Source organism: Dipodomys spectabilis, unplaced genomic scaffold (assembly GCF_019054845.1).
Source record: "Dipodomys spectabilis isolate Male_0828 unplaced genomic scaffold, ASM1905484v1 ptg000215l, whole genome shotgun sequence".
Lineage (NCBI taxonomy): Eukaryota > Metazoa > Chordata > Mammalia > Rodentia > Heteromyidae > Dipodomys > Dipodomys spectabilis.
Window position 1 is genome coordinate 10,904,213 of NW_024870892.1, and position 63,723 is coordinate 10,967,935.

Sequence of the window (63,723 nt, forward strand, 5' to 3'; positions counted from 1 at the left end):
CCTCCTCTTCCACAGTGTGAGCGCCTTGGGGGGCAGGGAGGGGGGCTGGGGAGGCAGGCTACCCCCACATCGCCACAGATCTGGGCTATGCTGCGGTCATGTCATCCATCTGCCTGTCCTTCCCAGCTTTCCCTGTCCACCCTCCAGTCTGACCACTGGTCCATCCCAGATGCCACGTCATCATCTTAACCACCCACCTATAAGTTCCATTGTGACTGTCCACTCACTTTCTAGTCCCCCCAATCCCTATTGTACTCAGTCCATTCAGCCCTCTGGCCCCCAGCCCCCCCATCCCCCCCATCCATCCTCCTGTCTGACTGTCCATCCATCCGTCCGCCTCCAGATCAACTACTACTTCATCAACAGCCAGGGCCACCCCATCGAAGGCCTCGCTGTCATGCACTATATCACGCACCTGTGAGTGGTCCCTGCGGTCAGGGCAGGTGGCGGGGAGGTGGGCAGGGGTGGGCTGGGCCCCCCTCATCATCATCGGGCTCCCACCCCCGCCCCCCAGGCTGAAGGGCGCCCTCCTCTTCATCACGATCGCGCTGATCGGCTCGGGCTGGGCGTTCGTCAAGTACGTGCTGTCAGACAAGGAGAAGAAGATTTTTGGGATTGTGATCCCGCTGCAGGTGCTCGGCCTGGGAGACCGTGGAGGGGGTGGGGGCCGCCCCGAGGGGCGCTTCCAGTGGGCAGGGGTCAGGGATGTGGTCAGGTGGCGTCCGTCCACCCACCCAGGTCCTGGGCAGGTCCTGGCCAACGTGGCCTACATCGTCATTGAGTCCCGGGAAGAGGGCGCCAGCGACTATGGCTTCTGGAAGAAGATCCTGTTCCTGGTGGACCTCATCTGCTGTGGCGCCATCCTCTTCCCTGTCGTCTGGTGAGGACCAGACCCACCCGCCCCTAACCCAGTCCAGGCCACGCCCACGAAAGGGGTGGAGCCCTGAGGACTACATCCTCTGTTGGTTCCTTCACCCGATGGGCGTGGTTTGAGCTGACCACGCCCTCTGCCCCGCCTCCTCCCAGGTCCATCCGGCATCTCCAGGACGCATCGGGCACAGATGGGAAGGGTGAGCCCCCTCGGGACGCTGCACCCACAGCCCCCTCCCTGCTCCAGGCCCTTTGTGCGCCCTGCCCCGTGACACCGAGCCCCAGCCCTTGGCCGCGCTACCCCTGTCCCCTGCATGGCCCTTGGCATTCCTCTGATCCTTTGTCCCCACCCCCCCTCCAGTGGCAGTGAACCTGGCCAAGCTGAAGCTGTTCCGCCACTACTATGTCATGGTAAGAGACGCATCCCCCACCCCGCAGAGCAGGCCCGGCCAGGTGGTAAGGGAACCCCACCCTTCCCAGCCATCTGCCACCCCCCTCCCAGTGTGCTCCCCTGCCATCCTGAAGCCCCCAGCCCGCCCCATCCCTGTGGCCTGTCTGCCCCGCGCCCACCCCTGCTCCCGCAGGTCATCTGTTACGTCTACTTCACTCGCATCATCGCCATCCTGCTGCGGGTGGCCGTGCCCTTCCAGTGGCAGTGGCTCTACCAGGTGAGCCAGGAGGCCTCGACCTCGGGTGGGCCACAGTGCAGGGAGGGTGCTGACCGCTCCTGCCCTCTGCCCGCAGCTCCTGGTGGAGAGCTCCACGCTCACCTTCTTTGTGCTCACCGGCTACAAGTTCCAGCCCGCGGGAGACAACCCCTATTTGCAGCTGCCGCAGGAGGACGAGGAGGACGTGCAGATGGAGCAAGTGTGCGTACCCGTGCCTAGTGCCCTCTGGGAGCCCACCTATGGGTTCGGGGTGAGGCCTGGACCACCCTGGGGGTGGAGCTGAGCAGGATGGGGTGGGGCCTAGGCAGCTCTGGGGGGAGGACTAAGCAGGAGGGATGGGCCTAGACCATTCTGAGGGTAAAGTGGAGAGGGGTTGTGCTCCCCCCACCCTCCCCCAGAGGCCAAGGTGGGCAGGAACTGAGCAGCTGGGGTCGGGGTGGCTCTTCAGTACCTTTGGGGGCAAGGTTAGGGCAACTGAGTAGACGTTGAGCAATGAGACCAGCCAGGGCCGCTCCAGAAGCCAGGTGCGTGAAGACTGGCCGGCTGTGGAGTGGGAGGGGCCAGCGGCTCAGGGGCGGGGCTGAGGACATTGCTGGTCAGGTCCTGTTGCCCTTCAGGCTCTGAAAGACCTGGTGCTGTCTGTCCTCCTCAGAATGACGGACTCTGGGTTCCGGGAAGGCCTGTCCAAAGTCAACAAAACAGCCAGCGGCCGGGAGCTGCTGTGATTTTTCCGGAGCAGCTCGGCCATCATTGGCCTTTCTCCATTCTTCACCACACATTCCTGGGGCTCCCCAAAGACATAGCGGGTGGGGGGGGGGGAAGAAACATGGGGACTCACTGGCTCCCAGGCCACAGCAGGAGTCTATTCAGAAGACAGAAAGCCTCCATTTCCCCCCCCCCCCCCCCACGCTGGGCAGCTGTCCTCTCCAGGATCCTCTACCCCCAGCTGTACAATACGACCGGTCTTGTTCTTGTCACCCGGTATCTTTTCTTTCTGGGACTGTGTTCTGATGGGAAGTGGTCCTGACGGGGACGCAGTGCCCATGGCTTCCTGCAGTAAGGACCCTTCCCTGTATGCTGGGCACTGTGCCAGCGACCAGAGGCAGCAGTGACCAGGAGCCTTGTGGTCTTGGCCCTCGTGGGACTCCCGGCCCCTCGGAGGGAGATCAGGCCGAGGACCCTGCTCCCTCACCGCCCATCCGATCTGTGGTGGGAACCAGGGAGGTCAGCAAGGGGGGAGAAGAGACCTGGTGAAGAGCACTGACTGGATACACAAAACATGGAGGTGCAGGAGAAAGTGGGGACTCGAAGACCCGTGAGTGGCTCCCACTGAGGAGCAACTTCTGGGGGGGGGGGGGTTAACAGGCACAGAATGGCTAAGTAACCTCCTTGGAGGCACACAGCAGGAGATACAGGGCTCAAGGCCAGACGCTGAGCACTGGGAGTGTTGTCCCTCTGCAGGGCTACCCTTAGCCATGCATACTGCACTCCCCGGGACCCAGCAATGCTGTGTGCCTCCGGGCCACTGGCATAACCGCTCTGTCTCCCGCGTGTGGAACTGCTCCTCCAGCATTGGGCAGAGTCCTGTATGAGAAGGGCGCTGTGTGGACCCCAGCACCGTAGCTTCGGGCCGCACTGAGGGGCTCATTCCCAGCACCCCCCTTCTCTGCCCACCTACTGGAAGATCACTTCTAAGTTCTGAAAATACACTACTTTAAAGGGACCCATAGGCATAAGGGAGAAGCAGGGACCAGGGCTGGAATGAAAACTTCTAGAACAGGGAAACAAGACCAGCTGGGGCCCAGATGAATAAATAGCCCAGCCAGCCAAAGAAGGAAGTGGAGAGGCATTGCAGGCTGAGGAAGTTATGTAAGGTGGAGGAGCCCCGGACTGAGCGCCAGCAGGGCCGGCTGGGATAGCAGGAGGAGCTGGCAGGAGGCTGAAGACAGGCCCGGGCTCCAAGCTGGGGCCAGTAAGAGTCATGGAAGGATTTAGAGTGAGGAGGGGCCTGCCTAAGTCAAGAAGACAGATATGCACCCACCTTCCTCCCAAGGGCCAGCCCCAAGGTAGCTGGAGCATTGTGAGATCAAGTGGAAGATCTGATGACAGGACGATTATCCAGATGGAGCTCGAGTCATCCCAGGAGTCCTTCAGTTCAAAGTGGGAGGCAAGGAGGAGGGGGTTAGGGTGGGGACGCCATTCACAGAAGGGGCCACAAGCCAAGGAAGGCAAGCTAGCTTCTAGAAAAAGGCAATGAGCCAGGCATAGTGGCACACACCTGTAATCCCAGCACTTAACAGGCACAAGGCAAGAGGACTCCAAGTTCAACACCAGCCTGGGCTAACACATGAAGACCCTGACTCATAAAACTAAATAAGCAAAAAGTAACATTCTCCAGTGACTCCTCATAGGCTGATCAAACTACCACCTTTCCCTTACCAAACCCAGAGCAGCCCAGGAAAACCCAGGATTGGTGGCATAGCAGATCTGCAAGCACCAGCATCTTTAAATCATGCAGAACCCTGTGACGGAAGGTCAAGAGTCCTGAGTCTAGCGCACCCCTGCCACTAACCACAGGTGCACTGGAAATCAGCACTCGCTACCGTGCTGGGGTGACTGCATGTATACGGAGGAAGGGGTCACCATCCATCATTGGTGGCTGCCTAGGAGACATGGAAGACGTCATCCATCCATCACTGGTATCAACCTAGGAGACATGGAGGACCCCAGCCAGCACTGGTGGTTGCCTAGGAGACAGAGGACCACATCCATCCATCACTGGTGGTTGCCTAGGAGACACGAAGGATGCCGCAGGCCCTGTGGAGAGAGGAACCAGAGCCTTGGGTGAGGAGCCCAGCGCTTGAGCACCATTAAGGGAACTTACCAACAGAACTTGAGGTTTACTTTTCCAGATGGGGACCCACATTCAAGGGCTGAGCACTCCGCCACTGAGCCAAGTCTCCAGTTCCGACAGCCCTAATGGCCTACCTACTTCAGACTTTAAAACAAAACTAAATGCTGCTCCCAACAAGAGGGAAAATATTGGCTGTTTCTCTCTTTGTCTTTTGGGGTTCATTTGAGGTATTTTTGTTTTCTTGTACTTGCTTTATTTATTTTGTACTGGTCCCTGGACTTGAACTCAGGGCCTAGGAACTGTCTCTGAGTTCTTTTGCTCAAGGCTAGTTCTCAACCACTGGAGCCACAGTGCCACTTCTGGCTTTTTGGTGGTGAATTGGAGAGTCACAGACTTTCTTGCTCTAGCTGGCTTCAAACTGTGATCCTCAGATCTCAGCTTCCCGAGTAGCTGGGATTCCAGGTGTGAGCCACTGGTACCCAGGTCAGTAATGGCTTTTCTACTACCATTTCTACTTCTTTTCTGTCCACAATTAAAGTAGTTTTCAGCCAGGAGCTCATGGCTCACCTGTAATCCTAGCTACTTGGGAGGCTGAGATCTGAGGATCGCAGTTGGAAGCCAGCTTAGGCAGGAAAGTCTGTGAGACTCTTATCTCCAATGAACCACTAGAAAATCAGAAGTGGTACTGTAGCTCAAACTGGTAGAGCACCAGCCTTGAGCAAAAGAGCTCAGGGACAGCACCCAGGCCTTGAGTTCAAGCCCCACAACTGACAAAAATAAAAACTGAAGTAGTTTTCTCCCTTATCTGTCTTTTGTCTTTCTCTCTCATAATCCTTTATTGTCTTTTTTGGGGGCAGGTTGTTATATTTTTGAATTTTATTTTTCTTTCTCACTACACGGTTAGCTGGATTTTTTTAACCTCTTTGTTTTCATCGTACCCCCCCCCCCATTTACTTTAGCCACCCTACCTCTTCCCATCATTTCTTCTTTCCATTTCTGTCGCTGTGAGCTAATGTCTTCTTAGTCCTCCAAGTATTGTCTTTATTCTTTTTTGTTTTGTTTTGTGCTGGTCTTGGGTCTTAAACTCAGGGAATGGGCTCAGTCCCTGAGATACTTTTCACTACTTAAACCACAGCTCCATTTCTGGCTTTTCTGATGGTGCATTAGGTAAGAGTTTAACAGATTCTCCTGCCTGGGCTGGCTTTGAATCATGATCCTCAGATCTCAGCCTCCTGAGCAGCTGGGATTACAGGCGTGAGTCACCAGTGTCCAGGTCATTTATCTTTTCCTCTACAAACACCAGAGCAGTGCTTGATGAGAGATGTCTATGCGTGTATTTGTCAACTCTATTCTTCACTCACCTAAGCATTTAGCTCCCGCTAACCATCAGCATGGGAGGACTTGAATGACAGAGGAAGATGAAATCTCAGGCAGGGAACTGAAATGAAAGAGGGCATGGATAAACATGAGCCTTAGAAGATTCAAGCAAGCAGCTGGATGAAGCAAGGTAGTCAATGCAGATGGGAAAGAGGAGTTGACACAGGTATAGAAATCCTGAAAAGAAGATTTAAGTGGAATTCTGGAAATAAAAGTTCAGTAACAATTTTTTTTAACTCACTTGGGAGTCTTCCTTACACAGTAGAATAAGGTAAAGATAGAGGCTTGAGAATAAAGTATAAGAATTAGGACATGCAGATAAAGACAATTTAGAAAGTATGAATGGAAAATGGCAAAACCCCTGGGACATCATTAAAAGCAAATCTGGCCTGGCACCAGTGCTCACACCTATAATCCTAGCTACTCAAGAAGCTCAAACCTGAGGATCATAATTTGAAGCCAGTCTGGGCAGGAAAGTCCATAAGACTCATCCAATTAATAACCAAAAAGCAGAAAGTGGAGGTGTGGCTCGAGTGGTAGAGTGCCAGCCTTGAGCAAAAAAAGCTCAGGGACAATGCCCAGGACTGACACACACAAACTATGAGTCATGGGCATAGAAGAAGGTGGAGAGGTACAAGGTAAAAGCATAGAAGTTATGTAACAGAAATTGTTCCCAGTCTTGAGAGGGGGTCATCCAAGTATTCAGAATACCAAATAAATATGAGCAACAAAGAAATACCTCTAGATCTATGAGAGTAAAAACACCAAACAAAAAAAACAACAAAAAAGAATGAAACCAGGTACCAGTGGCTCACGCCTGTAATCCTAGCTACTCAGGAGGTTGAGATCTGAGGATTGTGGTCAAAGCCAGCCCAGGAAGTCTGTGAGACTCTTATCTTCAATAAACCACCAGAAAACCAGAAGTGGCACTGTCACTCAAGTGGTAGAGCACTAGGCTTGAGCTGAAGAGCTCAGGGACAGCACCCGGGCCCAGAGTCCAAGCCCTACGACTAACAAAAAAAAAAAAAAGAATGAAGAGAGGTGCAGGAAGTTCCCTATAAAGACAAACGCATCTGAATCACAGCAGATTTCCCAACAGAAACTCCAAAAGGCAAGAGGGGAGTGAATGGAATCAAGTCCTACAAGCCCTGAAAGAAATGTCAACCTAAATTCATCCAGCAGAGCCCTCCTTCAGAACTGAAGGAGAAACAAAAACTTTCCACCACAAACAAAACTGAGAGGAATTCATGACTACTCAGCCAGCACAGCAGCAGGATCCTGGTTCAAAACTGGCCTGGGCAGGAAAGTTTATTGAGACCTATCTCCAATTTACTACCAAAAAGTTGGAGTAAGAAAGCTTAGGAACAGCACCCAGTCTATGAGTTCAAATCACAGGACACACGCACACACACACACACACACACACACACAATCTAGAAGAAATGGAAACCTTTCTAGATGTTTTTGAGCTACCTAAATTGACCCCAGAGGATATAAACCCTATAAACAGTTCTGTAATGGGACATGGAATTGAGGCAGGAATAGTCTTCCAACAAGGAAAACTCCAGCATCATATGAATTCATGGCTAACTCCTAACAACCTTTAAAGAAAGAACACCAGTGCGCCTCCAACGATTCTATGAACTAGGAAGGGAAGAACTACCACAAACCCTCTCTATGAAGGCAGCATTACACTCATTCCCAAATCAGACAAAGATCCAGCCCCCCCTAAAAATAATGTGGACCAATTTCCCTGATGAATGTAGATGCAAAACAATTCTCACTGGAAGCTGGGTGCCAATGGCTCATGCCTGCAATCCTGGCTACACTGGGGGCTGAGATCTGAGGACCATGATGCAAAGCCAGCCCAGGAAGAGAGTTTGTGAGACTCTTATTTCCAATTAACCAACAAAAAGCCAGAAGTATGGTTCAAGTGGTGGAGGGCCAGCCTTCAACCAAAGATGGTAAGGGACAAGCCTCACAGCGTGAGCATGTGCATGCATGCCCACAAACACACACAATCTAGAAGAAATGGGAACCTTTCTAGATGTTTTTGACCTACCACGTTGACCCTCCAAAAGATATAAACTTCACAAACATGTCTATAATGAGACATGGAATGAAGTAAGAATAAACAATCTTCCAACAAGGAAAACCCCACCATCATATGATTTCACTGCCAACTCCTACAACCTTTAAAGAAATAACACCAGTGCTTCTCCAACTATTCCATGAAATAGGAAGGAAGGGACCACCACCCAACCCACACACACACGCACCCAAAATTCTCATGGGCATACTTGCAATCAAAATTCAGCAGCACAATTAAAAAGTGAGGGAGTTAGTTTCATGATGGACATGCAAGGACAGTTCAACACAGGTAAATGAATGAATGTAATACATGACATATACTGAACCCTCTCAAGATGCAGAAAATGCCTTTAACAAACTTCAACATCCTTTTACAACACAACCTCCAAAGAAATGAGGAATAGAAACAACATACCTTAACATAGTAAGGGCTACATGTGGCAACCTCTGGCCAACATCACATTAAATGAGGGAGAAAATTGAAATCACTTCTTCTGAAGTCAGGAATGAAACCAAGTGCCCACTCTCTCCATCCTTTTTTTTTTTTTTTTTTTTTTGGTTGGTCATGGGACTTGAACTCTGGGCCTGGGCGCTATCCCTGAGCTCTTCAGCTCGAGGCAAGTGCTCTACCACTTGAGCCACAGAATCACATCTCTCATGGACTTTCCTACCCAGGCTGGCTTCGAACTGCAATCCTCAGATTTCAGCTTCCTGAGGAGCTAGAATTACAGGCGTGAGCCACCGGTGCCTGGCTTTGTTGTTGTTGTTGCTGCTGCTGCTGCTCCTGCTGCTGCTGGTCCTGGGACTTGAATTCAGGGTTTGGGCACTGTCCCTGAGCTTCTTTGCTTAAGACTGCCTAGCCCTCTACCTCTTGAGCCACACAGCTCTACCTCTGGCTTCTTGGTGGTTAATTGGATATAAGAGTCTCATGGACTTTCCTGCTGGGCTGGCTTTGAACCATGATCCTCAGATCTCAGCCTCCTGAATAGCTAGGATTGCAGGTCTGAACCACCAATGCCTGATTCTCTCCATTTTCATTCGATATGGTACCAGAATCTCTCGCTGGAGTGATAAGGCGGGAGAAAGAAATAACGGAGATTCAACAGAATGGGGAGGGGGGAATCAAATTCTTCTATTTGCAGAGGAAACAGTCTTCCTTACAGTCACAGACCCCATCTGCAGAGTCCTCTCCTGACAGATACTGGGGCCACACAGCAGGGGGACACTCTGCACACAAAACTCATCATCTGAACCCCAACAATGAACAGGCTGAGAATGAAGTGAGGAAAACATCCCCACTCACAACAAGATGCTCACCATTTAAAACTTACCCATTGTTTCTGGAACTTTCCATTTCAACCTTTCAGATCCGATATGGGTCATTCCTTAATGGAAACTCTAGAAAGTGAAAGGGGGCATGAGGAGGTGCCATGGATGGTTCTGTGGGTTTTAGCAACTGTCCTCGGCAGAGATGGCAGGCTGGGAGGGAGGAGGCCAGAGTCCCAGGGAATAGAGAGTCGGGAAGAGGAGGGGGAAGGGAAGACTCCGGCTTGGGAGCCTAGTGGCATCTATGATTAAAAGAGGGAGGAGGGGAGAAAAGGTCATTAAAATGCCTCCGGCCAGGCCGAGTGGTACAGACCTGCCATGTCAGCCCTCAGGAGGCCCCAGGCAGGAGGATCATGAGTTTGAGGCCTACCTGGGCCACATAGGGAGATCCTGCTTCAACAACCCAATAAGCCAACAAGGTAACCATAACAACAACATCTTCTGAAGCCCTGGGGTAGTACTGGACCTGCTCTCCCTCCCCCACAGCCAGAAGTGAGGTAATCACCAGGGGCTGGGAACCAAAGGAGTTCCCGCAGAGCTGGACGGGAAATGTTGGGAGCCTCCTGTTCTCTGGGTGGGATTCCCGGTGGCTGCCGAGCTCTGGCAGGCTGAGGAAACAAACCAGGACCACAGGCCCGGCCTGGGGATGGAGTGGGGTCAAGGTTACCAACCTGTTAATGAGTAATTTGGGGTGGGAGAAGGGAGGCCTGGCTGTGGCTTCTGGGAAACAGTGTAGCCGGTGCTTTTACCAAACTTCTCAAATCCTACCCTTTGTGGTAAAAGGGTAGAGGTGGGGTGCACCAGGCAGGTAACTGAGGCCAGGCAGATGAGGAAATAGGGTGCCTGGGACTCTACTCAGAAATCATTTTTCTCATTCTCTCCCTATACCCCCAACTGGGGTGGGGGAGGAGTTGTTGTTGGACATAAAATACACCACACATAAAATAATAGGGTCTGTGAGTATTATACAGCCATGAAGAAGGACAAAATTATGTCATTTGTGGGAAGATGGGAACTGTGCTCAGAAAAATAAGCCTGATTCAGAAAGATAGGTGTCATCAACCTTCTCTCATCTGTGGCCTCTAGATTTAAAATGTTCAAAATGGTATGAAAACAGGAAGACTTTGGGGGGCAGCAGGAGGTGGAAGGGGGTGACACGGGTGATGGGCAGGTAGCTATCATCTGAACACATAGTACACACTATGAAAAAGTCACAATCAAGTTCATTACTTGGTGCTGTTTTCCTACCAGTTTTATTGGTTTTATTTTCCTTTTTATTGTCAAGGTGGTGTACAGGATTTCAGTTACATAAGTAATGTAATGAGTACATTTGTTTTGTTTTGTTTTTTGTGGTCATGGGGCTGAACTCTGGGCCTGGGCGCTGTCCCTCAGCTCTTCAGCTCAAGGCTAGCTCTCTACCACTTGAGCCACAGCGCCACTTCCGGCTTTTTTCTGCTTATGGGGTGCTGAGAAATCGAACCCAGGGTCTCATGCATGTGAGGCAAGCACTCTACTGAGCCAACTTCCCAGCCCATGAGTAAGTACATTTCTTGTCAACCTTGTTACCTCTTCCCTCAGTTTTCTCTGACTTTCCCTCCCTTATTTTTTTTTTGTTTTTTGTTTTTGTTTTGCTGTTGTTGTTTTGTTTGTTTTAGAGTTCTCTTTTGTGCTAATCCTGGGCTTGAACTCAGGGCCTAGGCACTATCCTTGAGCCATCTTTTCTCAAGGCTAGTGCTCTACCACTTTGAGCCACAGCGCCACTTCAGGTTTTCTGGATTTCTCACAGATTTTTCTGCCTGAGATGACTTCAAACTGGCATCCTCAGATCTTAGCCTCCTATGTAGCTAGGATTACAGGACAGTGCTAGTAGCACCTAGAGAGTTTTACTAAGTTTTAAAAACAGCTTTGGTGGAGGGGGTAACAATGCTCAATAAGAAGTGTACTCATTACCTTGCTCATGTAACTGTAACCCTCTGTGTAGTATCTTTACAATAAAAAATTTAAAAAAAAAAAAAAAACAGCTTTGGAAGCTAGATACTTGTGGCTCCTGCCTGTAATCCTAGCTACTCAAGAGGCTGAGATCTGAGGATCATGGTTCAAAGCCAGCCAGGGCAGGAAAAGTCTGTGACAGTCTTATCTCCAATGAACCACAAGAAAACCAGAAATGGCGCTATGGCTCAAAGTGGTAGAGTGCTAGCCTTGAGCTAAAAAGCTCAGGGACAGTGCCCAGGACCTGAGTTCAAGGCCCAGGACTGGTGCACAGGCATATGCATATGCACGTGCAAACACACACCCACACACACACACACACACCAACTTTTTTTTCATTTTTTAAATTATCTTTAGGTAGTTTTACAAAGAAGTTCCCATTCTACAAAGCAGTATATGAGTACACAGTGTCTGACAACATTGTTACCCATCTCTCCTAACCCATCCCTTCTCTCACTTCCACAGAGAATAACTTTGATGTGCAAACAAAACCAAAAACAAACATATCCAGGACTTCAGATACACACCATGTCCTTATATAAAATATGTCTTCCTCCCTGTGGACACCTGCCTCTTTGCTTCTTGTAGATGTTAGATCACTTGTAGATCACCATTTAGCATGAAACAATAGAAATACTCAGCAAAGAGTTGTTAGACCATGCCATTTAAGTAAAAAAGAAAAAAAAACCTGTGTGTAATTTCCTCAAATATATATATTTATTTACATAGAATATACATTAAATCTGAGATTGGTTTCATCCATGGAACCTGGGCACTCTCTCTGAACCTGGACTTTTTTTTTTTGTCAGTCATGGGGCTTAAATTCTGGGCCTGGGCGCTGTCCCTCAGCTCTTCAGCTCAAGGCTAGCGCTCTACCACTTGAGCCACAGTGCCACTTCTGGCTTTTTCTGCTTATGTGGTGCTGAGGAATGGAACCCAGGGCCTCAAGCATGCCAGACAAGCACTCTACCACTGAGCCACCTTCCCGGCCCTGGACTCTTCCTTTCTTTCTTCCTTCCTTCCTTCCTTCCTTCCTTCCTTCCTTTCTCTTTCTTCTTTCTCTATCTCTCTGTTTCTGTCTCCGTCTCTCTGTCTCTCTCTTTCTCTTATGTACTGCACTCAGGGCCTGGGCACCGTCCTTTAGCAATTTTCACTTAAGCACTCTATCATTTGAACCACATCTCCACTTCCGATTTCTTCTGGTTCATTGGAGGTAAGCATCTCACGGACTTTCCTGCCCAGGATGTCTGTGAACTATAATCCTCAGATTTCCACCTCCTGAGTCGCTGGGATTACAGACGTGAGCCACTCACTGGTGCTCAGCCAAGATTCACATTTCTTTAGTTTAAGACCTCATCCCCAAAGCAAATTGTTAGCCCAGAAGCCTCCTCTCTCATAGTTGAGCAGGCTTTTCCCCTAGGCAACACTAGGCCCATGTAGTCAGTAAATGATTAGCCCCAACCCCCTTTTCCTGGGAATAGCTATAATAGTATAAGGGATAGCTTATAATAGTATAAGGTGGCAAGATCCCCTAAACTTCATTGGTCATATGGGTCACCTGAGAGGGCACTTCTTTGGGGGCAGCTATGACCATATAAGGCAGCAAGATTCCCCAAGTCTTGGAGGTTATACAGGTCACCTGCAGCAATAGCCGGCACTTCTTCTCACTCCTCTCTTGTGGGAAGGGGTCTTGCCGGTCCCTTTACCTGCAATAAAGCTTTTCTTTGTTCTTTGTACCTGGATGTCTGCATGGTTTTCTGACAAAGTCTAAAATACTCTAACACAAATACAGTGACAACAGGGGATAAACCATGGGGTGGGGGGAGACACAAAAGAAAAAAGAAATCAGTACATTAAAAACAAGAACAACAAAGAAAATCCTCTTTTTTCCATATCTTGGAGTTCATTTCGCATAGCATCAACGGATGTGGTCATATTTACATATCAATGAGCTCTTCTGATCATCTGCTAGGCCTATCCTAGACATATATTAATTATTACAAAAATTACAAATTTATATACATAAATTATTACAAAGTATTACCATGGAGCTATGTTTCTTGGGTCTGGCTTACTTCACATAATAATAGTTTCCCCCCCCCCACAGGTCTTTCCATTTCCTTACAAACGGGGTGATATCATTCTTATGGGAATGAGGGCAGGGAAGAGGAACAACAAAATGGGGAGACAAAGGACAAAGTGCAAACCAGTACCTCAGCCATACTCACAAGACATTATGTTAGAAATGTACTGTACAATGCGGGAGGGGGGTTGGGAGGGAGGGAAGGTGGGAGAAAAATGAGGGAGGGGTAACGAGTTTGACAAGAAATGTACTCATTACCTTATGTTTGTAACTGTAACCCCTCTGTGCATCACCTTGACAATAAAATCAAATAAAAAAAGACCTCATCCCTGCAGCTGGCACAGGGTTAGGCTGGCCCTTTCCCTGCCCTGGCTGGAACTGAGGGCTGGGTGGTCTTGCAGACTGGAAATCCCCCCTCCAACCTCTTCGGGCCTCTGGACTGGCTATGCAGTCATGTCTCTTGATTTTCAAACAAACAGCACATCCCTCAGGGAAGCACCAGAGGCTAAGGAATTCCCCTCCTCCTTCCCCCTCCCTCCCTCCTCCCAGTGCTACCCCCCATACCTCTCCCCCCATATCATCCAGCCCCTTCTCTTTCACTTCCTGGACATCGGGACAGGCCCTGGCCTCTCCAAGCTGGCCTCTCCTAGGTCTCGGTGCCCAAACTCCATCTTGTCCCATCCCTTGGCTCCTAGTCACAAATCTCCCAGCCAACACAGAGGCCAGAAAGAAAGTCTTTCTCAACATTATGCTTCAGGGCTCCAATGCAACCAGGAAATGGGGTGGCTTGATTGGGAGGGGGTAGGAGAAATAGAGGAAGTCGGTAGAGTGCCCCAAAGAGATTCAGTTTCAAAAGCTGGCCCCTGGTTTTGGAAACCAACTAGTTTTTTTTTTGCATCCTCCCTCCTCCTCTTCCTCCTCCCCTTCTTGCTCCTCTCCCCAGCTCCTCTGCCAGATAAAGGCTGTTATAATCTGAACAGAGAGAATGGGGAGCAGAGAAGGGAGGGAAGGAGAGACTAGGTCTGTTCCTGGGCTCCCAGCCTCCCTCTAGCCCAGGCTCAGCCAGGAAAAGGGTGTGATTTACAGGAAATCCCTTCAGAGTCCATTTAACCCCTTACAGTGGGGAGGGTATGGGGGAAGGAGGGATGTTGGGAAATCACCTGTCCAGGAATAGGGAGCCATTGCCTGTATTCGCACCAGGCCCAGTTAACCATTGCCTGCTGTAGCTGAGGATCACAGAAAAGCAAATATACATAGAGTCTAAGTCTCAGTCGTCACCTCTGACCCTGGCAAAAACCCAAGGTAAGCCAGGCCAGTGTGGGCCTGCTTGCCGGACAATAGTTCCTGCAAGGTAGCCAGTGTGCTGGTTACCAGCCGGCCCAGGGACAGGAATCTAGCACTGGCTAGTTAAGATTGCTGCTGCCTCTGAAGGTGCATGGAGTCAGGTTCTTTTGCTGACATAACGATCAATTTTGGTGGAGGAAACTGAGGCTGAGAGATTATTGGGGGCTTTACCCGTGATCCCAGACTGTCCATAGCTGAGCCAGTCCACCTTCACATGGTAGAATAGGTATCTCTGAGGCAAATTGTTTACGATAAAGTAAACTACAAGCCAGGAAGAATAGACTATCTTGGTGAATGCTTGTTTGCTGGCCTGGATGGTGAACTCCAATGCATACGTCAAAGCCAACACAATATGTCCCCTCTTCCAAGAAGCTTTCCCTGATTATCCAAGCAATCAATGAGCAGAGTGTAATGGTCAGGAAGTACCACAGGCCCCAGATACTGGAGAGGCTGAGGCAGGAGGATGGCTTGAATTTAGGAGTTTGGGATGAGCCTGGATAACAGAACAAGAATCTTCTTTCTCGGGGCTGGGAAGGTGGCTCAGTGGTAGAGTGCTTGCCTTGCATGCATGAGGCCCTGGATTCAATTCCTCAGCATCACAAGCAGAAAAAGCCAGAAGTGGCGCTGTGGCTCAAGTGGTAGAGGGCTAGCCTTGAGCTGAAGAGCTTGGCAGCGCCCAGGCCCAGAGTTCAAGCCCCAAGACCGACAAAAACAAACAAACAAACAAAAAACAAAATCACAAAACTTTTCTCTATAAAATAAATAACTAAATACACCGCCCAAAGTTACAGGGAAGATTTGGCCCTGCTGCCTGGAGAAGGGGGGATCTCTGGATAGCAGTGTCTGCTACTAAACTTGGGGAAATTTGTTCACCATCTGGCCTTGACTTTGACCCGGAGAAAGAACAGGAGAAAGAACAGGACAGGGGCGGGGAAAGAGCCTGGGTCACTCACCCCACTAACAGGTTGGCCCTAGGGCTTCAAATAGTTAGGAAACTGTATTGAGAAATCACGGGCAGCCCCAGCAGGGGCAGGGCCTCCAGATGGGAGGAGGAAGGCTGAGTAGGGGAGAGGCCAGGACCAGATAAGAGGCCAGCCTCCCCAGCCTCACTCATTCCTGCCCACCCTCTCCCTCTGTCCTCCATCCCTCTGCCCCTCTGCCACCCCTGCACCCCGCATCATGGGGCCGGCCACAGGCCCCCACCTGCTGCTCTTGCTGTTAACCAGCTTCCCCCTGGCCCTGGGGGACCCCCTGTGAGTTGTCAGCTTTAGGGGTGGCACCTTAGGGACCTGGTCCTTGGGCTGATGAAGGTTGGGGGTGGGTGAGTCTTCGGAGGTTATACTTACAGGACTGGTTTGGATATGTAGGATTTGCTCTAGGATTTGGGGTGTAGATATTTGAGTGTTTGTGGGGTTTGCATGTATACTTTGGGGGTGTCTGAGCGTTTGGGGGTTCCGCTGATTCTGGGGGTGGTGGTCTGGGAGTCTGGAGACGTGGGGTGGAGGGGCTGCTTGCTGGTTTGGGGGGGCGCAGTGGGCTCAGCTGCCGGAAGGAGCCGCTCCCCCCCCATGGCCCCAGGGGGGAGAGCTCTGTGCGGGCATGCACACCGGCAGCCTCCCCCCCCCGCAGGGCCCCCGCCCACCGCCATCTGGGGGGAGCCCCCCTCCCCGCTCCTGGACAGGGAGCAAAGCTGGGGGGAGGGGGTGCAGAGGGGCCTCCGGCCCGGTGCCAGCTGCGCCTGCGCCTCGCCTGCCACAGGTACTCGCTGATCTGCCCCAACGTCCTGCGGCTGGAGAACGAGGAGACCGTGGTGCTGGAGGCGCACGACGTGCAGGGCGACCTGCCTGTCACCGTCACCGTCCACGACTTCCCCGCCAAGAAGCAAGTGCTGTCCAGTGAGAAGACTGTGCTCACCGCGGCCGCCGGCCACCTGGGCAGCGTCACCATCAAGGTGGGCGCAGCCGGAGCCTGTGCCGCCCCCCCCCCGCCCCCCCCCCCCCCGCCCTGGGTCGGCCACGGCCCCAGGCCCAGCAACCCGCCCCTTCCCAGACCCGAGCCCCGCCCCCTGCAAGCCACACCCACCTCAGCCTCCTCTAAGGCCCTCCCCTCTGTCTCCACCCCTTCTGGGCCCCGCCTTTCTCCAAGTCCCGCCCCTTTTCTCTTCCAAATCCCTCCCCTCTGTCTCCACCCCTTCTGGGCTCCTCCTTTCTCTTATCCCCGCCCCTTCATAAGCTCCACCCACCTCCTCTAAGTCCCTCCCTCTGCTTCCCTATGGGCCTTTCCTCTCTAAGCTCCGCCTCTTTGAAGTCCCCTCTTTCCCTTCCTCCCCCCCTCCCCTGCACCCCATTCTTCCCTCTAAGCCCCTCACCCTGAGGGCGGGCCCTGGAGCTAGCCCTCACCATCGCTTATCCATGGTTAGATCCCGGCCAGCAAGGAGCTCAGGTCCAACAAGGGACACCAGTTCGTGACTGTGCAGGCCAACTTCGGGGCCACGCAGGTGGAGAAGGAGGTGCTGGTCAGCCTTCAGAGCGGGTACCTCTTCATCCAGACCGACAAGACCATCTACACCCCGGGCTCCACAGGTGAGGGCTGTGGGTGACCAGAGAAGCCGGTGGGGGTGCCAGGCTGGGGCTCCCCAGGGGCTCACCAGGCTCTTCTGTCCCCACCTCTTCCAGTCCTCTACCGTATCTTCACCGTGGACCACAAGCTGCTGCCAGTTGGCCAGACCGTTGTCATCACCATTGAGGTACATCCAGCTGGGACCCCGAGGCACAGAAGGAGGCCCTGGAAAGAGGGTTCCCAGGGGCGCACACAAAAGGAGAAGCCTGGGCCCAGTAGAGACCTAGGTAGCACCCGGGGGCAGGTCATGCACCCCTGGATCTTGATTTTGGATAAGTCTCTGGACACTTCACCTCCTTGGGCCTCAGTTTCTTCTTCTGGAGATAAGGATGATGGCAGATGGTAAATCTCAGTGGTATGATCAGTCTACAGCAGCCAGAGAGCTCTCATGATCACCTGTCCAGTTCCTCCCCCCTCCCCCCACCCACAGCCCTCTGTGGCTCCCACCTTCCTCCCGGGCAGAGCCTAAGCTCTCCAAAACTGCACAACCTTCCCATCCTCTCCCTGTGTCTCTTCTCCATCTCTCTCCCTCTTCACGGCTCTTCCAACATACCAGGCTCTATCCTGCCCCAGGGCCTTTGTATGGGTTGTGCTCTCTATTCAGAAAACCCTTTTCCTCCAAAATATCCACACAGCATGGCCCCTCCCCTCCTGCAAGTCCCTGCTCAATGTCATCAAAATCTCAGTTATATGGTGAGGCTTCCCTGAAAGTTACAAATCCTCAACACACACACACACACACACACACACACACACACACACACACACAAAATGTAAGGACAAAGGGAGACAAAGGAGAGGAACTGTAGAACTGTCTAGTGGGCTTATTAAAGCCAGGCAAAGGCAGGCAGGTGACATGTCTGACGGCCCCTGCCTAGCTTTAAGGTGACTGGAAGGAAAAGAGACCACAACACCTCCTCATAAGAGGCTCAATGCTGTCAGATCCACACGAGCGTATTTATTCACCAAATTCATTCAGGCTTTTACGTGATCAAGAATTCCAGTGTGAGTCTCAGTCTAATGAAATATTCAACCCAGGGTCTGGTAGTGATTAACTCTATCCAGAGAGACAGCGATACAAATGAGCTTCGGCCCAGGCCAGTGAGGCAGGAGCTATTATCTTGTGTGTCTACACATAGGATGGGCTGCCCAGAAAGGTTAAGTAACTTGTCCAAAGGTCACACAGCATCTCAGTGACACCACAGAGATTTGAACCCAGGGATCTGTCTCTGGACCCTGTTCTTAGTTGTTGTCTCTGCAGACAGGGAGGAGAGAGACAGATGAAGGAGACAAGTGCAGGGGGCTGGAGCTTCCCAAGATCTACATGATCCCACATCTCTTTCTGTCTGCTTTCAGACTCCTGAAGGCGTCCAGATCAAGAGAGACGCACGGTCTTCTCTAAACCAGCATGGCATCTTATCCCTGTCCTGGAAAATCCCAGAGCTAGTCAAGTATGTCAGGCTCTCCCTGCAGAAGGGAGCTTGGGGCCCACCCCACCCCCAGGAGAGGGAGATGGGGGTCCTCCATACAGAGTGAGTGTACACTCACTCTCCTGCCTTACCTTCCCCCTCAGTATGGGACAATGGAAGATCAAGGCTTACTATGAGCACACCCCACAGCAGGTCTTCTCGGCCACGTTCGAGGTGAAGGAGTATGGTAAGAGGGGTCCCTGGGTGGTGGAGCCCTAGGGCTGATGCTGCCAACCCTAGCCAACATGATTTCTCTCCTCCCACACACACCCAGTGCTGCCCAGTTTTGAGGTCCTGGTGGAGCCTGCAGAGAAATTCTACTACATTGATGACCCCAATGGCCTGGAAGTCACCATTACTGCCAGGTGAGGGGCACAGGCTGGAGCTAGGGACTCTGGGTTATCAGCCATGGCCGGAAGGAGGAGCTGAAGTCTCTCTGCTTTCTAGGTTCTTGTATGGGAAGAATGTGGAAGGAGCGGCCTTTGTCATCTTTGGGGTCCAGGATGGAGACCAGAAGATTTCCTTGGCCCATTCCCTCACTCGTGTTCTGGTACCTGATAGGGGGACCCTCATCTCGAGCCCCTCCAAGCCCCTCCCAACCAGAGGCCCCAGATCCATATCTATCCACAAGCCTGTTCCCTTTAAGCCCTGCCCCTTCTGAACCACACTCACTACAAGCCCCTCCCTTGTAAATAGATCCACGCCCATCATCAAACCTCCAAGTGCTTACTTTCTCCTCGAAGCCACGCCCACCCACGAAGCCCCTCCCTTTCAAGTCCCTCCTCTCTGTAGCCACGCCCACATACAAGCCCCTCCCTTTCAGAGTCCCTAGCTTTATGTTTAAATTTTAATTATTGCTGGTGTGTGTGTCTGTGTGTCTGTGTGTGCGTGCCACTCCTGGGACTTAAACAAGGGCCTGGACGCTGTTCCTTAGCTTTTCTGCTAAAGGCTGGGGCTCTACCACTTGGGTCACAGCTCCACTTCCAGTTGATTAACTGGACAGCTACCGGAGCTAAGAATCTCACAGACTTTCCTGCCCAGGGTGACTTCAAACCACAATCCTCAGATTTCAGTCTCCTGTGTAGCTAGGATGATAGGTTTGAGCCTCTGGTGCCCTGCTTATTCCTTCCTTCCCTCTCTCCTCCCCCCCCTTATCTTTAGTTGTACAAATGGGTTGCCATTCAACGCCTCAGTTTCTATGGATGTCACCCCTGCCATCATTCTCCCCCTCCCTTCCCAGCCCTCCCCTCAATTTGCCTAGTTTCATAGCACATACACTGGATTCATTCTTCCCTTCCTCTCTTCATTCCTCTGTCCCCCCTCCCTGGGCCCTCCCCCATCTCCTACCCCTCTCCTTCAAACTCCCTCTGGATTCCTTCTCTCCTGAGCCACACCCCTTGTCTCCCCCAGATCGAGGATGGTGTTGGGGAAGCTGTGCTGAGCCGGAAGGTGCTGCTGGATGGGGTGGAGCCATCCAGTGCAGAAGCCCTGGTGGGAAAGTCCTTGTATGTGTCTGTCACGGTCATCCTGCACTCAGGTGAGGCCTGGCCAGAGGGAAGGGGCACTGCAGTCTGAGGGAGGAGCCCCTCTGAAGTGGGGCGTGTGTGTGGACCCCAATCTGAGAGCTGGTCCTTACGGGTACCTCCCAGGCAGCGACATGGTGGAGGCCGAGTATGACGGAATCCCCATCGTGACCTCCCCGTACCAAATCCACTTCACCAAGACGCCTAAGTACTTCAAGCCAGCCATGCCTTTCGACCTCATGGTGAGACCCAGAGTGGTTCTACTTACCCCCCTCCCTCCTCCCCCCAGCACTGGCCACGCCTCCAAGCCCACCTGACCTTCATCCACCGGCCCCTGCCTCCACAGGTGTTTGTGACAAACCCCGACGGCTCCCCAGCCCGCCGGGTGCCCGTGGTGACCCAAGGCAACCAAGTGCAGTCGCTCACCCAAGATGACGGCGTGGCCAAGCTGAGCATCAACACGCCCAACAGCCGGCAGCCCCTCACCATCACGGTGAGTCTGGAAGCCTGGGAGAACTGGCACAAAAGGATCCATTGGCTATTTACAGTGTCATGGAGCTGAAGTCCTGGAGTCCAGGCCTTGCAGCAGCCTGTCCCACGGAGGCTGCAGAAAGAAGCTTTATTGTGCCACTTCCCGCTCCAGACGCCCAGCATCTCTTGGCTTGTGGCCTCTTCCTTCCTCTTCAAAGCCATCTTTCTCCTCCTCCTCTATTTCTCTTTCTCCCCTTCCTGTTTCTCCTCTTCTTCTTTTTCTCTTTCTCCTCCTTCAATTTCTACTTCCCTCGCCTGCCCTTTCTCCCCTTCCATTTCTCTTCCTTCTTTTTCTCCTTCTTACTCTTTCCTCTTCCTCCACCTCCTTTTCTTCCTCTTTCTCTTTTTACTCCTCGTCCTCCTCCTCCTCCTTCTCCTCCTCCTCCTCCTCCTTCCTTCTCCTCCTCTTCCTTTTGCTGCTCCTCTTCCAAAAGACCAAAGCATTTGAGGTCCCAAGTCTCAGAGATTCCGACGTGGCATCTTTGTGGGGGACACCAGGCACTTTCTCCTCTTTGCCCACCCAGGTTCGCACAAAGAAGGAGGGGATCCCAGAGGCCCGGCAGGCCAGCAGGACCATGCAGGCCCAGCCCTACAGCACTCTGCACAACTCCAACAACTACTTGCACCTGTCTGTGTCCCGGACAGAGCTCAAGCCTGGCGAGACACTCAATGTCAATTTCCACCTGCGAACAGACGCTGGCCAGGATGCCAAGATCCGATACTACACCTACCTGGTGAGGGGCCCCGCCCCTCCCTTCCAGACCACGCCCAGGACCTCTCCAAGCCCCACCCATGGTCATCCCAGCCACGCCCACTCCCCCACCCCAGGGACGCCTCACCAGCCCTCCTCCCTCTCCCTCTCCTGATTCTCCTGTCCACCCAGATCATGAACAAAGGCAAGCTGTTGAAGGCCGGCCGCCAGGCCAGAGAAGCCGGCCAGGACCTCGTGGTGCTGCCTTTAAGCATCACCTCAGATTTCATTCCTTCCTTCCGCGTGGTGGCCTATTACACGCTGGTGGGCGCCAGCGGCCAGAGGGAGGTCGTGGCCGACTCGGTGTGGGTGGATGTCAAAGACTCGTGTGTGGGCACGGTGAGTACTCCTAAGGATCCCTGAGGGGCTCTCTCTCTCTCTCTCTCTCTCTCCTCCTTCCCTTCCTCCTTCCCCCCTCTTTTCCCTTTCTCCCTCCCTTCCTCCTCTCTCTCCTTTCTTCCTCCCCAGCCTGGACCTCCTAGCCTCACGCCTCCTTCCTCTTCTCCAACCTCCCACAGCTGGTGGTGAAAGGTGGTGGGAAGGATGACCGTCAGCCCCTACCCGGGCAGCAGATGACTCTGAAGATCGAGGGGAACCGTGGGGCCCACGTGGGGCTGGTGGCTGTGGACAAGGGCGTGTACGTGTTGAATAAGAAGAACAAACTGTCCCAGAGCAAGGTGCGTGCATCCTTTGCTGGCTGGTGGAAGACAAGATGGCCGAGGTGAAGGATGGGAGCCCGTGGGGTTGGGATGGGGTGGGGTGCGGCTCCAGGAGGAGCATTCGTGAAGTCCTGGGGTCCTCCCTCAGCATCACCAAAGAACCCTAGATATAAATGTGGGGATGGAAGCCAGGCGCTGGAGGCTCATGCCTGTCATCCTAGCCACTCAGGAGGCTGAGATTTGAGGATCAGGGTTCAAAGCCAGCCTGAGGAGCAAAGTCCTTGAGACTCTCATCTCCAATGAACCATCAGAAAACCGGAAGTGGAGCTGTGGCTCAAAGCGGTAGAGCACCAGAGGGTAAAAGCTCAGAGACAAACGGCACCCAGGCCCTGAGTTCAAACCCCACAACTGACAAAACAAAAAACAAAAAAGAGTGGGGATGGTTGGACAAGGTAGATGAGGCACATTGGCCTCCCGTCTCCCTGGCCCTCTGACAACCTCATCTCTACATGCAGATCTGGGATGTGGTGGAGCGGGCAGACATCGGCTGCACCCCGGGCAGTGGGGCAGACTATGCTGGGGTCTTCAAGGATGCAGGGCTGGTGTTCAAGACCAGCAAAGGGCTGCAGACTGCCCAGAGGGCAGGTAAGGAGGCCACCGCACTGCTGCAGGGAGGCGTAGGGAGGGAGATGCCTCCAGCCCAGACCCTAGGAGCCCTGGGTTCGAGTCCGGCCGCCACCAGTATGTCTAGCGTGTCTTTGCTAACCACATGGGTTCAGTCACAGCTGACCTCAGGGTTGTGGTGGTGAGGACCGCCCCACAGGTGTTGTGTCCATCTTCTCCCTCAGAACCAGAGTGCCCAAAGCCAGCCACTCGCCGCCGCCGCTCTGTGCAGCTCATGGAGAAACGGATGGACAAAGGTGGGGATTTCCCCCCCAACCCGTCCCCCAGCCTGCCCCCCTACCCTACCCCAGCCTGGACTTGGAGAATCCAGATGGAAGAGGAGAGGGCTGACCCAGGGAAGTTCTGCCTGGAGTCTGACCTGCCACTTTCTCGTTGTTGTTTGGTTTTTGATGGGGGAGGGGACACCCTGGCTGAGACTCTTTCGGGGTCTGTGCTTCCACAGCCGGTCAGTACAAGAGCAAGGAGCTTCGGAAGTGTTGCGAGGACGGCATGAGAGACAACCCCATGAGGTTCTCCTGTCAGCGCCGGGCAACCTTCATCTCCCAGGGAGAGGCCTGCGTGAAGGCCTTCCTGGACTGTTGTACCTACCTGGCCAAGATGCGGGAGCAGCTCAAGCGAAACAACCTGCTGGGCCTGGCCAGGAGTGAGTCACCCTTGGGGAGAGGGAGTACAGAGAGGGGGGGTGGGGAGGAGGTCCTGTCCAGGTCCCAGGGAGGACATACCTGGTACAGGCTTCTGCCTGAGGTTGAAGAGTACGACTGTCTGCTGGGTAAGTACCCCTACCAGTGTAAGCACAGACTCTGTATGGGGAAGGGAGGGTGCAGAAGGACCTGGACCTAGTGCTGGCATCTAGAGTGGGGTGCATACCTGAGGGAAGGAGGAAGGAAGGAGAGAAGAAAGGAAGGGAAGGAGAGACCAGACATAAAAGTGATTCTCAAGTCAATTTTTTTTTTTCTGCCAGAGCTGGCCTTAAACCTTCATCCTCTCATCCCCAGCCTCCCAAGTAACTAGATCCACAGGCCTGAGCCACAGGCTTGGGCACCCTCTCCAGGGGCAAATTTGAGCTGGGCATCGGTGGCTCAAGCCTGTCATCCTAGCTACTCAGGCTGAGATCTGAGGATTGAGGTTCAAAGCCAACCCGGGCAGGAAAGACTTTTATCTGCAATTAACCACTCAGGAAACCGGAAGTGGCGCTGTGGCTCGAGTAGTAGAGCGCTCACCTTGAGCTGAAGAGCTGAGGGACAGCTCCCAGGCCCAGAGTTCAGGCCCAACCAACAAAAATAAAAAAGGGGGGGGGGACAAATTTGGAAAGATGTCTTTCATAAAGAGGAAAATGAGACTACATTTTGATTTCCTGGGATACAGTTTTAGAGCCACGTGGGTGTTTGTGTGTCCCCCCAAAAGTGCATAATTTTCCTTAGTGTCAATTGGAGGTCAAAGAATAGTTTCAGCGTTGCTACTCAAAGGTACTCGACTGGATTTTATTCCACAACATGAATAGATTTAGGCACCTATGGAATTCCACTTCCTTGGTTGTTATGGAGACCAAGTCAAATTAAATTCTGGCCAGTATGTTTCAGGAGACCCAGCCAGCGCTGATCCTTAGTCCCTGTGTTTGCTGATGATCAAACTGGTTTCTATTTTACTTTAATTTTTTTTCAATACTGGGGTTTGAACTCCTGGCCTTACGCTTGTTAGGCCGACACTCTATTATGGAAGCCACCCCCCCCACACACAATGTGAGACACATCATTGATTCTTTTTGTTTGGAGCGGGGGAGGTCCGGTCGTGGGGCCTGAACTCTGGGCCTGGGCGCTGTCCCTCAGCTCTTCAGCTCAAGGCTAGCACTCTACCCCTTGAGCCACAGTGCCACTTCTGGCTTTTTTCTTTTTGCTTATGTGGTGCTGAGGAATTGAACCCAGGGCCTCATGCATGCAAGGCAAGTGCTGCCCTTGATTCTCACACAGAGCCCTCACTGAGTGAGCTCAAGCCAGGCCTCTATGGTGTAGCCTCGCCCCTTAGCCTTAGAGCCATGCCCCCAACCCAAAATGGTGGGTGTTGAAAAGCACAATGCTTTGGTAAACTATCATTGAAGAAGCGCGCGCGCGCGCGCACACACACACACACACACACACACACACACACACACACGGCCTGGGTGTGTCCCCCTTCCCTGAGGGAAATAATTCTCTTTCCACCTCAGGTATCCTGGATGAGGACATAATCCCAGAAGAAGACATCATTTCCAGAACCCATTTTCCAGAGAGCTGGCTATGGATCATAGAGGAGTTAAAGGAGCCAGAGAAAAATGGGTATGGCTGGGGTACCCCTGATCCACTTAATTTGCTCACACGTGCAAATTCCTATGTCTTAGCCTAGCCCAGCCTAGAAACCCAGGAGCTGGGCTACCTACACACACACACACACACACACACACACACACACACACACACACACACACACACACACACACACACACACACACACACACACACACACACACACACACACACACACACAGCCCTGGCCATTCAACCAGTCTCAGGTTCCCCCTCCACCCTGCTAGATGCTCTCCATAACGGCCTGACCTCTCTTCCCCACCCTAGAATCTCCACGAACGTCATGAACATCTATCTGAAAGACACCATCACCACTTGGGAGATACTGGCTGTGAGCTTGTCTGACAAGAAAGGTAAGGCAACAACCCAGGCACTGCCAGTATTTTCTCGTCTCATCCAAAGGAATCATGTGGGCTAATTTGCAACAACTTACACTCAATTCCCTGGATACGATCCCAAAAGAAAACTAAATCGTAGGGATGAACGGTGCTTAAAAAAAAAAAAAAAAGGTGACAGCTGGGCACTGGTGGCTCACACCTGTAATAGTATTCAGGAGGCTGAGATCTGAGAATTGTGGTTCAAAGCCAGCCCCAGAAGGAGACTCTTATCTCCAATGAAGTTCTCAAGAAAAAGCCAGCAATGGCACAGTGGCTCAGTGGTAGAGGGCTAGCCTTGAGCCAAAGATCAGGGACAGAGCTCAAGCCCAAAGTTCAAGCCCCAGGACTGCCAACAAACCAACCAACGAACAAAACAACAACAACCAAAAACCCTTTCAAGGCTGGATGATGTCCACAGGAGAGATGACAAAGCAATTAGGAAATCATGAAAGAGGAACTGGAGAAAATGTGGGATTGTAACACGGATGGTCACATGGTGAAAGTCACAAAGAGGACAAATCGTGTTGCCTTCCTGTGCACCTGTGGCCTAGGGCCAACAGACCTATGGCAGGCCAGTGAGCCCTCCCCCCCACCCCCCATCAGCCAGGCCCCGCCCTCATCCCTCATCAGCCAGGCCCCTTCCATCCTGGTCAACTAAGGATGTTTGTGCCTGGCCTGGAGCCAGGGGGAAGAAGAGGGAAGAACTATACTCATACATAAAATTTAAAAGCATGCTGATTCATTAATTGATCAAAATTTTTAGTGCAGTATTTCAAATTGTAAAAAAAAAAAAAAATTTTTAAATCCACGATGAAGACAATACTCAAAATGTAAATAGAAGCCAGGCGCTTGTGACTCACCCCTGTAATGCTAGCTATCCAGGAGGCTGAGAGCTGAGGATTGTGGTTCAGAGCCAGCCCAGGCAGGGAAGGCTGTGAGATTCTTTTTTTGTTTGTTTGTTTGTTTTGTTTTGGGTCTGGTCATTGGGCCAGAACACTGGGCCTGGGCGCTGTCCCTCAGCTCTTCAGCTCAAGGCTAGTGCTCTACCACTTGAGCCACAGAGCCACTTCTGGCTTTTGTCTTTTTGCTTATGTGGTGCTGAGGAATCGAACTCAGGACCTCAGGCATGCAAGGCAAGCGCTCTACCAATGAGCCACCTTCCCAGCCCAAGGATGTGAAATTCTTATCTCCAATGAATCTCCAAAAAGCCACAAGTGGAACTGTGGCTCAAGTGGTAGTGCTGGCTTTGAGCACAAAAGCTCATGGACAGTGCCCAGGCCCTGAGTTCAAGCTCCATTACCGGCAAACACTCAGGCGAAACTGAGTTAGATTAGATCAATGTCAATAAAATAAAGAAAGAGGCCAGTTAGCATTGCGACGGCCCTCTATTTCCACCAATGGGAGAGAAATGCCCTCTCCCCCCATCACCTTCCTCCATGTAGAATGGATGCTGTTTGGTCTGTGTTTAGTCTGGGCTTTTTGCACAGATGGCTAGGGACAGTCACAGTGGTGCTGAAAGGAAAAGAACTTGACAACCCTGGGGCCTGGCTTGGCCACCCCGCCCCTCTCCCTTACCTGACGCCTGGGGTTCCTGTTTCTGTGTGGCCAGGCATCTGCGTGGCTGACCCCTACGAGGTGACCGTGATGCAGGACTTCTTCATTGACCTCCGGCTGCCCTACTCGGTGGTGAGGAACGAGCAGGTGGAGATCCGAGCGGTCCTCTTCAACTACCGGGATCAACCCCTCAAGGTGGGTGCTGGAAAGGTCCGGGTGGGAGGGGAACGGAGGGCTGGTCCTCCGCATGCGTAGCTGGTCTCACCTCTCACTCCTCCTGGCAGGCGAGGGTGGAATTACTCCACAACCCGGCCTTCTGCAGCCTGGCCACCGCCAAGAAGCGCTACTACCAGACTGTGGAGATCCCGGCCAAGTCCTCGGTGCCCATCCCCTATATCCTGGTACCCTTGAAGATCGGCCTGCAGGAGGTAGAGGTCAAGGCGGCAGTCTACAACTACTTCATCAGTGACGGTGTCAAGAAGACCCTGAAGGTCGTGGTGAGTTCATGTCTGGTCTCCAGCATGGAGACCCCAAGTTCTGAGACATCGCCATAAAATCATGATATCCAGCTCAGAAAAATTGTCCCCGAGTTCCAGAAACCCAGAAGCAGAGCCAGGATTATTTGGATAAGGGAGGTCCCAGGGATACATTAAAATTTTTTGGGGGGGCTGGGAAGGTGGCTCAGTGGTAGAGCGCTTGCCTTGCATGCTCAAGGCCCTGGGTTCGATTCCTCAGCACCACATAAACAAAAAGAAAAAAGCTGGAAGTGGCGCTGTGGCTCAAGTGGTAGAGCGCTAGTCTTGAGCTGAAGAGCTGAGGGACAGCACCCAGACCCAGAGTTCAGGCCCCACAACCGGACCCAAAAAAAAAAAATTTGGGGGGGGGGGGGGAGGAGGGAGTACTAAAAAAAGGTCAGCTATGGAGATCACATTTTTAGCCAAGTGTGGTGGTGCATGCCTGTAATTCCAGTTACTGAGAAGGCAGGCAGAGATAGACAGGATTGACATTTGAGGCAAAAAAAAAAAAAAAGCGAGGCCTCATCATCTCAAACAAAACAAATCTGGGGTATAAATAGGAAGATCATAATTCAGACTGGCTAAGATATAAAAGCACAATTTTCCCTTATTGAAAAAAAAAAGAAAAGCATGAAGGTCTGGGGTGGGAACCTCAGTGGTCAAGTGTTTGCTAATCGTGTGCAAACATACACACACATACCCTACATGGAGTGCCACACGTATTTCCTTTAGCCTCAGGCGCTGACACAACGCAGTAAGATGTGAAGAGATTTTTATTATTTCATTATGCATTTGTAATTTCGTGATGAATAGCCACAAGAGAAGCCTAAGGCACTCTTGGTACTGCTTCCTCCTGAGTACTGTCCCTGAGCTTTTTTTCTTTTACTTAAGGCTGGTGCTTTACCACTTGAGCCACAGCTCCACTTACAGGTGAATGATGGGAGATTACAGTCTCCTGGACATTCCTGCCTGGGCTGGCCTTGAGCTATGATCCTCAGATCTCAGCCTTCTGAGTAGATAGGATGACAGGCGTGAGCTACCAGCATCCAGCTGCCTTCTCAACTGAAGCCCAGATAGGTTAAGTAATGGGCCCTCTGTCACACAGCTAGATGTAGGGAGACACATTGTTTAGCTAGAGTCAGCCTCAGAACAAGCTCTCTGCTGACGGTTTCTTCATGTGTCTGTTTGTCTTTTGATTCACTCAACTCCTCTCCATCTGAAAAGCCGGAAGGAATCAGAGTCAACAAAACAGTGGCTGTGAAAACACTAGACCCAGAACACCTTGGCCAAGGTAAGGCAAATGGCCATGGGTGGGGGAAGGGAGATGCAGAGGAGGGAGTGGGAAGGGCTGGTGTCACCGCTCCACTCCCCCCCTGCAGGTGGAATCCAGAGAGAGGAGGTGCCACCTGCAGACCTCAGTGACCAAGTTCCAGGGACCGATTCTGAGACCAGCATTCTCCTACAAGGTGACGTACCCCTAGACCCAGCCATCATGCTGGAGTGGTAGAACCACAGTGCTGCCCTCCTCCAATTCACCCCCAGTAATGAGACCTTCATGGGTATCTTTTATAAATGTCTCCTTGGTTCCGTTCAGCAAAGAACTTCTGCTGATAAATAAGTGTAATGAGGCCGAGCGCTGGTGCTTACACCTGTAATCCTAGCTACTTACTCAGGGGCTGAAGATCGTGGTTCAAAGCCAGCCAAGCAGGAAAGGCCATTGAGTCTCCAATTTACCAACCAAAACACCAGAAGTGAAGCTGTGGCTCAAGTGGTAGAACCCTTAACCTTGAGCAATAAAGCCAAGTGCACAAGGCCTTGAATTCAAACCCCAGTACACACACACACACACACACACACACACACACACACACACACACACACACAGAGCCGGCCAGAAAATCAGCAAATCATTGGCCTAGATGGAAGAAGATGGGGGTGTGGGGGGGACAAGAAGAGGTCCTTCTACCTGAGAGCTATGAGGCTCTAGGACAAGAGCCTGGTGACTGTGGCAGTTAAATGAGATACTATATTCTGCTCTTCTAGAACCAAAAGTTAAACACAATATTAATATTCATGACTCGTAGTCACTTTGCTTCTGGTGAGAATGGACATCGTTGGGGAGGGTGCCCCTGTATATGACGTACCAGCCTCCTTGGCCTACATGCTCACCCCCATCCCCACCCCAGTCATCTCCCAGCTGCTACCTGTCCCTGGGCTGCTGACCCAGCCCCGGCCTGAAGCTTCATCCTCATTACCGCCAGCCCCGGCTCATCTGAGCAGTGTCCTCCGTCCTTGGCTGTAGGGACCCCAGTGGCGCAGATGACAGAGGATGCCGTGGATGGGGAACGGCTGAAGCACCTGATCATCACCCCCTCGGGCTGCGGCGAACAGAACATGATCGGCATGACACCCACCGTCATCGCCGTGCACTACCTGGACCAGACCAATCAATGGGACAAGTTCGGCCTGGAGAAGCGGCAGGAGGCGCTGGAGCTCATTAAGAAGGGTGGGTGTCCCTCACCCCTGGAGTGGGGCCTCAGGCTCCTCTGAGGCTGAGGCCATTTCTGAGGCTGAGGCCACGCCCCTGCTTGAGACACCCACCACCTCCCATCTTAATGCCACGCCCATCTTTCCAAGGCTCCACCCCGGCACCAGAGGCCACGCCCTCAATCTACGGCCACACCCCCTGTCCAAAGCCCCACCCCTCCTGTGAAAGTTTCTGGCCCAAGATTCTGCTCCTGCACCCAAGGATACGCCCCCTCCACCCGAGGACACGCCCTTCTACCAAAACACCCTCTTGTCCAGACTCCACCCCTGCACCTGAGGCCACGCCTTTCCACTCAAATCCCCGCCCCTCTTCCAATAGCTCCACCCTTCCTCTGTCTGATTCCGCCCCCTGCACACAGGGCCACGCCCCTGCGCCCAAGGCTCCACCCCTGCTGTCCAGGTTCTCTGCCCTACTTCACCCCTCCCTACAATGCTACACCCTTCCTTCCTACACCTCTTCACTTCTAGAAACTTCTGCCCTCCTCTGATTCTGCCACTGATTCTCCCCAAATTCTCCTCCCTGAGCCAGTCCCTCCCAACCCCAGCCCCCACGTTGAATAGTATCCTGTGCTCTCCAAGCCCCTCCCCTCATCATGGTGGGGCCTCTCCCCTATTATGCCGCCCCACATCTCTCTGGGCACTCCCCTCTGATTCGTATTCGGTTTCTCTCCCTTAAGGAAGCCTTTTTCCTCTGAGATCTCCTCTGTCCCAGACAGGCCCCAACCCTCTCCTCCCTGGCAACTGCCCCCTGCCTGCCCTGCCCAGCTCCTTTGTTGACCTTCTTGTTTCCCCGGCAGGGTACACCCAACAGCTGGCCTTCAAACAACCCAGCATGGCCTACGCCGCCTTCCTGAACCGGGCACCCAGCACCTGGTGAGTGGACAGTCAACTTGCAGGGCCTCGCCTCGCAACTCGCCTCAACAACAGCTGAATCCTGGCCAACCTGACCCAAACAGCCCGGTGCAACCCAGTCCTGGACCCCTCTGCCCACCTCAAAGGCTAGCTGGGTGACCGGTGGGCTGACAAGCATCATTAAACACCTGCTTAACCCAACTCAGAAAGGCCAACTGAGATGCCCTGGTCAGGCCCCGCCCCCTCTCCGCTCAATGGCTGGCTGGGCTGCCAGTCTCTGGATCTCAGCGCTGATTGGTTCACGTTCTCCTCCACAGGCTGACAGCCTACGTGGTGAAGGTCTTCTCCTTGGCGGCCAACCTCATCGCCATCGACTCCCAGGTGCTCTGTGGGGCGGTGAAATGGCTGATCCTGGAGAAGCAGAAGCCCGACGGCATCTTCCAAGAAGATGGGCCCGTGATCCACCAAGAAATGATTGTGAGGGGCCTGCATTGGAGCGGGATGCGGGAGGCAGGGCAGAGAACAAGAGGAGGAGGGGCTGCCCTAGTCACCTGGTGGAGGGAGAGAGGGGCGGGGACGTAAATGCCACTCAAAAGTCGTTCGCCTGCAGAGCCACTGTGAGACGGAAGCTTGTGAGAATCTGATTTAAAAAAACAAACAAACTTCATCTCCACAAGTTCAGGAATGAGTCAACAGTTGGTCTTAAGATAGACTTCGTGTAAAAGGCTTCTGCACAGCTCGAAGCTGGTGGTACCCTGGGCACATTCAAAGTAGATGTTGTGTTTGGTAGGTTAGCGGGTGTTGAGTATATTTTATTTTATCTTGCATGGCCACTTGATCCGTATCTCCAGTCCTTTGGCTTTTAGTTTGTTTCTCAGAGAAGGTCTCCTGGTTTATTTTGCCCATCCCAGCCTCAGTCTTTCATTCTCCTACTACTACCGAGCCTGGCTTGTTTTCTTCGAGATAAAGTCTTACTAACTTGATCCTCCTATCTCTACCTCTTAAGTAAGCAGGGATTATAGGGATACGTCACCATGCCCCACCCTGAAATGCATTTTTACTTAATTTCCCTTTGTGGTGGGCTCATCAGGATCCATCAGGTCTGTTCTGCTCCATCAGGAGCCAAGGAGAGAGCAGCTGGTTGGCTTGAGGGGTCAGTGTCAGCGTTGTGTTCACCACTGTGTCCAAGCCTGGGTGAAGTGGGGGCTTCCTTCCACCGACTTCCCAGGGTGAAAACAGAACTTAATGAATCCACACCGTAGAGGATAACCTTGCTGAGGGAGGAGAGTCCCAGGGGGAGTGGAGGCCGGGCCACGCCCAGGTCCCCTGATTGGGCAGGCAGTTTAATGGCCACCTATCCTCACACGCTGCTCTCTGCCACCCCCCCCCCCCTTCCCAACCCAGGGCGGCTACCGGAATGCCAAGGAGGCTGAAGTGGCCCTCACAGCCTTCGTTCTCATCGCACTGCAAGAGGCAAAAGATATTTGTGAAGGGCAGGTCAACGTAAGTGCCCTCTCCCCACCCCCACGGCGGGGTGTGTGTGTGTGGGGGGGGGTAATCTTCCTTGGAAGTGGGGGGGGAGTGTTGCCGCACATTCCTGTGCTCCAAGGCTCTGAGTTCTCTTCTAAGTTGAGCTGCTGGGTTCAATGAGTGGATGCATGACAGGCTCAAAGTGTGTGCAAGCCCGGGAGAGGGGGAAAAGGAGGAAGAGGAGAAGGAGAGAAAGGAAAAGGAAAAAAGGAGGAGAAGAAAGAGGAAGAAGATGAGGAGGGAAAGAAAAGGGAAGGAGGAAGGAGAAAAGAGGAAGAGGAGAAGGAGGAAGAGGAAGAGCAGGGCCACCACGTGTCCAGATTGAAGAGCTTTGTTGTTGTTGTTGTTGGTGGTGGTGGTGGTGGTGTCATCATGGGACTTGAACTCAGGGCCCAGGCGCTGTCCCTGAGCCTTTTTGCTCAAGGCTAGAACCTTTAACACTTTGAGACACAGCACTACTTCCAGCTTTTTGCTGGTAATTAGTGATTAGAGTCTCACAGACTTTCCTGCCTGGGCTGGCTTTGACTCCTGATCCTCAGATCTCAGCCTCCTGAGTAGTTAGGATTACAGGCGTGAGCTACCAGTGCCCAGCTTTTCCCACCCTCTTGTTACACACTTGTGGGCATGCTGCTGGATGTTGTACAGGTGCAGGGTTGGTGCAAGCAGCGATGTCTGCCTGATGGGCATTTCTCTCACAGAGCCTAGGGGGCAGCATCACGAAAGCAGGGGACTTCCTCCAGAACAGCTACCTGAACCTCCAGAGGCCCTACACCGTGGCCATCGCCGGCTATGCCCTGGCACTGCTGGACAAGCTGGAGGGTGCCACCCTCAACAAGTTTCTGGGCACCGCCAAAGGTGAGAGGTGGGGGTTGGTCAAAAGCGGGTTGATGGGGGGCATGGCTGGGGTTTCAGGGCGATCTCCCCGAGCCAGCCTGCAGGCTCCTAGCTGAGCAGTTGGATGGATGACCCCAGGCTGAGCTGGGATGGTGGCCATAGTTATTGATCATTCCTTCCATACCCCTTGATTCCATACCCTCCTGTGTGTGTGTGTGTCCGATGGAGGAGGAAAGTTTGCCCAGGGTTTGCAAGTCAGTACCGATTGATCGATCAATCCGTTGGGGATACCAGGAGGCCTGGCTGAGCCATCCTCAGGTTCACGGGCACTGAGCTGGAGCGGGGCTGGGGTGTCGCCCCCTCTCTCTAGAACGAAATCGCTGGGAAGAACCTGGACATCAGCTGTACAACGTGGAGGCCACGTCCTATGCCCTCCTGGCCCTGCTGGCCCTGGAAGATTTTGACTATGTGCCCCCTGTTGCACGCTGGCTCAATGAGCAGAGATATTATGGCGGTGGCTACGGCTCCACCCAGGCATGTGAAACAAAGGGACCCACCCAGACTGGGGGGGGGGCTCTTCTACCCATCTAGGGGGAGGGGGAGAGGGGCTGAGCAAGCCACAGGGGGGAGGGGGAGCTCTATACTCTGTCCTGGGCACCTCTTGCTCCTTCCTGGTACCCCCATACCATCTTTTCAGGACCCAGGTCCACAGCCCTGAGAAGGTTCTGGAAGGAAGGTCTCCCCTCTCCCCCGTGGGGGCTTCTAGGCCATGTTCTTCATCCTACCAGGCTCTCCCTCTTCCCCTGCCTCACTGGAGGGTTTTAGGTTCCATTCTCGGTCCCACCAGCTCCCCTCTCTCCCTGTGCCTTGAAGACTATGGTGTCAGCAGCTTCCTCCCAGTGGACACTCAATCTTGTCTCTGCTATCCGAAGGGGGTACATGGGGCTTGAACTCAAGGTCTCATGTTCCTACCTTTATTTTATTTTGGCGCCAGTTTTGGGGCTTGAATTCAAGGCCTGGGCACTGTCCCTGAGCTCTTTTACTCAAGGCTAGTTCTCTACCACTTGAGCCACCGCTCCACTTCTGGTTTTCTGGTAGTTCATTGGAGATAAGAGTCTCTTGGGGACTTTCCCGCCCTGGTTGGCCTTGAACAGCCATCCTCAGATCTCAGCCTCCTGAGTAGCTGGGATTACAGGTGTGAGCCACTATACTTGGCTATGACCTCCAAACTTACTTTTCCCCTGTGATGGGTCAAGGCCACAGGCAAATGGTCAGCAAGCTCTAGTTGGGGTCTCTCTCAGTCAGAGCTCTGGGACATGTAGTCCGTGTCCAACGCCTCCATCTTACCTCCCTCCTTCTGCTAGGTTGCTTGGTCCAGGTTAAAGCCAAGTCTTTTCTCTTGGTACCTCCCAAGTTCCCAGACCCTCATCCACCTTCTTCATGGATTTTTAGGCCACTTTCATGGTGTTCCAAGCCTTGGCCCAATATCAAACAGTTGTCCCTGACCACAAGGATTTGAATATGGAAGTGGCAATCAACCTGCCCAGCCGGAGTAACCCTGTAGTTCACCGCCTTCTGTGGGAATATGGTGGCCTCCTGCGGTCAGATCAGGTACAGCCACCCGGGTCACACCCTCTCCATCCTCTCCCTCCCCCTCCCACCAGCCAGGGGGGGATGGGCAGATGCCCACCAAGGTCATCAGAGTCAGCGAAGGCCCCGGCTGCCCCTCAACCCAGCTTCTCTCTCCACAGACTAAGCAAAACGAGGGCTTCTCCTTAACAGCCAAAGGAAAAGGCCAAGGCACCCTGTCGGTAAGGACAGGGAGGGAGGCGGGAGGGGCGGGAGGGGGGTGGGGACGGGGAGGGGGGGGCATACCTGCCTGTCCCATCATCTTCTCTTCGCCTCTTTACCCCGTGCTCAGTCATCCCAAGTCCAACAGGATTTTGTGTCCCCTGCTGTCTTGCCAGGTGGTGACCATGTACCATGCCAAAGCCAAAGCCAAAGCCACCTGCAAGAAATTTGACCTGAGGGCAACCATCAGGCCAGCCCCTGACACAGGTAATAGGAATAAGAGCCCTTCCAGCTAGCCACCTGCCTGTGTCCCGATGCTCATGGGCACCACATGCTGAATCAGGGCCCAAGAAAACCTTCTGTCCTTCTTGTCTTCTGTCTTTCTAGCCAAGAAGCCCCAAGAAGCCAAGAGAACCATGATCCTTGACATCTGTACCAGGTAAGATGCTGGGCTAGTGGACTTCCAACAAGATTTCCTCTTTACTTTCTTTCCTTTCTTGGGGGGGTCGGGGGAGGGAAAGGTAGCACAGTGGTGGGAATTGAACCCTAGCCCATGTTGGCAAGTGCTCTGCCTCTGAGCCACAGCCCCTAAACCATCTTAATGATGCATAGAAAAATTGCATTCCGTTCTTTAAAATATTCTGTCACAGTGTTAGACCAGTTGTAAAGATTTAGGAACAATTGGAGGTGTGGCTGAGGAGAAGCGCATGTGCTTAGCATGCACAAAGAAGTTTCTGGAAAATGGAGGGGGTGATTTGATCATGTGGTCATTAAGAATAAAAGTGGATTTGCTTTGGATTCTTTTGTTCAGTGTCCAACACAGTGGAGAAGGTTCTGTGAATAGAACTGACAATAGGGAGGGAGATATTTCCTATTCATGGAGATCGGCAAGTTTCATGAAAGCTTAATCAGAGCCAGGCAGTGGTGGCTCACACCTGTAATCCTAGCTACTCAGGAGGCTGAGATCTGAGGATTGCAGTTCAAAGCCAGCTCAGGCAGGAAAGTCCATGAAACTCTTATCTCCAAGGAACTACCAGAAAGCCAAGTGGTAGTTCAAGTGGTAGAGTGCTAGCCTTGAGCAAAAAAGAGTTTGGGGAAAAAAAAAAAAAAAAGGTTGAATCAGCTTAGAGTTTCCCAGGTCATGAAATTCACCAAGAGACCCTTGCACTGGAAGCTGATGCCCCTGGCATTGCCCCTACAGGATGTCTTTCTCTTTATCTGGTACCTTCACTGACTTCATGCACTTCATGTGTGACATCTACTTTGTGTAACCCCACATGTCTACTTGAAGTTCACTGCTTCACCTCTTTGCAGCCTGTTCATCTCTGTTGGTCAGGTATCTTTCAGTGATCCACCTCTGTGTAGGCTGATCACAGGAAGAGAAGGCAACACAGCTATACACTTTGCTGTCTGTGTGTGGCTTCCATAATGGATGCCCAGTGGTCAATCAAGGAGGAGCGCTGTGATTGGCCATTGACTGTGATGCTCATCTGCTATTTGCATAGCAATATAATTGGTCAATGGCTATGAAGCTCATCTGCTATTTGCATAGCGATGTGATTGGTCACTGATGGAGATCTTATCTTCCATTTACATAGTGATCTGTGTTGACTATAGCTAAGCAACACAACTTGTATGGTGTATGATTCCAATGACTATACTGGGGTACCAAAATTTAAACCATGTCATTGGGGTCCCATGGCATTTCACTGACTCATATCCTGGACTCCTACAGAGTAAGGACTTCCTGTATTTCTGTCTTCATTTCTGAAAGAACACAGGCACAGAGGGTCAGATAGCACATCCAGCATTACACAGAGCTGGGCACTGTTGTTTTGGGGGGCAGTGTACTGGGGATGGAACCCAGGCTCTTGTACTTGCCAGGCAAGCATTCTCCCACTAGCCCCACCACCAGCCCTGTAGCAGGGATTTGAACTTCTGAAGTTGAATGCAGTGTGAAATCTCCTGAACTCTGACCATTATACAGCAGATGCTATTTTCCCATCTTGAGGAATGGAGGATTCCTCTCTGATCATTGGCTGGGAATCAGCCCCTCACCAGATGACCCCCCCAGGTGCAGAACCTGAGGTTGGCCCTACCCTAGGACCCCAATCCCTTCTCTTTGACCTGCCCAGGTACCTGGGGGAAGAGGATGCCACTATGTCCATTCTGGATATATCCATGCTGACCGGCTTCGCCCCTGACATAGATGACCTTGAACTGGTATGAGGGCTTGGAAGGCTGGGGAAAAGGTCTGGAATCTTAAGAATGGAGGGTCAAGGAGAAATGTCTGACAAGCCTCACCCTTTCCCAGCTGAGCACTGGCGTGGACAGATACATCTCCAAGTACGAACTGAGCAAAGCCTTCTCAAACAAGAACACGCTCATTATCTACCTGGACAAGGTAAAGCCGCATTCTTCCTCCTCTGCGCCTCCCCCCACCCCTGGGGGCTCCTATGGGCACTCTGACCCTTATCTGGCTGGACTTTTCTTCTCCTTTAGTCTCTATCTCCAAGGTCAGGCTAACCTAGATCAAGAAGACAGGACCCGTGCTGTTGGGTGTAAAACAAGATGATCAACCCAGGATTGCTTTTTTGATGGTACTGGAGTTTGAATTTAGGGCCTTAACACTTCCTAAACCTAAGCCATACCTATAACTCTTTTTTTCATTATTTTTCAGATAAGTTCTTAATTTGTTTTGTTTTGGCCCAGGCCTGGACTTTGATCCTCCTATCTACAACCTCTCCTAGAGTTGGTATTATATATTTGTACCACCATATCAGGCTTCTTGGTTGAGATTGGAGGTTTTGCTAACTTCTTCCTTTTTTTTGCCCAGGCTGGCCTCAAACTGCAATCCTTCCAGTCTCTGTCTCTTAGGTATCTGGGGTTACAGGTGTGAGCCACAGCACTGGTCCCTGCGATTGCTTTCTACATCTTCTCATGACTGATTGATGTCCCAACCTCAAGTTCTACTTTCACCCTCTACTGCTTGCCAGGGTTTTGTACAACCTTTGAGAAAAAGCCACTTCATTTACCAAAAGTGTTTAGTTGAGCCAGGTGTGGTAATGGCTCATGCCTATGATCCTAGCTATTCAGGAGACTGAGAGCTGAGGATTAGGTTAGAAGCCAGCCTGACACGGGTGGCTCAGGCCTGTAATCCTAGATATTCAAGAGGCTGAGATCTGAGGATCAAGGTTCAAAGCCAGCTGCGGCAAGAAAGTCCATGAGACTCTTATCTCCAATAAACCACTAGAAAACTGGAAGTGGTGCTGTGACTTAAGTGGTAGAGCACTTGCCTTGAGCTGAAGAGCTGAGGGACAGCGCCCAGGCCCAGAGTTCAAGCCTCATGACCCACAAAAAAAAAAAAAAAGTCCATGAGACTCTTTTCTCCAATTAACCACAAAAATTTGGCAGTGGAGCTGTGGCTCACGTAGTACAACACTAGCCTTAGCAAAAAGAAAAAAAAAGCTCTGAGATAGCTGCCAGGCACTGAGTTCAAGCCACAGGAATGGCTGACACACCAGAATAAACTGTTACCAAGTAAAGGGTTTCGTGATGACATTTCCATACCTATGTATTATGTGCTTTGAGCTGTTTCTCTAAAGAGTTCTTATCCCGCCTCTTCCACATCTCTAATAGTTCCCCTCCTACTTTGATGAGTTGTCTTTATCTCACCCAAGATCCATCCTTCCTTTACCTACCTTCCTTCCTTCCTGGTACTACTGGGGTTTAAACTCAAAACTTTGCATTTGGCTGGGTGCTGGAGGCTCATGCCTATAATCCTAGCTCCTCAGGAGGCTGAGATCTGAGAATCACAGTTCAAAGCCAGTCCGGGCAGGAAAGTCCATGAGACTCTTATCTCCAATAAAAACCACTAGAAAACCAGAAGTGGCACTGTGGCTCAAGTGGTAGAGTGCTTGCCTTGAGCTGAAGAGCTGAGGGTCAGCGCTCAGGCCCAGAGTTCAAGCCCCACGACCAGAAAAAACAATCAAAAAAATACCCCTAAAAACCAAAACTTTGCCTTTGCTGGTCAGTGCTCCAGGGCTTGAGCCAGGCCTCCAGCCCCGCCTTTTTTGACTCTGGTTCTTGAGAGATGGGTCTCACTTTTTTTGCGCAGGCCAGCTGGACTATAGTCCTATTTTTCGTAACCCACCATAGCTGGGAAGACAGGTGGGCATGACCTATGACCTCCCCACCCCTCAGTTTTCTCCAGCACTGCTCCAGGGGTCAGCACCCAGAGTGGAGCCCCCTCCCCCCAAGCTCCCCATGACCATCTCTCCTCCCCTCAGATCTCACACACTGAGGAACAATGTCTGTCCTTTAAAGTCCACCAGCATTTCAATGTGGGACTCATCCAGCCTGGCTCCATCAAGGTCTACTCCTACTACAACCTGGGTGAGTGGCTGTGCAAGACCCGGGAGTCTCTGGGTCCTGGGGTTCTGAGGAATCCAAGGATCCCAGGTGATGTGGGGGGATAAAAGTTTGGGGGACCTGAAGTTGGGAGTTCTGGGGGCTTCTGAGAGTCTTAGAATCTTGAGGTGGGGGCGTTAGGGTCCTTGAGCTCTGAAAGTTGGGGTTCCCAGCATCCTCGGAATCTGTTAGCAGACTAGGGGCCACAGAGGTTGAACAAAGTGGAGGAGAAGGTCCCAAAGTCTGAGGGATGATGAGGAAGTTGGGGATCAATGGGCCTCAAGGATCTGAGGCCTGGGATACCTAGCATGTCCAGGTGTAAGGCACGCACCCTGGTGTGGGAGCCTGCCAGCCTGGGGCCTGGGCCGGGAGACCCTCTCACTCCTCCTCACCGTGCTCCCCAGAGGAGTCCTGCACACGCTTCTACCACCCGGAGAAGGAGGACGGGATGCTGAGCAAGCTCTGCCACCGGGATATATGCCGCTGTGCCGAGGGTGGGTGCCCTGGGGACCCCCGTGGAGTGGGGGGGGGGCTGCACAAGGAGGAAGAGCCCCAGGAACCAATCATACCTCGGGCAGTGAGCCCCAGCTGAGCTCATCTCTGCCCCGCCCACAGAGAACTGCTTCATGCACCAGGCGGACGGGAAGGTCACCCTCGATGAGCGGCTGGACAAGGCCTGCGAGCCCGGGGTGGACTACGGTGAGGGGGGCTGGCGGATGTGAGCTGTGGGGTGGCAGAGGGCATGTGTCATGTTAGCATAATGGTGAAGGATTGTTTCTGGGGGCAATGGTGATTGTGGCTGGCTTCTGGCTGTACAGCTGTGGTTGTGACCGTGTGGGTGACTATGTGAGCTACTGTGCTGAGTGGTGAGTGTGTGAGATAGTGGTCCCGGGGAACTGGGGACAGGAGTAGCTAGAACTGTGTCCAGCTGTAGTGCGTGGCTCTGGTGGTGCGTGCAGGTGTGTGCGCATCAGGGCTGCCAGTGACAGGGAAAATGGGTGTGTGGGTGTGCCTGGCTGTAGCCGCATACCATCTTAGCTGTCCAGGACAGTGCCAGTGGGTGTGAGGCACTGACCTCGTGTCTCTGACTGTACTTGTGGGTAGCAGAAACTGGGTGCATGCTCTGGGTGTCACCGTGCGTGGGCGCTGACTGGGTGATCTCCCGGGAGGAGGGGAGGGTGGACCGTAAGGTGACTGGCTGCAACCTCTCACGGCCCTGCGTGGGGATGAGGAAGCCCCAGGTCCCCCCGCGGGTGAGGTTGTCCCCATGGTAACCGGGACGTCCTGCCCTCCTCTCCACACCCCCCCACCGCAGTGTACAAGACCAAGGTGGTCGCCATCGATCTGTCGGATGACTTCGACGAATACATGATGCTCATCGAGCAGGTCATCAAGTCAGGTCAGCTCTGTGCCCTCCACCTCTCCCCTGCCCCACTCCCCACGTGTCCCTGAGGCTCACCCACCCTCTCCCTCACTCCAGGTTCCGACGAAGTGCAGGCCGGACAGGAGCGCAGGTTCATCAGCCACATCAAGTGCAGGGAGGCCTTGAAGATACAGAAAGGGAAGCACTACCTCATGTGGGGTCTCTCCTCCGACCTCTGGGGGGAAAAGCCCAAGTGAGTGTCTGCTCTGCCATGTGCACGCGTGTGCCAGCCCTTCCACTTGTCTTAGCCTGGCCCTCAGGAAGCCACGCCCTCCCGGAGGCCACGCCCACCAGACCCATCCCATCCGCAAACCCCGCCCCGAGAGCCACGCCCCCTCCGTGCCCCGCCCACTGAGCCCCTTCCATTCATAAAGTATGTCCATAGAGGCCACGCCCCTCTGATTGTTCCTCTCGCCCTGCCCCCAGCACCAGCTACATCATCGGGAAGGACACGTGGGTGGAGCTGTGGCCCGAAGCCGAGGAATGCCAGGATGAAGAGAACCAGAAACAGTGCCAGGACCTGGGTGCCTTCACCGAGAACATGGTGGTCTTCGGCTGCCCCAACTGATCACCCCTGCAACCCCCCCAATAAAGCTTTGTTTATCTATGTTCGAAAGTCTGGAGTTGTGTGTGTGTGCATGTGTGTGTGTGTGTGCACACGCATGTGCGCACCAGCCCTGGGCCTCTAGGTGCTGTCCCTGAGCTTTTGTGCTCAAGTCTAGCCCTCTATCACTCCACTTCTGGTTTTGTGGTGGTTCATTGGACATTAGAGTCTTAACAGACTTTCCTGCTCTCTAGCTGGCTTCTAACCACGATCCTCAGATTTCAACCTCCTGAGTAGCTGGGATTACAAGCGTGAGCTACCTTGCATTCCTTTTTTTTTTGTCCGTTGTGTGGCTTGGATGCTGTCAGGGCCTGGATGCTGTCTCTGAGCTCTCTTGATCAAGGCTAGTGCTCTAGCATTTTGAGGCCCAGCACGACTTCCAATTTTCTGGTGATTCATTGGAGATAAGAGTCTCAGAGACTTTCCTGCCCAGGTTGGCTTTGAACCATGGTCATCAGATCTCAGCCTCCCAGAAGCTGGAATCACAGACCTGAGCCACTGGGGCCTGGCTCTTTCCTTGTATTCTTATTTCAGTCTTCACCTGTACCCTCTCAAGATTTCCTTGGGGTTCCTAGCAGCACACTCACCCACAATGTCAGCTTCATACACAGTGGTTCTGACAACACAGTCCTCTGCGCACATGCGTGTGCACACACATGTGCACACACATGTGCACACACACACACACACACCTCCTGGCTTACCACACTCCTACACCTCAGGGTCTTCAAACATCTGACCTTACCTGGTCTCCTAGGCCATGAGTCCCCTCATCCACTCCACCAACTCCTAGCTCCATTCCCTGTCTTACTTGCCTGTGGTGGGTGCTGCTCCAGCTCCCTCCACCCACCTAGCCCCACTTTGTCCCCAAAGTGCTCAGGGTGAATGTGGCTCCAGGCTGGGCCTGACTGGGGTGGGTGGTGGTGATAATGGTGGTAGTGGTGGTGGTGGTGCTTCAGGCTGCAGCCTCAGAGTGCAGAAAACAGTAGTTGGGGAGGGAATGAAGTGGTGTGGTGTTCGTGGCTTTGGGGGGGCGGCCAGCATCTCTAGCACAGCATGGGAGGTGCTGATGCTAAAGAGGGGCTGCCCCCGTGTCTCTTCTCATGGTCCCTCGGAAACTGGAAGGGTGAGAGTTGAGGGTGGAATCATGGGTGAGGTCATGGGAACTCCTCCCCGCTCAACTGAGTGTCGCTGCTGCTTCACAGCCCCTGCCTCTTAGACTCCCAAGTCCCAGAATATGGGGACATTAAATCACAGCCCCCCCCCCAACAAATGCCAAAGGCTCTGGTCAATATATGTTCCAGGAGGCTTGTGATGCTGTGTGCTGTGAGTACCCTGTCCGAACCCCCCCCCCCCCCCGCCACTCACTGCCTGTAGCACACATTCTGACTTGAGGACCTGATATCTAAAAGCCTCTCTCTGTCACCCTCTGTGTCATTTCTGTCTCTTTCTCTAGCTCTCCCTTTCTTTCAATGTCTCTGTCTCTCTTGGTCTCTCTGTCTCTGGCACACAATATCCCTTTGTCTCTGTGTGTCTCTTTTTTTCTCTTTTGATTGGTCGTGGGGCTTGAACTCTGGGCCTGGGCGCTGTTCCTCAGCTCTTCAGCTCAAGATGAGCGCTCTACCGCTTGAGCCACAGCGCCACTTCCAGTTTTCTGGTGGTTTATTGGAGATAAGAGTCTCATGGACTTTCCTGCTCCAGCTGGCTTTGAACTGTGATCCTCAGATCTCAGCCTCCTGAGTAGCTAGGATGACAGGCGTGAGCCACCGGTGCCCAGCTCATCTCTGTCTCTCTCTCTATCAATCCCCAATTTGTCTCCACCCCTGCCTCTCTTTCTTCTCTCACTCCATCTTCTGTCTTTGTCCTCCTGCTTTCTCTATTCCTTTCATCTCTCCCTCGGTCTCTGTGTGTCTCGTGCTTTGCCTTATAGTGGTTTTCTCTCCAGTTTTCTTGTTTGATATTTTTGTTTGGTGGTTGTTTGGTTTTGAGACAGGGTCTCCCTATGTAACTCAGGCTAGCCTTGAACCCTGATCTTCCTACTGTACCTCTCAAGTAGCCGGGATTACAGGTGAGTGCTTATCTGTCTGTCTGTCTCCTGTTGGACCTATGTTCTCGTAACCCCTGATCCAGGTGGTCTTAATGCCCACACTGAGGAGAAGGGCTCAGGTCAAGAAACAGATGCGTGGGGGCTGACCTCAGGACTCCCAGGAGATGCCAGGGACAGAGCAGCGGCTCTGAGGCTGTCAAAGCCTCGAGGGTGGGGATGGGGGCACCCAGTAATGATTCTCAGCTCAGTGGACAGTACTCAGGGAACAGTTGGGCTTTAAGGACGACGGGGTAAAATTGAGGGCAGGAGGGAGGTCCTTATAAAGCCAGGGCAGTCCGGCACTGGTGGCTCACACCCGTAATCTTAGCTACTCAGGAGGCTAAGTGCTGAGGATCAAGACTCAAAGCCAGGCCAGGCAGAGACTCTTGTCTCCAATGAACTACCTGAAAATCAGAAGTGGCGCTGTGGCTCAAGTGGTAGAACGCTCACCTTGAGCTGAAGAGCTGAGGGACAGCGCCCAGGCCCAGAGTTCAGGCCCCACAACTGACAAAAAAATTAAAATAGAAATAAAGCAAGCCAGGGAAGAGGGGCATCCAGGATGTCATGAGCAAGTGACCCGTCCAACAGGGCACAGACTGGAGGCCAAGCAGGTTAGGTTCGGGGCTGACCCGGAGTTGAGGAGCTCCATCCCTCACTTCCAGCCCGGGCAGTGGCAGCAGGGGAGGACATGCCACATGGGGGCGGTCCCTCAGGTCAGAATTGGGGACAAGGACACAAGAGGATGCCCCCACCTGGGATTCTGAATCTGCCCACATGCCTGTATAGAAAGGAGTGAGAGGGGCTGGGAAGCTGGCTCAGTGGTAGAGTGCTTGCCTTGCATGCCTGAGGCCCTGGGTTCAATTCCTCGGCACCGCATAAGCAGAAAAAGCTGGAAGTGGCGCTGTGACTCAAGTGGTAGAGCGCTAGCCTTGAGCTGAAGAGCTGGGGGATAGCGCCCAGGCCCAGAGTTCAGGCCTCACGACCAATGGGAAAAAAAAGAAAAGAGAGAGAGCCAGGAGGACCCCAGGGCTCACACCTATAATCCCACCTATGCAGGAGGCTCAGATCTGAGGATCGCAATTTAATGCCAGCTGGGGTAGGGAAGTCTATCACACTCTTATCTCCCATCAATCACCAAAAAGCCAGCCTGGAGGTGTGGCTCAAGCGGCAGAGCACCAGCCTCGAGTGAAAAAGTTAAGTGAGAGAGTCCAGGCCCTGAGTTTAAACCCAGTACCGGCATGTGCGTGCATGTGCACATACACATTCACACACACTCACACACACAGAAAGCAAGGATGGGCTTCAGCCCACAGGAGTTAATGTGCCAGTGCTGGTGAGCTCAGCAGGAAGTCACTGGGATATTTTTCACTAGCTGATGATCAGGGCTGACTGACTTAGATGCTTACAAAACTCATACAAGGATGATATGCACGCACCCTGCACACACACATGTGTGTGCACACAGCCACATACACCACACAGCAAGATCTGTGTGCACATGGGTGCACACATGGGTGCATGCGCGTGGTCCCGAGCCTCCTGGCGCATTTCCCACCTCATCTGTAACCTGGGAACACACTCCCAATGTTACCTCACCAGCCCTTCCGACCCAGCGAAGCTCATGGGAGCAGGGATCTGGGCTCATGTTCTCTGCTGTGTGCCCAACCTAGAACAGTGCACAGCCCACACCAGCACCTCACAAAATAACTCTGGCCGGGCACCAAGGGCTCACGACAGTAGTCCTACTGAGACTGAGAACTGAGGATCCTGATTCAAAGCCAGCTTGGGTAAGAAAAGTCCGTGAGACTCTGATCTCCAAAGAGCCACTAAAAAGCCTGAAGTGGTGCTGTGGCTCAAGTGGTAGAGCACAAGCCTTGAGCAAACAAAGCTTAGGGTCAGCATCCGGGCCCTGAGTTCAAGCTCCAGGATAGCACAAAAATAAAGAAGGGAATAAGTTATCCTGGCAAACAAGGGCACTGAGCGGCTGAGCAGAGAAAGCCGGAGGGGCTGGGGGGGAGGGGCTGGGGGGGAGCCCCGTGGGATCCCCACTTGAGTCACATCAACATATTGGAAAGTGTGAGATAACGGAGTGGTGAGCTAGACAGGGGCCGGGTGGGGAGCACAGGAAGAAGGGGAGGGTGCGTGGGGACAGGGGAGGGGCCGAACCCCTGCTCTAAAGCAGGCCGCAGGGCCCAGCCGCCCGTGCAGCCAGCCGAGCTTCAGGCAGGGGTTCGGATCATTGGGCAATTGTGGTTTCCTCCGTGTGCTCAGGCGAGTCTGCCCTGCCCTAACCCAGCCTGGGGCATTCGCTGCCTGGCATGGAAGAGTCAATCCGGCAGCCCTCCGTGTTTGTGATAGATGGACAGACAGACATCCCATTCAGGAGGCTGGGACACCGCGCGGGGAGACGGCGCTGCAGCGCTGCCCAGGGGTGCCTGGCGCTGCTGATGCTGCTCCTGGGCGCCGGGCTGGCAGTCCAAGGCTGGTTTCTACTGCAGCTGCACCGGCACCTGGCAGAAGTGGTCACCCACCTGCCGGTGAGTGGGGCGTGGGGGGGCGGGGAGGGAGGTGGGGGGATGTGGGAAAGAGCTCTCGTGTTCCTGTTTGTCCCTAGGTGTGGCCAGGGCTGTTAATGCACCTACCTCAGTTTTCCCCTGTAAAATGGGAATCACTGTAGAATAGTAAATACATAATACACGGGGAGTGTGGGGTGCCCTGCAATGGCTGGACAAAGCAAGGGTCCAACCAATCAGAAGTGACATTCTGATGTGTCCTTGCTCCTGCCATTGTTGTGTGTGTGTGTGTGTGATTGTGTGTGTGATGAGGCTTAAACTGGGGGCCTGGGCTCTGTCTCTGAGGTTTATTTTTCTCAAGGCTCATGCTCTACCACCTGAGCTACAGCTCCAATCTAGCTTTTAGATGCTTAATTTGGAGATAAGAGTCTCACAGCCTTTGCTGGCTGGCTTTGAACTGCGATCCTCAGATCTCAGCCTCCTGAGGAGCTGGGGTGACAGGTGTGAGCTATCGGCGCCCAGCTCTCCGCCTCTTCCGGCTTTCTGAGTAACTGTTGGTAGTGCTCACTCTAGGCTGTTTCCAACTAGCCATGGATGGGTCTTGCTCCGGGTCACTGTGCCCAGCCCCTGCTCGTGTGGCCTTGCTCTGCACTCTGAGTCTCTGAGTCTCCATGTCCTGTCTCCTTGTGTTGGGATGCAGCGGTCACGTGTCCACGTGAACGTGGGCTGCTGGCCTGAGCCCCGGGCCTCCATTCCTGTGGATGGGAACACACCTGTGCACATGCATGTCCTGGTGTTCCATGTGTGGTCTCCAGGTCTCCCACTATAGACCAATGGATCCATGTGACCACATGTGCCTAGCAAATGGGCATACGTGCCTTAGAAGTGTGTCATTGGGACTGGGAAGGTGGCTCAGTGGTAGAGTGCTTGCCTTGCATGCACGAGGGCCTGGGTGTGATTCCTCAGTACCACATAAGCAGAAAAAGCAGAAGTGGTACTGTGGCTCGAGTAGTAGAGCGCTAGCTTTGAGATGAAGAGCTGAGGGACAGCGTCCAGGCCCAGAGTTCAAGCCCCACGACCGACAAAAAAAAAGCGTCATTAAATGCTCACCTCCAGGTCACTGTCCCTGTGTCCAGCCATGGGACATCTGTGCACTGTGTGTGCATGCTGCTACTGGGGCTTGAACTCAGGGCCTGGGCACTGTTCCCTGAGCTGCTTTTTTTTTTCTTTTGCTCAAGTCTGATGCTCAACCACTTGAACCACAGCTCTACTCCCAAATCTAGGACAGTTCAGATAGGAGACAATCAATTTGTTTTCTGTTGTTTATGTGTTGTTGTTTGAAGAGGGATTTTTTTTTTTTGGCCATACTTAAGCTTTGTACTCAAATCCTTTGAATGTGCTCAACTTGTGGCACTCTGCCACTTGAGCCATGCCTCCAGCCCAGCCTTTTGCTGGTCACCCAGACTTTTCTGCCCAGGCTGCAGAACTGCTGCAGTTCTCTGGATTTCAGCCTCAGTATTTGTTGAAGAAACACCTTCATGGTGTCTGTTCTGAGCCATGTGCTGACACAGGGTTTAGACACAGCCTTCATGAGATCCCAGGCAGGTGCTGCGTGCAATTCTACTTACAGAAGACAAAATGCCTGTAGGGCTAATGGGTGGTGTGCGTGCACGCATGTGTGCATGCATGCGTGCATGCTTGTGTGTACACACGGTCGCGTCTGTGTCTGTGGGCCCAGTCTGGCTTTCTCATGCCTCCTGTGTCTGCCTGGGGCCTGGGTGTGGCCTCACTGTGGATTGTTTCTTGCATTGCAGGATGGAGATCCAGGCTCCTGGGAGAAGCTGGTGCGAGGTGAGTGAGTCCTGCACCCCAGAAAAGAGAGGGATGGTTCTCATGCCAGCCCCCATTGCTCAACGTAATTTGCACAACCTATAGGTGCCCCTCCCCCATGCCTGAGAAGCAGAAGTTTGGGTCACTCCGGAAGGGGTGGGCTTGACCCTCACCCTACTCCCCAAGATACCAAGATGGCAGTGATAACCCCTTAGGAGGCTGACCTTTACCTTTGCCGGCTGCTTCTCACCTTTGATACTCTCTCCACAGAGCAAAGATCCCACCTGGCCAAGCCAGCTGCACATCTTACAGGTGAGGAAGGCAGCGCCAGGGTGTCCTAGGAAGCTCAAGAAGGCGGGCATTCGTTTATCCATCCATTCATTCCTTGCAGTGTTTATTCCCAGAGTTCCCAGAATGCAGACTGGGGGCTCTGAAGGGGGCAGGCAGGGAGCACACCTCTGAGACCTTCAGAGAATGCCGAAGCCATGAGTCAGCTGAACCCGCATCCATTCCTGTGCTTCCCCGCCTACCATGGCTGAATTCCCACGGAGCAACGAATGACTACAATGTCCCACACTGACACAAGAAACTCAGGGTGCACACACCTGTAATCCCAGCTACTCAAGAGGCTGAGATCTGAGGCTTGTGGTTTGAAGCCAGCCTGGGAAGGAAAGTCCATGAGACTCTTATCTCCAACGAACCAGCAAAAAGCTGGAAGTGGAGCTGTGGTTCAAAGTAGTAGAGTTGTAGCCTTGAGCAGAAGAGCTCAGGGACAGTGCCCAGACCCTGAGTTCAAGCCCCATGACTGACAAAAAGAAAAAAAAAACGCTCAGGGACAGTACTCAAGCCATGAGTTCAAACCCTAGGACTGGCACACACACACACACACACACACACACACACACACACACACACGAATGGCACATGTACCCATCAGCTCCTCCTTTATTTCTCTCTTTCCTACCCAGGGGCCAACACCAGCTTGACGGGCAGTGGCGGCCCACTGCTGTGGGAGGCCCAGCTGGGCCTGGCCTTTCTGAGAGGTCTCAGCTACCACAATGGGGCCCTGATGACCCCCAAGGCCGGCTACTATTACGTCTACTCCAAGGTGCAGCTGCGGGGCGTGGGCTGCCCCCAGGGGCTGGCCAGCGGCCTCCCCGTCACCCACGGTCTCTACAAGCGCACACCCCGCTACCCCAGGGAGCTGGAGCTGCTGGTCAGCCGCCGGTCCCCCTGCGCCCGCTCCCCGGGCTTCCGCGTGTGGTGGGACAGCAGCTTCGTGGGCGGCGTGGTGCACCTGGAGGCTGGGGAGGAGGTGGTCGTGCGGGTCCCCGGTGAGCGCCTGGCCCAGCTCTACGACGGCGTCCACTCCTACTTCGGAGCTTTTATGGTGTGAAGGAAATCGAAGCGTTGGTTGGAATGGAAGGGACTCATAGCTGGCCCTGAGGGTGGCAGACTGGGGGGCGGCAGAGGGCTCCACAGGAAGCTCAGCCAGCAGAGATCACCGAGGAGCCCCCTCCTCCTTTCACAACAGCCCCCCCCCAAAAAAACTCTACCAAGACCTCAGCAACCTGAAGGAGTTGAAAACCCAGCAGAACCTTCCAGAAAACCCACACAAGCCACAGACCTCACACAGACAATCCTAAAGACAATGACCTGGAGACTTGTGGTGGGCAGTTCGTAGTCCCTGCCCCCCCCTGCTCTCCCCTCACCCCCGAAATGCTTGGAAGAGCTCATTTGCCTGATATTCAGGCGAAAGTGCTGGATATGTCTGCTTTGACTAGAGAAGCCAGAAGGACGTGGGATTCCAGGATTTGGAGAGTTGGAGAAGGGAAACTGAGTCAGCCTCACTGTGGTCACGGGGGTGGCTAGCTGGAGAGATTTGTCACCAGGGCCTTGCACACCGCCCAGCTACACACAGTCACTATCTCTGTCTTACCCACGCACTCATGTTGGCCAATTCCCATGCTGGGAATACTTCCACCGTGGTGACTTCCAGTTGCCAAGGCAGCGCAGGAGCTGCGTGACACAGTGATGTGGCCACCAGCCTGGCCACTCAGCCTGGGGGAAGAGGGGGGGCAGCATGGAGCAGGGCACTGGGAAGCAGTGGCTCACGCCTGTCATCCCAGCTACTCAGGAGGCCGAGATCTGAGGATCACAGTTCCTAGCCAGCCAGGGCAGGAAAGTCTGTGAGACTCTTATCTCCCAGGAACCACCAGAAAACCGGAAGCAGAGCTGTAGCTCAAGTGGTAGAGCCTTGAGTGAAAAAGTTACGGGACAGCACCCAGGCCCTGAGTTCAAGCCCCAGGACTGGCACCAAAAAAATAAACAAAAAAAATGAAGCCTAGAGCATCCAGGGACTCTGTCTCATTTCCTCAGTCAAACTTTATCACGACTGTGGACGGACAGAGAGACAGACAGACAGACAGACACACACACACACACACACACACACAAACACATGCAATCCCTTCCCAGACCAGACAAGCTCTTGTCTATAGCCTGGGCCCCTTGGCCTCTGCTGACTGAAATAAAGAATAATTATTTATCTTAGCTTGTCCTTGTATTGTTGGGAGAAGACAAGGGTGGTGGAAAGTGGGGTTCAGCATTGCCCCCCCTCAAGGAGCCCTGTGGGAATGGAGACAGAAGTAGGGGCAGAGGGAGTGACCATGGGGGTACATGGTATGGGAGAAGACCTCCATCTCCTTGCAAGGAACCGGACTGGACGCCGTCAGGACATGGTGATGGAGTGAACCAGGGGAGATGGGAGGAAAGCCAGAAAAAGATATGCATTCTAAGGGCTGGGAATGTGGCTCAGTGGTAGAGCGCTTGCCTTGCATGCCTGAGGCCCTGGGTTCGATTCCTCAGCACCACATAAGCAAAAAGAAAAAAGCCGGAAGTGGCACTGTGGCTCAAGTGGTAGAGCGCTAGCCTTGAGCTGAAGAGCTGAGGGACAGCGGGACAGCACCCAGGCCCAGAGTTCAGGCCCATGCCTGGACCCCCCCCCCCTAAAAAAAAAAGCTCAAGGACAGCACTCAGGCCCAGAGTTCAGGCCCCATGAACGGATCCAAAAAAAACAAAAAAAGATATGCATTCTAGCCAAGTGTCAATGGCTCATGCCTGACATCCTAACTACTCGGGAGGCTGAGATCTGAGGATCACAGTTCAAAGCCAGTCTAGGCAGGAAAGCCTCTGTGAGATGCTTATCTCCAGTCACTCACCAGAAAACTAAAAGTGGCACTGTGCATCAAAGTGGTAGAGCGCTAGCCTGGAGCAAGAGAGCTCAGCAACAGTGGCCAGGCCCAGAGCTCAAACCCCTCGACCTGACATCTTATATATTCATTTATCTAATTTGGGGAGGAGGAGGAGAATAGCAAAATGCTGAAACAAGGACACAGGATGACCCATTGCAACAATGACACTCACAAGACACTATGTTGAAAATGAACTTGACAACTTTGGGGGGGGGGGGAAGGGAAGGAATAGTAGAAGAAAAACAAAGGAGGGGGTAACAATGCTCGACAAGAAATGTACTCATTACCTTACTGATGTAACTGGAACCTCTCTGTACAGCATCTTTACAAGAAAATAAAATTGCCAGGCCCTGATGGCTTACGCCTATAATCCTAGCTACTCAGGAGGCTGAGATCTGAGGAATGTGGTTCAAAGCCAGCCTGGGCAGGAAAAGTCTGTGAGACTCTTATCTCCAATAAACCACCAGAAAACCAGAAGTGGCGCTGTGACTCAAGTGGTAGAGCGCTAGCCTTGACTGAAGAGCTGAGGGACAGCGCCCAGGCCCTGAGTTCAAGCCCCATGACTGACAAAAAAGAAAAGAAAGAAAGAAAGAAAAAGGTACATTCAAATCCAAGGATTTATGCAAATGAGCACACGCAAATTAGTGTGGGTGTGTGCATGCAAATGAAGGGTGCTGATGGCTGGAAAGGACTGCTTTCTAGGATCTGAATTGGAGGGGCAGTTCATCTCCCAGGTTAATTGTAAAGAGAAATCAGAGCCAGTGTGGAAATAACGTTGGTGGCACCTGATACAGTCAGAGCTCAATAAACAAAGGCGTGTCTAAGAGATGCACACACATTCAGGAGGACCCACATTTTGTGTTTTGTTTCTTATTTTCTGTGCCTGACCTGAACTAAGGGCCTGAGCACTATCCCTGAGCTTTTTAGTTTATAGTTAGCCCTGTACCACTCGAGCCATAGCTCCACTTGTGGCTTTTTGCTGATTAATTGGAGTTAAGAATCTCATGGCCTTTCCTGCCTCGCCTGGCTTCAAATTGTGATTTTCAGATCTCAGCCTCCTGAGTAGCTAAGATTACAAGCATGACCCTCTGGTGCCCAGCTAACATTTTGGGTTTGGATTTTATTGTATTTGTTTTTGTTTTAGATAAGGTCTCTCTATGTTACCTCGGCTGGTCTTGAACCTGTAAGCTGGAGTGACTCTTCTGCTTTAGCCTTGCAAGTTAGCTGGGACTATAAGTGTATGCTACTGCACTAGCTACTATCTATACATGTGTACCTAATCCCTGGACAGACGCTATGCCCTCACCTACAGAATCTGTGACTAGAGACCCTCCTTCTACCCCAGAGCTCACAGTGAGCAGGGGAAGGAATTTTCCTCCCCCCTTGTCTTTGCTGGGCTGGAGGGAAGTGACAGCACCAACCCCCACTGGAGTTTCCTCTCTGCTCATCATCATGGTCTTTCTGTTTCCGTGGCTTTGATGAGGAGATGAAGGTGTCAGGGACAGTGAATTTATAAAAGCCGCCACCATCAACCACCAACTTCCGCCTGAGGCTGGAACCAGAACTTTCTCTGAGAGGGGTTTTGCAGCCCTGGGGGGGAAAGAAGAAGAGGAGGTAGGTGAGGAAGGGAAGGGTGAAGGGCGGGGAGGAGGAAATGGAGAAAGGGAGGAGGAAAGGAGAGGAGGAGGGGAGGGAGACAAGGGGACCCCAGCAGGGACAGAAGCTGGAGGCTCAGGAAGCTCCTGGTCCAGGCCACTGCCCCACATCTCTATTTCTGAGACGTTAATGTGCTTCGTGTCCTTTTTCACATGCTGGGCTCCACCATCAATCAACCCACAGGTCATGAGGAGAGCAGGCAGGAAGCTCTCTCGATTCTCTTTATCACCAGCCAAGACCCAAGAAAACACGTGACCAATGTCACCTGCTCTATCCTGCCACAGCCTTGAGAAGCAAGGGTGCAGAGAAACAGGGCCACTCTTACGCTGCAGCATGGGGCCTGAGTTCAGATCCCTGCTCTGCCACTTCCCAGCTGAGCGCCCCTGGGCTCCAATCCAGGCTTCCTTGGGCCTCAGTTTCCCCTTCTGTGAGATTAAACAATCTAAATCTTAGGAGCCTTAGGAAGAGCTCTTTAATCTTTAGTTGATATTCTTTTGTAAGTATGATTATTTCCTCCCCCTCCTCCTCCTTCTTCTTCTTCTTCTTTTTCTTCTTCTTCTGTCAGAGGTTGGGCTTGAACTCAGGGCCTGGCATTGTCCCTGAGCTCTTTTTTTTTTTTGCTGGTCATGGGGCCTGAACTCTGGGCCTGGGCGCTGTCCCTCAGCTCTCAACTCAAGGCGAGCGCTCTACCACTTGAGCTACAGCGCCACTTCCATAATGTTTTTTTAAATCGCCGAGGTTCTGAGTGCTCTATATAGTTTTGTTTTGTTTTTTTTTGTCGGTCGTGGGGCTTGAACTCTGGGCCTGGGCGCTGTCCCTCAGCTCTTCAACTCAAGGCTAGCGCTCTACCACTTGAGCTACAGCGCCACTTCCTCCACCTCCAGCTTTTTGAGGGTTGATTGGAGGTAAGAGTCTCAAGGACTTTCCTGTCCCGGCTGGCTTTGAAGCCTGAGCCTCAGATCCTCAGCCTCCTGAGTAGCTGGGATTACAGGCGTGAGCCACCAGCACCCAACAACTTGGTGTATTTTGGACATGGGAATTAGTAGTCAAAGTTTAAACTTGAGAACATTTTGACATTGACAAATCCAGATTTCTGGCTGTTTTTTGTTGTTGGCAGTGCTGAGATTCGAACTGGGGACCTCTCACTTACCAGGCAGATGGATACTCTCCCACTTGAACTATGCCACCAGTCCATTCAGTTTTAGTTTGTTTCCCAGACACAACTTCACACTTTTGCTCTGGCTGAGCTCCGCTACAATCCCCCTACGTCCTCCCCACCAAGTAGCCTGGACTACAGGCATTCACTACCTCCCTGGGCATGCTTTTTGAGATAAGGTTTCAATAGCTTTTTGCCTATGGTGGCTTTTGACCACAATCCTCCTGGCTCTACCTCCTAAGAAACGGGAATGATAGTTCTCAGCCAACATGCCCAGCTCCAAATGTCTGAATCTTCTTGGGAAGGTAGGAGCTATGAGAGCAGCCCAGGCCGGGCAGGGGCTGTTCCCCATGGATGGGCCAGGCTCTTCAGCTACCCAGGACCTCACCACTCCAGCTGTCTTCCACTGGGGCTGTGTGTGAAACACCTTTCCTCCTCATGCATGTGCTGTGCATTTTGTTCAGATAATGAATGTCATGAATCATTTCACATGGCCAGAGAACTTTCCAGAAGGTTCTAGAGCCTGGGGTGCTCCTTCTGGCCACTCCTTCAGTTCTTACCAAGACCCTGTGCAAGGGAGGAGGTGGGGGAGGGGGAGGGGAGGGGAGGGAGAGGCAATGGTATTGTATTTTATTTTTTTTGCCAGTCCTGGGGCTTGAACTCAGGGCCTGAGCACTGTTCCTGAGCCTCTCTGTGCTCAAGACTAGAACTCCACCATTTGAGCCACAGTACCACTTCCGGCTTTTTCTGATTATGTGGTATTGAGGAATTGAACCCAGGGCTTCATGCATACTAGGTGAGCAATCTACTACTAAGCCACCTTCCCAGCCCCACCAATGGTATTTTAATCTTTCTTTTTTTCGGATGGGCAAATGTCTCTTCGCTTTTGGCAAACTCAAGCTCCAATAAACCCACCATGAGTTGAAAATAAATAAGTCAAAAATGTATTCAATGAGAGGAGTGTGGTAGCTCACACCTGTAATCCCAGCTATTTGGGAGGTAGAGCTGGAGGAAGATCACAGTTCAAGGCCAGGCCTAGCTTCCCACTCACCAAAAAGAAATAAAAATAGCAAGAACTTCATCCCAACCAAAAAGTTGGGCATGGTGGCACACACCTGTAACCCTAGCTACTCAGCAGACTGAGATCTGAGGATCGCAGTTCAAAGCCAGCTCAAGCAGGAAATTCCATGAGATTCCTATCTTTAATTCGCCACCAAAACGCCAGAAGTGGAGCTGTGCCTCAAGTGGTAGAGCGCTAGTCTTGAGTTTAAAAGCTCAGGGACAACATCCAGGCCCTGAGCTCAAGCCCACACACATGACCTAGGCAGGTCACTGCTGCGGCCCCCACTCCCCACCCTCATCTGGAACTGTCACCCCGGCTTTGTTCATGAAGCCAGTGTGGGGCCGAGTGAAGACACAGGAAACTCTTTGAGGCTGTCTGTGGCTTTAAGTGCCCAGTGACATGACTACTGACTGAGTCACTTCCGTCTGGAGAACCTGCTACCTCTCACACCTCTGTTCCAGCCAGTGGCCTCCATTCCAAGCTGCCGTGAGTTCCCCTCTAGTAGGGGTGAGGGGAGGAGACACAGAGACAGTGGGATTTCCATATCTCTCGATCTGTACTCAGAAACCAAGACATAGGAACTTTCCCTGCGGTGATGGACTAAATTACGTCCCTTTCTCCAAAAAATCCTCATTCTACACTCTCAACCCCCTCCCCAAACCTCAGGAAGACGGTAGATTTGAAGATACTTTTTCTTTTCTTTCTTTTCTTTTCTAGGTCCAAGACCGGGAATCGAACTGGGCATCTGTAGTCACTATTGCTCACTGGCTTAGTGCTCTGCAGCTGACACCCCTCCAGCCCCCTGAAGATAGTTTTTAGAGACAGAATGTTAACTTTAAATGAGTCACTAAATCAAGATGACCAAAGTTCTTAGAAGGATGTGTTAGCCAGGCATGGTGGTACACACCTGTCATCCCAGACATGAAAGAAGCAGGAGGATTGAGATTTGAGGCCAGCCCTGGCAAAATGTAACAAGACTCTATATAGACAAATAAGCTAGGCTTGGTGATACATCTCTATTCAGGAGGCCAAGGCACGAGGATCTCTGCCTGAGGTCATTCCTGGGAGAAAAAAACAAACAAAACATGAAACCCTACAGTAAAAATAACTCAACAGTCAGGCACGGATGATTCATGGTTCATGTCTGTAATCCCAGCTACTCAGGAGATCGGGGGATTGCATTTCAAAGCCAGCCCAGACAGAAAAGTCTATGGGACTCATATATCTAATTAACTAGCAAAAATCTGGACGTGGAGCTGTGGTACCCAGGACCAGCGCACACACACACACACACACACACACACACACACACATACACACACACACACACACACACACACACACAAAAGCAAGCAAAAGCAAAAAAGGATTGAAAGTAAGTTAGACATTACTAGCTCACCTGTAATCCCAGCTACTCAAGAGGCTGAGATCTGGAGGAACACAGTTCAAAAACAGCCCTGGCAAGAAATTTCACAAAACCCCTTCTCAACCTGGGCTCAGTGACATGCACCTGTCATCCCAAATTACATGGAAAGCTAAAATTGAGAGGATCACGTTTCCAGGCAGAGAAGAAGAGCTGGGGGGGAGAGGGGGGGCGCGGCGGGGGTGGAAGGGGGCGGGGAATGGCAGGGAACCCTGGGATCCCAACAATAATCTGCCCCAAAATAGGCAGATCGCAGATCTGGGTGGGAATGCATCCTCTTGCGCCCCCTCGTGGCCCTCCTGCACACCACAGCCAAAGTGAGTTCACTTCTGACAGTATTAAAAATAGCATACAAATCAGTTCAAGGCCACCTGGGGCAGGAAAGTTTACAAGACTCCAACTCAACCCATTAGTTTGGCCTGGTAGTGCGTAGATGACAGGGGCTGAAAGTGGGCAGATCACAGCTCAGATAGGAATCGAAACCCTACCCTGAAAATTACCAGAGGGGGGGGAAAAAGCAGAGCTGGAGGCGTGGCTCTGGCCCAGGAGGCGTGGCTTGAGGTGCGTGGGCGTGGCTCTTGCCTAGGGGCGTGGCTTGAGAGGTAGAGTATAGCTACATTGTAGGGGGCGTGGCCCGACGTGCACAATGCTGTGGGGGCGTGGTCGTGTAAGTGGGGGCGTGGCTCAACGGCTAGGGCGTGGCCAGAGACTTAAGGTGCTCTGGCTGTGAGGCTCGACTCTAGCCATATGAGCTGGGTCAAGGAGTAGAATGTAGAGCATCTTAGCAAGGCTCCCGTGGCTCACACCTGTCACACTAGCTACTCAGGAGGCTGAGATCTGAGGACGACGATTCAAAGCCAGCCCAGGCAGGAAAGTCTGAGGCTCTCAACTTTAATAAACTACTACTACTGAAAAAAAACAGCCAGAAGTGGAGCTGTGGTTCAAGTGGTAGAGCACCTTGAGTTCAAGGCCCAGAACTGGCACACACAGAAAGAAAGAAAAGGAAGGAAGGGAGGGAAGAAGAGAGGGAGGCAGGGAGCACATCTGCCCAAGAAGCTGAAGCCCTGGGTTCCAGCACTGCATCGAACTTCGTGCCCTTTGAGCGACACCTCCCATTTCCCCACACCCAACCCAGCCCAGTCCTCCTCTGCTTTACACTCCACATAGAGAGATCCAGGGGCCTTTAACTTTTGTGTCCTGCTTATTTCCCTTAGCATAAACTCCTCCAGGTTCAAAGGCAGGATATCACTATTTTTAAAGGCTGACTAATATTCCCTCGTAAACATGTATCCCATTCACCAAATACCCCATGAGGGTCATGCGTTTCCACCAATGAGCGCGGACGGCCTTTGTATCTTGGCTGCTGGGGACATGGGGTAGGTAGGGAGGTCTCTTTGAGAGCCTGATTTGCAGCTGGGCGTGGTGGCCTCAGCCTGTCACCTGAGCTACTCTGGAGGCTGAGGGAGAGGAACCTTAAAGCCTCCGGGTGCACAGCCAGCCTGCCAACATAGCAAGACCCTGTCACACAGAAAGAGCAAAAAGTCCAACCCACAACAGGTGCTCGAATGAATGAATGAGTGCCAGGAAAGAAAGGATGGAAAGCCAAATTGGAAGACTGGGGACTGGGGAAGGGCAGGCTAGTCCAAAACAGCTGGAGGGATTTCCCTGCCCCTAGGCAGGCTTGGCTCTTGCCCTGTATCAGATATCTTCAGGGACATCCTGACAATTAAGGCAGATCAGGGTAGGGATGGCTGAGGAAGGCCGGGTGCCCACACTGCCCTGGGCACTGCCCTGGGCCTCCCCACGCTGCACACGGTCACTCTCTGATGCCAGCACCTGACCCCCCTGCAGCCACGGCCAGGGGGAGAGGTGGGAGACATGGGAGGGGTGCACTTGCCATCTGCAGACACCTGGAGATCTCAGGGTGTTGGTGCCCCCCCATCCCCGATGACTCACAGGATGCTGGGTGAACAGAACCTCGAAGAGGGGAACTAAGCCAGGAAAGGGGGTGGCTGCCATTTAAAGTAGGGCCCTGATGGGGGACCCTGTGAGGGGCTTGGGAGAAAGACCTGAGGGAGGTGGGGGTGGGGAGCCAAGCGTCCTGCTGTCTGTGGGAAGTCCTCCCCACAGTCTGGCCTTTGACCCTCTCCCACCCCACTCTCCTCCCAGGCCAGGACTCAGGGCTCAGTTTCCTCCAGTGGGGGATGGCTGCTCCTCTCCTTTGTCTCACCTTTGCGACTTCGGGCTCCTCTGAGCCCTAGAACGTGTCTGTCCGTCTCTGTCTCTTCTTTGCCTTTTGCCCCCATCTCTTCCTCCTCCTCCTCCTCCTCCTCCTCCTCTTCTCCCCTGCTCTACCACTGTTCCCAAACACTGACAAGACCATCTTTGGGGTGAGGTGGGTGTATCCCTAACTGCCATTCCTGGTTAGACTCTTTATTTGTTTCCCTTCTTCCTTTTATTCTGTTAAAAATAAAATTAAAAGTCTGAGCTGGGTGCCGGTGGCTCACGCCTGTAATTCTAGCTACTCAAGAGGCGAAGACTTTAAGATTGCAGTTCGAAGCCAGCCTGGGCAGAAAAGTCCATGAGACTCTTACCTCCAATATACCCTGGATGTTTGAGACAGAAAGAACTGTGGCCAAGTGGTAGAGCAACCTGCCTTGAACAAAACAAGCTCAGAGACGGTGCCCAGACCCTGAGTTCAAGCCCCAGGACCAGCACATATACACACACGCACACACATGCACACGCACACACGCACACACATGCACGCATGCACACACACACTGACAATTATTCCATGCGTAAGAATTCATTTATGTACTGGTCCTGGGACTTGAACTCAGGGCCTGGGCACTGTCCCTATGCTTCTATTGCTCAAGGCTGGCACTCTACCATTTGTGCCACAGTGCCACTTCTGGCTCTTTAGTGGTGAATTGGAGATGAGAGTCTCATGGACTTTCCTGCCTGGGCTGGCTCTGAACGGGAATCCTCAGATCTCAGTCTCCTGAGTAGCTAAGACTTCAGATGTGAGCCACCAGTACCCACCTTTTCTTGGTGTTTTATGACAGGATCTCACATGTAGTCCGGACTGGCCTTGAGTTATGTATCTTCCTGCCTCTCCATCCCAAATACTAGGATTATAGGCATGTACTACCAGGCCTGACATCTTTTGACTTTTTAATAACATCCCTCCTGAAAGAGGGAACAGCTTACACTAAGCAAAGGGAAAGAAATATACATACCACCTGATGTGGAAGAAATAGTTGTATTGTCAAAGCTCATAGAATTCATGAACTTTGTAGACCATGATAATGACAATTTGCCTTGTGAAGGTTAAAATGTGTTTTGACTTTAACTATCACTACCCCACATCATAATAACAACAACAACAATAATAATAATAATACCCCTCCTAACAGATACAAGGTGACAGCTCATTCTGATTTTGATTTCATTTTTATGATGATTAGTGAAACTGAAACACCTTTTTGTGTACTTATTTCCCATGTATATATATTTTTAAAGAAATTTTCTTCCTTCCTTCCTTTCTTTCTTTCTTTTTTACTTCCTTTCTTCCTTTCTTTCTTTCTTTCGACAAGGTGTCACTGTGTAGGCTAGCTTTGACCTTCGCCTCCCGTATGCAGGGATTACAGGCATGCACTGTGACACTTGTTGATTTCTTTGCCCACACATTGACCACACTAGTTGCTTTTGTTGTCACTGTTTTCTCTCATGTTTTGTCGTTGTTGTTGTTAAGTTGTAAGCATTCGGTCTGTGTTTTGAATTCTAGACATTTGTTGGACATTTGGCTTGCAAATATTTTCCTCTCCTTGTTGGTTGTTTTCTCTCCCCTGGCATGCAGAAGCTTTTTAGTTTTTTAGTTTGATGTGATCTCACTGAATAATTTTTGCCTTTATTGCCTAGGCCTTTGGAAAGAAAGAAGGAAGGAAGGAAGGAAGGAAGAAGCTAGGTGCTGGTCTCATGCCTATAATCTTAGGAGGCTGAGATGTGAGGATCACAATTCAAAGCCAGCCAGGATAGGAAAGTCTATGACACTCTTTTTTTTTGGGGGGGGTCCGGTGGTGGAGCCTGAACTCTGGGCTTGGGCACTGTCTGTCCCTCAGCTCTTCAGCTCAAGGCTACCACTTGAGCCACAGCACCACTTCTGGCTTTTTTTTATGCTTATGTAGTGCTGAGGAATCAAACCCATGGCTTCAAGCATTCAAGGCAAGCGCTCTACCACTGAGCCACCTTCCCAGCCGTCTATGAGACTCTTATCTCCAATGAATCACCAAAAACCCAGAGGGAAGCCATGGCTCAAAGTGACAAAGCACTAGCCTTGAGCAACAGAGCTCAGGAACAGCATCAGGCCCTGAGTTCAAGCTCTGCAACTGATAAAAAGAAAGAAAAAAGGAAATGAAGGAAGGAAAGAGGGAGGGAGAGAGAGAGGAAGGAAGGAAGGGAAAAGAAAATGAATGCCAAAATACCTTCTTAGCTGGATATAGTGGCTATAATCCTAGCTACTCAGGAGGCTAAAATCTGAAGATCTCAGCACTAACCTTGAACAAAAGAGCTCAGGGACAGTGCTTAGGCCCTGAGTTCAAGCCTTACAACTGACAAAAAAAAATCAATATTACCTGACAACTTACTCTCTCATTAATATACATCCATGTACAGTCTAATATTGACTTCTCAGAAACAGCTAACTCTAAATTTAATACTCTACATCTTTAGAATCTCAATCACAGGACAGTGGCACGGTATCCATAGTTACTGAAAATTACAGTTGAGGTAATCACGGAAGAATTCACAGAGAAGTGAAAAACCTATTGATTTTTCTGCCCATGAGTGAAAGATTGAAACTGCCAGTGGCATTATTTTAGTAAATGAGTATTTATAGCCTCTTACTGCATCTGAACTTCACTTAAGTGAAGTTTTGTGAACTAGTAATACATCAGCACTGTTTATTGGTTTGGGGATCATTTTAATTGGTAATAAACGTCAAATTTTAACCAAAGATCCATCCATATTTAATATGAAAAAAATGAGGATTAAAGGGACTTAGAATTTCTGTGTTTTCTAGTAGAACTGGAAGTGGCACTGTGGCTCAAAGGGGTAGAGTGCTCATCTTGAGTGAAAAAGCTCAGGGAAAATGCCCAGGCCCTAAGTTCAAGCCCCATGACCCACAAAAAAAAATTAATAAATTGGTGAATTAGAAAATCACCAACATGGGGCTGGGAAAGTGGCGCAGTGGTAGAGCGCTTGCCTTGCATGCCTGAGGCCCTGGGTTTGATTCCTCAGCACCACATAAGCAAAAAGAAAAAAGCCAAAGTGGTGCTGTGGCTCAAGTGGTAGAGCGCTAGCCTTGAGCTGAAGAGCTGAGGGACAGCGCCCAGGCCCAGAGTTCAGGCCCCACAACCGGACCCAAAAAATAAATAAATAAATAAATAAAATAAAATCAATACATGCTAAAATACAGCTACTATTAAAAAAAAAGAAAAAGGAAAAAAAAAAGAAAATCACCAACATGAAGGTACAAATGAAAAAATTAATAGCCAGCCAGTCATAAAACCAGAGGAAACAACCTGGGGCTACAGATAGTATCAGAAGGGGGTGGGGGGCAGGCAGCCTTGTGAACCAAATCTCTCTAGGGGCCCTGACACCCGGTGTCATCTTCAGCCCGTACGGAACTGGGGTTCTGGCACCATGTTTGTGTCCGCTCCAGGTCCAATGATCTTCTTCTTTTGGGGGAAGGGGGGAAGTCCCAGATGGTCTGCGGTTGAAACCTGTTGGGCCATGGAAGAGAAGAAAATCCGAAGGCGGTCTTTCCACACACCATGAGGGTCCCGCAGCCCCCGCTTCTGCATGCCGCTCTCTTCCAGTTCCTCAATATGATGGATTTTTTTTTTAATGCCAGTCCTAGGGCTTGAACTCAGGGCCTGGGCACTGTCACTGAGTTTTTTTTTTTGCTCTTGGCACTCTATCCCTGGAGCCACAGCTCCCCTTGGAGCTTTCTTGGTGCTTCATTGGAGATAAGAGTTTCAAGGACTTTGCTGCTTGGGCTGGTTTTAAACTTCTGGTCCTCAGCTCTCTGCCTCCTTGAATGGTTGGAATTATAAGCGTGACTCACTAGTGCCTGACTACGTGATGGATTTTTACACATCTGTCTGAAGCCTCCACATCCTGGGGGCCACACCCTAGAGGCAGCCGCTGTGGCCTCCGGGCAGGTCCTGATGCTGTGCTCCACGCTGCTGACGCTCAGAGGCCGCACCAGCCTCACCCCAGCATCTGATCCCCTGACTCCTGAGGCCTTCTCAGCCTTCCAAGCAGCTATGATGACAGGCCTGAAGCACAGCACCGAGGTGTGAAGCCATTCTTGAAAGGGACCTTAAGGCAATTTAGAATCTTAAAAATACTATGGAAGTGGCGCTGTGGCTCAAGTGGTAGAGCGCTCACCTTGAGCTGAAGAGCTCAGGGACAGTGCCCAGGCCCAGAGTTCAAGCCCCAGGACAGACAAAAGAAAGAAAGCAGAAAACAAGGGAGAGAGAGAGAGAGAAAGAGAGAGAGAGAGAGAGAGAGAGAGAGAGAGGAAGGAAGGAAGAAAGAAAGAGAGAGAGAGAAAGAAAGAAAGAGAGGGAGGAAGGGAAGAAGGAGAGAGAGAAAAAGAAAGGAAGAAAGAAAGAAAGAAAGAAAGAAAGAAAGAAAGAAAGAAAGAAAGAAAGAAAGAAAGAAAGAAAGAAAGAAAGGAAGGAAGGAAGGAAGGAAGGAAGGAAGGAAGGAAGATATTAACACACAGTCAGGTGCTTGTAATCCCAGCTACTCAGGAGGCTGAGATCTGATGATAGCGGTTCAAAACCAGCCTGGGCAGGAAAGCCTGTAAGACTCTTATCCCTTTTACCTCCAATTAACTACCAAAAAAAAGCCAGAAGCAGAGCTGTGTCTCAGGTGGGAGTGAGCTAGCCTTGAGCAGAAAAGCTCAGAGACAGTGCACCGGCCCTGAGGTCAAGCCAGAAAGAAAGAGAGAGAGAGAGAGAGAGAAAGCAAAGAAAGAAAGAAAGAAAGCAAAGAAAGAAAGTGATGGTCTAGGGTAAAATGTTGTCCTTCCAGTGACCCAGAACCCAGAAAGAC

At 52.1% G+C, this 63,723-nt stretch overlaps 3 protein-coding genes across 5 annotated transcripts in view; all 3 read left to right on the plus strand.

Annotated features, from left to right (window-relative positions):
* The window catches only part of Gpr108 (G protein-coupled receptor 108), a 7,361-nt gene extending 5,018 nt beyond the window's left edge, over positions 1-2,343 (plus strand). For 2 of the 3 annotated variants that reach the window (XM_042697030.1, XM_042697031.1), the window contains 9 exons: positions 1-16; positions 344-417; positions 515-632; positions 750-880; positions 1,027-1,070; positions 1,232-1,281; positions 1,455-1,538; positions 1,615-1,739; positions 2,191-2,343. The exon at positions 1-16 is cut by the window's left edge and continues 60 nt beyond it. In XM_042697030.1, coding sequence (XP_042552964.1) covers positions 1-16; positions 344-417; positions 515-632; positions 750-880; positions 1,027-1,070; positions 1,232-1,281; positions 1,455-1,538; positions 1,615-1,739; positions 2,191-2,263 — 715 coding nt within the window. In that variant the 3' untranslated portion in view covers positions 2,264-2,343. Of the gene's footprint in view, positions 17-343; positions 418-514; positions 633-749; positions 881-1,026; positions 1,118-1,231; positions 1,282-1,454; positions 1,539-1,614; positions 1,740-2,190 lie in introns of those variants that run through there. The other variant, XM_042697032.1, reaches the window with a different exon arrangement.
* Positions 2,344-15,717: 13,374 nt separating this feature from the next.
* C3 (complement C3) lies at positions 15,718-41,620 on the plus strand. The gene is made up of 41 exons (XM_042697039.1): positions 15,718-15,855; positions 16,361-16,553; positions 17,022-17,184; positions 17,278-17,348; positions 18,578-18,672; positions 18,795-18,877; positions 18,965-19,055; positions 19,138-19,240; positions 20,101-20,227; positions 20,340-20,455; positions 20,560-20,706; positions 21,269-21,478; positions 21,628-21,834; positions 22,014-22,172; positions 22,670-22,799; positions 23,003-23,074; positions 23,281-23,481; positions 25,042-25,150; positions 25,445-25,530; positions 27,164-27,303; positions 27,393-27,605; positions 28,848-28,914; positions 29,003-29,089; positions 29,926-30,129; positions 30,968-31,043; positions 31,340-31,499; positions 32,427-32,525; positions 33,251-33,407; positions 33,757-33,920; positions 34,839-34,997; positions 35,138-35,197; positions 35,354-35,444; positions 35,565-35,616; positions 37,313-37,400; positions 37,492-37,581; positions 39,467-39,572; positions 39,992-40,081; positions 40,203-40,286; positions 40,903-40,986; positions 41,068-41,203; positions 41,437-41,620. The coding sequence occupies exons 1-41, from the start codon at positions 15,782-15,784 to the stop codon at positions 41,576-41,578; spliced, it is 4,986 nt and encodes a 1,661-aa protein (XP_042552973.1). The 5' UTR covers positions 15,718-15,781; the 3' UTR covers positions 41,579-41,620.
* Positions 41,621-45,939: 4,319 nt separating this feature from the next.
* On the plus strand, positions 45,940-50,215 carry Tnfsf14 (TNF superfamily member 14). Its single transcript, XM_042697262.1, has 4 exons — positions 45,940-46,237; positions 48,028-48,064; positions 48,314-48,355; positions 49,012-50,215. The coding sequence occupies exons 1-4, from the start codon at positions 46,019-46,021 to the stop codon at positions 49,437-49,439; spliced, it is 726 nt and encodes a 241-aa protein (XP_042553196.1). The 5' UTR covers positions 45,940-46,018; the 3' UTR covers positions 49,440-50,215.
* Positions 50,216-63,723: the final 13,508 nt, after the last annotated feature.

Excerpts from the sequence above, each read along its gene's own strand:
- C3 (XM_042697039.1), top strand. The coding sequence starts at position 15,782 with ATGGGGCCGGCCACAGGCCCCCACCTGCTGCTCTTGCTGTTAACCAGC. Across the intron at positions 23,075-23,280 it reads GGAGAAACGGATGGACAAAG|CCGGTCAGTACAAGAGCAAG; the intron begins GTGGGGATTTCC and ends GTGCTTCCACAG. Across the intron at positions 27,304-27,392 it reads ACCGGGATCAACCCCTCAAG|GCGAGGGTGGAATTACTCCA; the intron begins GTGGGTGCTGGA and ends TCCTCCTGGCAG.
- Tnfsf14 (XM_042697262.1), top strand. The coding sequence starts at position 46,019 with ATGGAAGAGTCAATCCGGCAGCCCTCCGTGTTTGTGATAGATGGACAG. Across the intron at positions 46,238-48,027 it reads AAGTGGTCACCCACCTGCCG|GATGGAGATCCAGGCTCCTG; the intron begins GTGAGTGGGGCG and ends CTTGCATTGCAG. Across the intron at positions 48,356-49,011 it reads GCCAGCTGCACATCTTACAG|GGGCCAACACCAGCTTGACG; the intron begins GTGAGGAAGGCA and ends TTTCCTACCCAG.